The sequence below is a fragment of the Oncorhynchus mykiss genome, chromosome 25 (genome assembly GCF_013265735.2).
Source record: "Oncorhynchus mykiss isolate Arlee chromosome 25, USDA_OmykA_1.1, whole genome shotgun sequence".
Lineage (NCBI taxonomy): Eukaryota > Metazoa > Chordata > Actinopteri > Salmoniformes > Salmonidae > Oncorhynchus > Oncorhynchus mykiss.
Window position 1 is genome coordinate 25,532,145 of NC_048589.1, and position 72,089 is coordinate 25,604,233.

Genomic DNA, 72,089 nt, shown 5'->3' on the forward strand with positions numbered 1-72,089 from the left:
TTTATATTTGAGATTCTTCAAAGTAGCCACCATTTTCCTTGATGACAGCTTTGCACACACTTGGCATTCTCTCAACCAGCTTCATGAGGTAGTCACCTGGAAGGCATTTCAATTAACAGGTGTGCCTTGTTAAAAGTTAATTTGTGGAATTTCATTCTTAATACGTTTGAGCCAATCAGTTGTGTTGTGACAAGGTGGGGTGGTATACAGAAGTCCATATTAAGGCAAGAACAGTTCAAATAAACAAAGAGAAATGACAGGCCATCATTACTTTACGACATGAAGGAAAGGTCAATTCTGAAAGTGTAAAGAACTTTGAAAGTTTCTTTAAGTGCAGTTGCAAAAAACATCAAGCTCTATGATGAAACTGTCTCTCATGAGCACCGCCACAGGAAAGGAAGACCCAGAGTTGCCTCTGCTGCAATGATAAGTTCATTAGAGTTACCAGCCTCAGAAATTGCAGCTCAAATAAATGCTTCACAGAGTTCAAGTACATTTCAACATCAACTGTTCATAGGAGACTGCTTGAAATCAGGCCTTCATGGTCGAATTGCTGCAAAGAAACCACTACTAAAGGACACCAATAAGAAGGAAACACGAGCAAGAAACACAAGCAATGGACATCCGTCCTTTGGTCTGATGAGTCCAAATTTGCGATTTTTGGTTCCAACCGCTGTGTCTTTGTGGGACGCAGAGTAGGTGAACGGATGAGCTCTGCATGTGTGGTTCCCACCGTGAAGCATGGAGGAGGTGGTGTGATGGTGCTTTGCTGGTGACACTGTGATTCGATATGAATTATTTCATAGTTTTGATGTCTTCTGTATTATTCTACAATGTAGGTAATAGTAATAATATAGAAAAACCCATGAATGAGTAGGTGTGTCCAAACTTTTGACTGGTACTGTAAATCACCCATACAAATATCAATGGAGGTAAATCATCCAAAGATATTGACTCCATGGTCAGCATTGCCTCCCAGCCATCAGATCAGATGCCTAGTGTAGTGTGCTATTTATGGTGATTCAATCAGAGGATATAAACTCTCTAGCTGCATTTACACAGGCAGCCCAATTCTGATAAAATGTTTTACACTAATTGTTTTTTTGACCAATCAGACCAGCTATGAAAACGATCTGATGTGAAAACACCTTGATGTAATTGGTCAAAATAGCAATTGATAGAAAAAATATCAGAATTGGGCTCTGACACTCCCATCTGTAGTTGAAGAGTGTCAGATTGAGCGCGCCCAGTTGATGATCTGGATGTACTTGTCTGGATTTACTGAAGCATAATAAGATAACCAACCCCTGTCCCTACCCAACCCCTGTCCCTAACCAACCCCCGTCCTTACCCAACCCCTGTCTCTACCCAACCCCTGTCCCTACCCAACCCCTGTCCCTAACCAACCCCCGTCCCTACCCAACCCCTGTCTCTACCCAACCCCTGTCCCTACCCAACCCCCGTCCCTACCCAACCCCCGTCCCTACCCAACCCCTGTCCCTACCCAACCCCCGTCCCTACCCAACCCCCGTCCCTACCCAACCCCTGTCTCTACCCAACCCCTGTCTCTACCCAACCCCTGTCCCTACCCAACCCCTGTCCCTACCCAACCCCCGTCCCTACCCAACCCCCGTCCCTACCCAACCCCTGTCCCTAACCAACCCCTGTCCCTACCCAACCCCCGTCCCTACCCAACCCCCGTCCCTACCCAACCCCTGTTCCTGTCTCTACCCAACCCCCGTCCCTACCCAACCCCTGTTCCTGTCTCTACCCAACCCCTGTCCCTACCCAACCCCTGTCCCTAACCAACCCCCGTCCCTACCCAACCCCCGTCCCTACCCAACCCCCGTCCCTACCCAACCCCCGTCCCTACCCAACCCCTGTCTCTACCCAACCCCTGTCTCTACCCAACCCCTGTCCCAACCCAACCCCTGTCCCTACCCAACCCCCGTCCCTACCCAACCCCTGTCCCTACCCAACCCCTGTCTCTACCCAACCCCTGTCCCTACCCAACCCCCGTCCCTACCCAACCCCTGTCTCTACCCAACCCCTGTCTCTACCCAACCCCTGTCCCTACCCAACCCCTGTCCCTACCCAACCCCTGTCCCTAACCAACCCCTGTCCCTAACCAACCCCCGTCCCTACCCAACCCCCGTCCCTACCCAACCCCCGTCCCTACCCAACCCCTGTCTCTACCCAACCCCTGTCCCTACCCAACCCCTGTCCCTACCCAACCCCTGTCCCTACCCAACCCCTGTTCCTGTCTCCATCCTACCCCTGTCCCTACCCAACCCCCGTCGCTACCCAACCCCCTTCCCTAACCAACCCCCGTCCCTACCAAACCCCCGTCCCTACCCAACCCCTGTCTCTACCCAACCCCTGTCTCTACCCAACCCCTGTCCCTGTCCCTACCCAACCCCTGTCCCTACCCAACCCCTGTTCCTGTCTCTACCCAACCCCTGTCCCTACCCAACCCCTGTCCCTAACCAACCCCCGTCCCTACCCAACCCCCGTCCCTACCCAACCCCCGTCCCTAACCAACCCCCGTCCCTACCCAACCCCTGTCTCTACCCAACCCCTGTCCCTACCCAACCCCTGTCCCTACCCAACCCAACCCCTGTTCCTGTCTCTACCCAACCCCTGTCCACGTCCCTAACCAACCCCTGTCCCTACCCAACCCCTGTCCCTACCCAACCCCAACCCCTGTCCCTACCCAACCCCTGTCTCTACCCAACCCCTGTCTCTGTCCCTACCCAACCCCTGTCCCTACCCAACCCCTGTCTCTGTCCCTACCCAACCCTTGTCCCTACCCAACCCCTGTCCCTACCCAACCCCTGTCTCTGTCCCTACCCAACCCCTGTCCCTGTCCCTACCCAACCCCTGTCCACTCCTACACTACAGAAGAGTTAGTGGACCCGACACCTTGTTCACTCTCCTCATGCATTTTTTAGGAGTGGAGGTGAACAGCAAGAACTAAGCACTCATTTGGGTTCAGTGTATATCAGACTCATTGATCTGTAACTGCAGATGCAAATAGCATAAACTTTATTCAATTCCATGGTCTTACCTAAAATAAATTCTTCCAAGAGCTCAGTAGCTGAAGTACAAACTGTCAGACTGGCAAGTGTAAAAGCCAACAACCAGATATACTAGCATGACCGTTTAACCTCTATGAGGTGGGTTGTTCCACCAATTCGGTGCCTTTTGAGAAGTGAGAACTTGGAGAATGTTTTTTTAAATATTCCATCCAATTTTACCATTCATAAAGAGCACATGCATGTTCAACTTCATAAAGAAACACATTTTCCCATCTCAAGAGGTGACGTAAAGAAAATACTGTAGTAAGTGCCAAATAAAGATACAGAGGGAATCAGTAATACATCTCCTTGGGACAGGGGGAATGGAAGCTTGTTGTGTGTAACAAGGAGTGGCAATGGAACGCAAGCTTCACCCCATAAAATGTATTATTGAAACATTTCTAGCCTGGCTAACAGGGTGGACGTGTTATAACAAGAATAGGACTAGTTCACCTGCTTTTACAATATGATTGACTATTAGATGTTCAAGTAAAACAATATTTTAAAAGGAGTAGTTTCACCACATTAAAAGGAGAGTTATGTTCACATAAAAGGGTTGACCTTAAAATGAGGGACAGTTGTAAATGAATCACTATATCACACGAAATAAATAATAATATTCAGAAATGGCGTTCAAAACAACAAAATAACTAGTGCTTTAGAATATAATCTTTTTGGTATTTGTTTCATTAGTCCATTGTTGACATGGTTTCAAAATGTTTTGCTTGTCACCAATCAAGTTTTAAAGATATATAACTTTCAAAATATAAAAATCATCACCGTATGATACTGTGTTTTGAAGTCATGGAGGTGGCACGGAGGGACATGCCAAAATGCTGAATTTTCACACTTTAGCAAGTCTTTAATCATATAAAAAAAAAATCGGATTTATTGAATTCTCCATGTGGTCTATATTTAAGGGCACTTCAATTAGCCTAACAGGTTTTTAGACTTCAATATCGGTGCAGTATTTATTTACGTGATACAACCGAGGTATTGCACACACTCCCGCCCACTTCCCGGTCTGTTCTGTGTAATATCCTGTTGTGATGGGGCAAACTGTGTGATGAGATCAGCTGCACTCGAGGTTCTCTCGTGCTTCATGGAACGCCCCTTACATGAGACAATACAAGCATTCAGAAATACTCTAATACTTTTCCCCTGGATCCATTAAATATTTGGATTTAAAAGAGAAAAGTACGCAATAAAAAAAATACTTTCACACATTGAAGCAACATAATTTGTTTGACATATGTGGAAAAAAACAACATAAAACAAGAGGGAGAACAACTTCTTACAAAGACCCTTAAAAGATGTGGAGATAAAATGCAGTGACAATACTGCCTTTGCACATGATATACGAAAAGGAAAAAACAGTTATAGTTATACTGCATGTAGTTAGAGCTAGTGACACATCAACAAGTGGCAACGGTTAGGAGGAAGTTAAAGCCATGCAAAGTAGAGAGCTATGTAAACCCATATTGGGGAGAGTACCTGTCGAGTGAGTATAAAAGACATGTTCACCTTCAGATGTAGCAAGTTTGAATAATTTGAGAAAGTGAGAGCCTGTTCCTCCTCTTTGCCCGTGGAATGGATATCCCCCTCAGTCTCAGTTTAGTTCCTGCTTGGAGCTGCCAAAGCCAAGTCAGTCTGTATGAGTGGCCTCCTCCTCCCAGTTAACACTAATTTGCTGCAACAAGGCAGTCTCTACTAGGGTAAACTGCATGCCAGGGAGGACAGATGAACAAACAGATAGTTGGTCATTGTGGAGGGTTTTCTAGAGGGAGGATATTACACAATGTGTACCGGTTGCTCAATAAAAAAGAAACATGGTTGTTGTAGGTTTAACAACAGTTTGTTGAACATGCAGAAGCATTATAGAGAAGAATCTGGGGATTTACAATCCAAGTCTACAGTTTTAAGGGATTATTTGTAATATGCATTACTTCCTGGGTTATGACTTATAACTGACACAAAACATACATACAGTATCTACTTTAAGCTGAGTAGAGTACATCTGCTTTAGCTTTGATATCGCAGAGGCTTTGAAAACAAACAAACATTTTTACAGATTAAAACTAACCACTTCCAGTGGATTGACAATGGATCCCTGTTTAAAGTATACTCCTTTTTAAAAGAGTTGGTTACAATTTCAATTTCATCCTCCAGAAGAGTCAGAAGAAATAGTACAGCAAATAATGTGGCAAAAATACTGATAGAGGAAAGACCCATTTTCTTGGAGGAAATGTATAAGGAAGGTAAAATGCAAATAAGGTAAAATTACAATATGTATACAAAAGTATGTGGACACCTCTTCAATTTAGTGGATTTGGCTATTTCAGCCACACCCGTTGCTGACAGGTGTATACAATTGAGCACACAACCATGCAATCTCCATAGACCCAACATTGGAGGTAGAATGACCTTACTGAAGAGCAGAGTGACTTTCAATATGGCACAGTCATAAGATGCCACCTTTGCAACAAGTCAGTTCATCAATTTTCCCCTGCTAGAGCTGCCTCGGTGAACACTAAGTGCTGTTATTGTATAGTGGAAACGTCTAGGAGCATCAACGGCTCAGCCGCGAAGTGGTAGGCCACAAAAGCTCACATTACAGGAACGCCAAGTGCTGAAGCGTGTAAAAGGTGTCTGTCTTCGGTTGTAACACTCACCACCGAGTTCCAAACGGCCTCTGGAAGCAACGCCAGCACAAGACCTGTTCATCGGGAGTTTCATGAAATGGGTTTCCATGGCAAGATCACCATGTGCAATGCCAAGCATCGGCTGGAGTGGTGTAAAGCTAGCTGCAACTGGACTCTGGAACAGTGGGAAACAAGTTCTCTGGAGTGATGAATCACACTTCACCATCTGGCAGTCCGAAGGACGAATCTGGGTTTGGTAGATGCCAGGAGAACGCTACCTGCCCCAATGCATAGTGCCAACTATGGTGGATTTATTTTATTTTACCTTTATTTAACTAGGCAAGTCAGTTAAGAACACATTCTTATTTTCAATGACGGCCTAGGAACAGTGGGTTAACTGCCTGTTCAGGGGCAGAACGACAGATTTGTACCTTGTCAGCTCGGGGATATGAACTTGTCAGCTCGGGGATCCAACACTACCCTGCCGCCCCATGAGGTGGGGAATAATGGTCAGGTTCAGGCTAGGCCCCTTAGTTCAGTGAAGGGAAATCTTAACACTACAGCATACAATAACATTGTAGATGATTCTGTGCTTCCAAATTTGTGGCGACAGTTTGGAGAAGGCCCTGTCCTGTTTCAGCATGACAATGCCCCCGTGCACAAAGCAAGATCCATACAAAGATGGGTTCTCGAGATCGGTGTGGAAGAGCTTGACTGGCCTACACAGACCCCTGACCTCAACTCTATTGAATACCTTTAGGATGGCTTGGAACACCAACTGCGAGCCATGCCTAATCGTCCAACATCAGTGCCCGACCTCACTAATGCTTGTGGCTGAAAGGAAGCAAGTCTCTGCAGCAATGTTCCAACATATAGTGGAATGCCTTCCCAGAAGATTGGAGGCTGTTGTAGTAGAAAAGGGGGGACCAACTCCATAATGCCCATGATTTTGCAATGAGCTGTTTGACTTTTGGTCATGTAGTTAGTGTATGTCACACAAGCAATTAACAAAATACCTCAGACTGGGGCAAAGGTACAGCTTCCAATATGTCAACGACCCTAAGCACACAACCTAGACAACGCTGGAGTATCTTCAGAATCTCCTTGAGTGGCCCAGCCAGAGCCCAGACTTGAACCTGATCGAACATCTCTAGAGAGACCTGAAAATAGCTGTGCAGCGACGCTCCCCATCCAACCTCACAGAGCTTGAGAGGATCTGCAGGGAAGAATGAGAGAAACTCTCCAAATACAGGTGTGCTATGTTTGTAGTATCATACCCAAGAAGACTTGGCTGTAATCACTGCCAAAGGTGCTTCAACAAAGTACAGAGTAAAGGGTCTGAATACTTATGTAAATGTAATATTTCCGTTTTTGCTTTGCAATTATGGGGCATTGTGTGTAGTTTGAGGGTGAAAAAACATCAATTTTAGAATAAGGCTGTAACGTAACAAAATGTGGAAAAAGTCAAGGGGTATGAATACTTTCCGAAGGCACTGTATATACTGCACAGTACAATTCAAAAGTTGACACACCAATTCACTGAAGATATCAAAACTATGAAATGACACATATGGAATCATGTAGTCACCCCAAAAAGTGTTAAACAAATCAAAATATATTTTACATTTTAGATCATTCAAAGTAGCCACCCTTTGCCTTGATGACAGCTTTGCACACTCTTGACATTTCCTTAACCAGCTTCATGAGGAATGCTTTTCCAACAGTCTTGAAGTAGTTCCCACATATGCTGGGAACTTCTTGAATGCTTTTCCTTCACTCTGCTGTCTAACTCCTCCCAAACCATTTCAATTGGGTTTAATGTTATTTGATAGACTTCAATTCTATCTGCTAATTTCATAGCCCCCCCCCCCCACCCCCCCCCAAAAAAGTTAGATGTCTAAACTCAATAATAGCCATTTCCCTGATTCCAAACCATACTAGTTCTCTAGCTAGGCTGCGTACATGTCTGTTGAATCACCACGACTGTACTGTGGCTTGTCCTTGAGCAGCTGTGGATGCGACCTCTCCTCTCAGACAGTGGGGTTGTAGTGTGGGGGAGGGTAATGGCATAGCCTGGCATATGTAACAGCTAGTTAACCTCTGGTGCATGATAATGCCTAAATTCCCAGTGTGTGTTGTTAGCCTGCAGACTGTGGCCTCTACATGCTACCAGGACCAATGAGGCTACCCATGGGAGTCAGGTCAGTGTAGGCTCCAATCCACCACCACAATCTCAGTGAACTGTGTCACTGCGTACCTTTGTTTCCAAACACTGATATGGACACTTTGTTATAGAGTGGGGTCGTGTAGTAGTTTATCTGAAGTACCGGCTCCTCTCCCAACATGGCTTCATGTGCAGGGCGACTGACATGTAAATGCAGATTAGCAGCAGCTCTTCCAACTGCTATTGGGTAAGCCAATCAGATTGACATATCCCAGTGTGCAACAGCTAGATCATACCGGCGGTCACGAGTCATGAAGGCAGTCAAATTCCACATGGCCATTTAGCCATGGTAATTAGGCTTCTGCAAGCTCTGATGCTGGTCATTAGTAGCCTACCAAACTTGCTAACTGCCTGGTACTCAGCACTCTATTGTCCCTCTAATCACTCGGACATATTTGAAAATCTAATCAAACACTTTATGAGAGCCCATGAGCTCATGTTGCGCAACATTTCTATAGGCTATGTAATTGCGGGTGATGGCCTCTAAAAAAAGAGGAGGATTCCATCAGCTTTCTATCAGCTAGGCCTATTATATTTATTTCTCAACTTTCCTAATATTAAGCACATTGCTAATATTTATAACAGGAGTACAGCCTACCTGGCTGGCATTAAAATAAACCACGGGGAAAAGCGTCCTCATTCTCTATTTAAGTGCATAGATGACAGGTTTTCCGGCTATATACTATCACTTGTGAATGATGCCCAGCATAAGAAACAATGGCTTTTTTTGTGATTTGTTAGAATCATAGGTAGGGATAGGAAGGGAGAGAGAGAGCGAGAGACAGGGATAGGAAGAGAGAGAGAGATCGAGAGAGAGAGAGAGGGAGGCAGGGATAGGAAGGGGGAGAGAGAGAGAGAGGTATCTTTCACACAGGTAGCTTTCACATGGCGGTGAATGAGCTGAGAGACAAAGCAAGAAGAGCATTCTATGCCATTAAAAGGAACATCAAAATCAAAATTCCAATTAGAATCTGTTTCAAACTTTTTCAATCAGTTATAGAACCAATTGCTCTATATGGGGCAGTGAGGTATGGGGTCCGATCTCTAATAATGAATTTACCAAATGGGACAAACATCCAATCGAAATACTGCATGCAGAGTTTTGCAAGACTGTATTGTAGAGCAGAATTGGGCCAATACCCCCTCCTCATTTGAATAGAAAAAAGAACCATCAAATTTTACAACCACCTAAAAACAAGTCACCCCAAAACATTCCATCACACAGGTCTACAATGCCAAGAGATGAAAAACGAGACAAGTCCCTTCAGCCAGCTGGTTCTGAAGCTCAGTTCACCAACCCAAACCAACCCATAGAGCCTCAGGACAGCACTCAGAAAATCTGGCCCAACCAAATCATCACAAAACAAAAATAAAAATATATCACCTATTGGAAAGACACCACAAAAAAATCTAAGTAAACTTCAATGCTATTTGGCTCTAAACAGACAGTACATGGTGGCAGACTATCTGACCACTGTGACTGATAGAAAACTGAGGAAAACATTGACTAGGTACAGACTCAGTGAGCACAGTCTGGCTATTGAGACCGGTCGTCACAGACAAACCTGGCTGCCCAGAGAGGACAGGCTGTACTCACTCTGCTCCAGGGGAGAGGTAGAGACAGAGCTGCATTTCCTATTACACTGTGACAAATTCTCAGACCAAAGAGAATATTTTTTTGCCCAGAATTATAATAAGAAAAAATCCTATATTTATTGGGTGAAAAGCCAAAATGTGCAGTTTTGGCAGCCAAATATGTGTCCTCCTGCCACAACCTGAGGGACAGCCAGTGAAAAGTGCAAAGTAATGTCATTAATATTTCCCATCTTGTTTTGTATTGTCTTTCATACCACGTCATGTGTCTTCTCAGTCATGTAGACACTGGTCTACTACTATTGCTTTAATGTATTGTTATTCTCATTAATATTGTTGTTGTAGTTGTTGTTAATGGTAAACCCATGTCCACTACTACTATTATAATTGCTGTTGGTCCCACAATTTATTTATATATAAATATATATATATATATATATTTTAATTGTATTTTTTCAATATGTATACTTTGACAATGTAAGTAATAATGAACTTGCCATGTCAATAAAGTCAATTGAATTGAATTGCGAGAGAGACAGGGATAGGAAGGGAGAGAGAGACAGGGATAGGAAGGAGGAGGCAAGAGAGAGGTAGGGATAGGAAGGGGGAGAGAGAGACAGGGATAGGAAGGGAGAGAGAGACAGGGATAGGAAGGGAGAGAGAGACAGGGATAGGAAGGGGGAGAGAGAGAGAGATGGGGATAGGAAGGGGGGGAAAGAGAGAGAGACAGGGATAGGAAGGGATAGAGAGAGAGAGGCAGGGATAGGAAGGGGGAGGGAGAGAGAGAGAGAGAGAGACAGGGATAGGAAGGAAGAGAGAGAGAGGCAGGGATAGGAAGGGGGAGGGAGAGAGGTAGAGATAGGAAGGGGGAGAGAGGTAGAGATAGGAAGGGGGAGAGAGAGAGGTAGGGATGGGAAGGGAAGGGAGAGAGAAAGAGAGGTTGGATAGAATGGGAGAGATAGAGAGGTAGTGATAGGGAGAGAGAGAGAGAGAGGTAGGGCTAGGAAGGAGGGAGAGAGGGAGACATGGATAGGAAGGAGGGAGAGAGGGAGACAGGGATAGGAAGGGGGAGAGAGAGAGGCAGGGATAGGAAGGGGGGGAGAGAGAGAGAGAGACATGGATAGGAAGGAGAAGAGAGAGAGGTAGGGATAGGAAGGGGGGGAGAGCGAGAGAGAGGTAGGGCTTGGAAGGGGGAGAGAGAGAGAGAGAGGTAGGGATAGGAAGGGGGAGAGAGAGAGAGGTAGGGATAGGAAGGAGGGAGAGAGAGAGAGGTAGGGATAGGAATGGGGGGAGAGAGAGGTTGGATAGAAAGGGAGAGATAGAGAGGTAGTGATAGGGAGAGAGAGAGACAGAGGGGTAGGGAAAGAGAGAGAGGTGGGAATAGGAAGGGGGAGAGAGAGAGAGAGAGGTAGGGATAGGAAGGGGAGAGAGAGAGGTAGGGATAAGAATGGGGAGAGAGAGAGAGGTAGGGATAGGAATGGGGAGAGAGAGAGAGGCAGGGATAGGAATTGGGAGAGAGAGAGGTAGGGATAGGAAGGGGGAGAGAGAGAGAGAGAGGTAGGGATAGGAAGGGGAGAGAGAGAGGTAGGGATAAGAATGGGGAGAGAGAGAGAGGTAGGGATAGGAATGGGGAGAGAGAGAGAGGTAGGGATAGGAATGGGGAGAGAGAGAGGTTGGATAGAAAGGGAGAGATAGTGATAGGGAGAGAGAGACAGAGGGGTAGGGAAAGAGAGAGAGGTGGGAATAGGAAGGGGGAGACATGGATAGGAAGGAAGGAGAGAGGGAGACAGGGATAGGAAGGGTTGAGAGAGAGGCAAGGATAGAAAGGGGGGAGAGAGAGAGGTAGGGATAAGAAGGGGGAGAGAGAGGTAGGGATAGGAAGGGTGAGAGAGAGAGAGGTAGGGATAGGAAGGGGGAGAGAGAGAGGTAGGGATAGGAAAGGGGAGAGAGAGGTAGGGATAGGAAAGGGGAGATATAGGTAGGGATAGGAAAGGGGAGAGAGAGGTAGGGATAGGACGGGGGAGAGAGAGAGTGGTAGGGATTGGAAGGGGGAGAGAGAGATGTAGGGATAGGAAGGGGGAGAGAGAGATGTAGGGATAGGAAGGGGGAGAGAGAGAGGTAGGGATAGGAAGGGGGAGATAGAAAGAGAGAGGTATGGCTAGGTAGGAGGGAGAGAGGGAGACATGGATAGGAAGGAGGGGCAGAGGGAGACAGGGATAGGAAGGGGGAGAGAGAGGGGCAGGGATAGGAAGGGGAGAGAGAGAGGTAGAGATAGGGAGAGAGAGAGGGGGTAGGGAGAAAGAGAGAGAGGTAGGGACAGGGATAGGAAGGGGGAGAGAGAGACAGAGATAGGAAGGGGAGAGAGAGATAGGTAGGGATAGGAAGTGGAGAGAGAGGTAGGGATAGGAAGGGGAGAGAGAGGTAGGGAGAGAGAGAGAGTTAGGGAGAGAGAGAGAGAGAGAGAGGTAGGGATAGGAAGGGGGAGAGAGCGGTAGGGATAGGAATGGGGAGAGAGAGCGAGGTAGGGATAGGAAGGAGGAGAGAGAGGTAGGAATAGGAAGGAGAGAGAGAGGTAGGAATAGGAAGGGGGTATGCAACCAACACTGTGTGTGGGTGTGTACTCACAGGCTCTCCCTTTGTGTGGTTCTCGTTGGGTCTGATGTGGAGCTTCACGGGTCTAGCAGTGAGCTGGTTGAAGGCCCAGCCTGGACCTGGCTACCACTAACCGCCTCACATCCCTGTGGAGAAAGAGATCAATATTACATTTCAGACCACTTCATTGGCAGTTGGCATATATTGCCTCTAAATCACAAGTTGATACACAATCTACACACCCCTTTCAATCCCAAAGCCGAGAGTCGAGAGTGGGTGAGAATAATAGGGATAATTGGTAAAGAAATTGAAAAGCAGAGAAGGGGACAGAGATGAGAGAACAATAGACAAGAGACTAGAGAAAGCAGCAAATGTGAGGAAGAAATCCAAAACTAGAGGGAGCGGTGGATGGAGAGGAGAGAAAAAGAGTGAGAGAGGGGTGACAAAGAAGAGTGGGAGAGAAAGAGAGAGAGAGAGGGGTGACAAAGAAGAGTGGGAGAGAAAGAGAAAGAGAGAGGGGTGACAAAGAAGAGTGGGAGAGAAAGAGAGAGAGAGGGGTGACAAAGAAGAGTGGGAGACAAAGAGAGAGGTGTGACAAAGAAGGGTGGGAGAGAAAGAGAGAGAGAGGGGTGACAAAGAAGAGTGGGAGAGAAAGAGAGAGGTGTGACAAAGAAGAGTGGGAGAGAAAGAGAGAGAGAGAGAGGGGTGACAAAGAAGAGTGGGAGAGAAAGAGAGAGAGAGGGGTGACAAAAAAGAGTGGGAGAGAAAGAGAGAGAGAGGGGTGACAAAGAAGAGTAGGAGAGAAAGAGAGAGAGAGGGGTGACAAAGAAGAGTGGGAGAGAAAGAGAGAGAGAGGGGTGACAAAGAAGAGTGGGAGAGAAAGAGAGAGAGAGGGGTGACAAAGAAGTGTGGGAGAGAAAGAGAGAGAGAGAGAGGGGTGACAAAGAAGAGTGGGAGAGAAAGAGAGAGGTGTGACAAAGAAGAGTGGGAGAGAAAGAGAGAGAGAGGGGTGACAAAGAAGAGTGGGAGAGAGAGAGAGAGAGAGAGAGGGGTGACAAAGAAGAGTGGGAGAGAAAGAGAGAGAGAGAGAGAGAGGGGTGACAAAGAAGAGTGGGAGAGAAAGAGAAAGAGAGAGAGAGAGGGGTGACAAAGAAGAGTGGGAGAGAAAGAGAGAGAGAGGGGTGACAAAGAAGAGTGGGAGAGAAAGAGAGAGAGAGGGGCGACAAAGAAGAGTGGGAGAGAGAGAGGGAGGGGGGTGACAAAAAAGAATGGGAGAGAAAGAGAGAGAGGTGTGACAAAGAAGAGTGGGAGAGAAAGAGAGAGAGAAGGGTGAGAAAGAAGAGTGGGAGAGAAAGAGAGAGAGAGAGGGGTGACAAAGAAGAGTGGGAGAGAGAGAGAGAGAGAGGGGTGACAAATAAGAGTGGGAGAGAAAGAGAGAGAGAGGGGTGACAAAGAAGAGTGGGAGAGAAAGAGAGGGGTGACAAAGAAGAGTGGGAGAGAAAGAGAGAGAGGGGTGACAAAGAAGAGTGGGAGAGAAAGAGAGAGAGAGGGGGGTGACAAAGAAGAGTGGGAGAGAAAGAGAGAGAGAGGGGGGTGACAAAGAAGAGTGGGAGAGAAAGAGAGAGAGAGAGAGGGGTGACAAAGAAGAGTGGGAGAGAAAGAGAGAGAGAGAGGGGTGACAAAGAAGAGTGGGAGAGAAAGAGAGAGAGACGGGTGACAAAGAAGAGTGGGAGAGAAAGAGAGAGAGAGAGGGTTGACAAAGAAGAGTGGGAGAGAAAGAGAGAGAGAGAGGGGTGACAAAGAAGAGTGGGAGAGAAAGAGAGAGAGTGGTGACAAAGAAGGGTGGGAGAGAAAGAGAGAGAGAGGGGCGACAAAGAAGAGTGGGAGAGAAAGAGAGAGAGAAGGGTGAGAAAGAAGAGTGGGGGAGAAAGAGAGAGGTGTGACAAAGAAGAGTGGGAGAGAAAGAGAGAGAGAAGGGTGAGAAAGATGAGTGGGAAAGAAAGAGAGAGAGAGAGAGGGGTGACAAAGAAGAGTGGGAGAGAAAGAGAGAGAGAGAGGGGTGACAAAGAAGAGTGGGGGAGAAAGAGAGAGAGAGAGGGGTGACAAAGAAGAGTGGGAGAGAGAGAGAGAGAGAGGGGTGACAAAGAAGAGTGGGAGAGAAAGAGAGAGAGAGGGGTGACAAAGAAGAGTGGGAGAGAAAGAGATAGGTGTGACAAAGAAGAGTGGGAGAGAAAGAGAGAGAGAGAGAGAGAGAGAGGGGTGACAAAGAAGTGTGGGAGAGAAAGAGAGAGAGAGAGAGGGGTGACAAAGAAGAGTGGGAGAGAAAGAGAGAGGTGTGACAAAGAAGAGTGGGAGAGAAAGAGAGAGAGGGGTGACAAAGAAGAGTGGGAGAGAGAGAGAGAGAGAGAGAGGGGTGACAAAGAAGAGTGGGAGAGAAAGAGAGAGAGAGAGAGAGAGGGGTGACAAAGAAGAGTGGGAGAGAAAGAGAAAGAGAGAGAGAGAGGGGTGACAAAGAAGAGTGGGAGAGAGAGAGGGAGGGGGGTGACAAAAAAGAATGGGAGAGAAAGAGAGAGAGGTGTGACAAAGAAGAGTGGGAGAGAAAGAGAGAGAGAAGGGTGAGAAAGAAGAGTGGGAGAGAAAGAGAGAGAGAGAGGGGTGACAAAGAAGAGTGGGAGAGAAAGAGAGAGAGAAGGGTGAGAAAGAAGAGTGGGAGAGAAAGAGAGAGAGAGAGGGGTGACAAAGAAGAGTGGGAGAGAGAGAGAGAGAGAGGGGTGACAAATAAGAGTGGGAGAGAAAGAGAGAGAGAGGGGTAACAAAGAAGAGTGGGAGAGAAAGAGAGGGGTGACAAAGAAGAGTGGGAGAGAAAGAGAGAGAGAGAGGGGTGACAAAGAAGAGTGGGAGAGAAAGAGAGAGAGAGGTGTGACAAAGAAGAGTGGGAGAGAAAGAGAGAGAGAGCGAGAGGGGTGACAAAGAGTGGGAGAGAAAGAGAGAGAGAGAGAGAGAGAGAGAGAGAGAGAGAGAGAGAGAGAGAGAGAGAGGGGTGACAAAGAAGAGAGAGAGAAAGAGAGAGAGAGAAAGAGAGAGAGAGAGATAGAGTGGTGACACAGAAGAGAGAGATAGAAAGAGAGAGAGACAGAGAGAGATAGAGGGGTGACGAAGAGAGAGAGAGAAAGAGAGAGAGAGAAAGAGAGAGAGAGAGGCAGTGCCATCCGAAAGTATTCACATCCCTTGACTTATTCCACATTTTTGTTACAGACAGAATTGAAAATGGATTAAAAAGAGATGTCATCAATACATCCAGTCATTACCTAGATACTGGCCTTGTTTTATTATTATTATTATTAGGAATGACAAGCCAGACAAAATTAAACAGGCCTATTTATATAATGAATATGAACTCCGAGGGGGTTCATATTCATTAAACCTCTCACTAAAGGCTTCAGTCATACAAAAGTTATACTTAAATCCAAACTGGTTCTCCAGCAGATTAGTAAGAATGGCTCACCCTATGTTCAAGAATGGCCTTTTTCCATTTATTCAGATTACAATCTCTCACTTTTGGTTATTTGAAAATCTAATCATCTCCAAAATATCCCTATTTTTAAAGCTAGCCATAGAAAACTGGTTGAAATGTTTGTTTAATCAACCAGAAAAGACAGAACAAGTATTACGGTTAAACTGAAATATAAATATAAAAAAAGAAGAACATTTTTGATGATAATTCTCGGTATAATCTTTGTTAATGACATCAGAAATGGGACTGGGGGAGTCATGTCACACATGCAGCTAACAAAAATATATGGAAATGTCTGCTCTACCCAAAATGACAGCCTAATGATTGCATCATTACCGAAAAAAATGGATGAGGCAAGTGGAAGAAGGAATTGGTTCATCTGGAGTAGAGTAAAAATATGTGTATAGGGCTCTACAGTGTAAAAATACGTGTATAGGGCTCTACAGTGTAAAAGTACGTGTATAGGGCTCTACAGTGTAAAAATACGTGTATAGGGCTCTACAGTGTAAAAATACGTGTATAGGGCTCTACAGTGTAAAAATACGTGTATAGGGCTCTACAGTGTAAAAGTACGTGTATAGGGCTCTACAGTGTAAAAATACGTGTATAGGGCTCTACAGTGTAAAAATATGTGTATAGGGCTCTACAGTGTAAAAATACATGTATAGGGCTCTACAGTGTAAAAATACGTGTATAGGGCTCTACAGTGTAAAAGTACGTGTATAGGGCTCTACAGTGTAAAAATACGTGTATAGGGCTCTACAGTGTAAAAATACGTGTATAGGGCTCTACAGTGTAAAAATACGTGTATAGGGCTCTACAGTGTAAAAATACATGTATAGGGCTCTACAGTGTAAAAATACATGTATAGGGCTCTACAGTGTAAAAATACGTGTATAGGGCTCTACAGTGTAAAAATACATGTATAGGGCTCTACAGTGTAAAAATATGTGTATAGGGCTCTACAGTGTAAAAATATGTGTATAGGGCTCTACAGTGCGACCATTTTACTCGCTTGAAAAAATGTTTTTTAACAAAACATGGAGCTGACAGAGATGGTCGCCTCTCTTCAGCTCCTTAAAAAACTATGCAGTTATTTGTTTTATTTCTTACATTGTTAGCCCAGAAAATCTCAAGAGCAATCGCCAACTACCTGCCCTCCAGGACACCTACACCACCCGATGTCACAGGAAGGACAAAAAGATCATCAAGGACAACAACCACCCGAGCCACTGCCTGTTCACCCCTCTATCATCCAGAAGGCGAGGTCAGTACAGGTGCAAAGCTGGGACCGAAAAACAGCCATCACTAACATAGAGAGGCTGCTGCCAACATACAGACTCAAATCTCTGGCAACTTAAATAAATGGATTTAATAAATGTATCACTAGTCACTTTAAATAACGCCACTTTAATAATATTTACATACCCTACATTACTCATCTCATATGTATATACTGTACTCTATACCATCTACTGCATCTTGTCTATGCCGCACGGCCATCACTCATCCATGTATGTACACATTCTTATTCATCCCTTTACATTTGTGTGTATAAGGTAGTTGTTGTGAAATTGTTAGATTACTTGTTAGATATTACTGCATGGTCGGAACTAGAAGCACAAGCATTTCGCTACACTTGCAATAACATCTGCTTACCATGTACAAAATGTGATTTTAAATATTTTGCTGCGCGACTTATAATTTAGGAGCACCAGCGCGCCTAGAAAAAGGTAAGGATTCCAGCTTTAATATCTCCCATATTGTTATGCTCCTACATTTCTTTGTGTGTGCCCCCCAAAAATACCCTTGCTGTACCAGCATCTCCAGCTCTACTGGCACTGATCCTGTCAACATGGGCTGAGGTAAATGCTTTTTGTGGGAGAAGGAAGGAGACTTCTCTTGCTTATTCAAGGAGCTCTGGTGAAATACTAAACGATCTTTGGATCTGTGTGTAAAGCTCTGGAACAGACACAAATGTACATTCATACACAGACAAGATGTGGAATGTGAAATAGACAAATAAACTGTGTGTAGGCGTGTGTGAGCGTACTAGTGTGTGTGTATTTAGTACGTATTCAGTTAACAAGGAAACAACAAGTCACAAGATTGTGGACAATGGAAAAGCTACCTAAAAACACATCACTGCCACAGAAACAAACCACAAGAGGAGTCCTCCAATCAGCAAAGAGCCTGACAAAAGAGAAGCCAATCAGAAGCAGTCTTTCCCTGGGGAAACAGCTCTGTGTGTAGGGGTAGGGGACATCCACCTGCGTTGTTTCCTAACATGCGGAGCCATGAAGAGGGGCAGTGTGCGTGTGTGTGTGTGCCTGTCAGGGTGTGTCTGTGTCTCCCTGAATGTCTTCACTTTGGTGTGTGTGTTAACGTTACTGTATACCAGCACGTGTGTGGTTGTGCGCCTGTCAGAGTGCGTCTGCGTCTGAGTGTGACCCCGTGTGTGTGCTCCTGTCACAGTGTGTATGTCTCTGTATGTGTCCCTCCCTGTGTGTCTCTCAGTGGGAGGCCTTCTGCTAGGCTGTCAGATTGAGAGGTCAGCCGTCAGGGAGGGGTCAGCCCGTCAGGGAGGGGTCAGCCCGTCAGGGAGGGATCAGCCCGTCATATGGTCAGATGCACGGTAGCGGGTTGCTATTAGCGGACGAGGTAAAACCGCTGTACAGGAGCGAGAGAGCTCAGCGTGAGATAGACAGCAGGGTAATTTCCCACAAACCACTGCTTTCCCACCCATCCAGAAAGGCAACCAAGATTTTTATGAAGTTAGAATAGTCACATTTACTCGCATGGAGATCCCCTCTAGCTTGATGCATTTCTATGCTCAAAACACACAAGTAAAAAGTGTTGTTATTGACTTGGCCAACAGTTCAACAGTGGTTTAATGTCTATCATATTATAAAGTAACACAGCCATTCAAAAATAAAACTTACAATGTGAAACCATTGATAAAACACTCATGTCTTTCAGTGCAGTTACAATACAGTATCTCCTTTCCCATTCAGTGAATCACAGACTCTTGTTTTAAAACCCACTTCACGTATGAAGAGAGCGAGAAAATGTAATGTGAATTAGGCAGAAGGGTGTAATCTCCTGTGTGAGATTAAATGGGCGATAGGCGAGATGAGGGCAGGCCAGGGTGCTGACAACAAGATAAACGTGCGACTCTCCCTGGCCCCTCCGCACCACTTCACTGCCAGCCCATCAATCCTCTCCTTTATGAAACACAGAGTAAAGGGAGTTGACGTGTTTTTTGGGCCCTGGTTAAACCGCTAAGCTAGAAGAGGCTTCAAAACAGAGGATGACTTATTCCTCCAGCCAAAGCTCCATTTGTAGACTTCAATTTCAGTCAGCCGCGTTGTGGTTCTAATGGGGTATAGGCCTATCTGCAAAAACATGTTACACCAGAGCAGCCATCATACTAGATCACACGGCGGGTCAGTGTGTGTGCACGTGTCCTGGTACAGAGAACTAAAATGCTGTAGCAGTGTTTTGCCTGCTGTTAAATATGCAGCATATTAAGGAAGATGGGCCATTACACAGGTGCACCTTGTACAGGGGACAATAAAAGGTCACTAAAATGTGCAGTTTTGTAACAAAGCATAATTGGCATGCTGACTGCAGGAATGTCTACCAGAGCTGTTGCCAGAGAATTGAATGTTCATTTCTCTACAATAAGCAGCCTCCAACATGGTTTTACAGAATTTGGCAGTACGTCCAACCGGCCTCACAACTTCAGACCACGTGTAACCACACCAGCCCATGACCTCCACACCCGGCTTCTTCACCTGCAGGATTGTCTCAGACCAGCCCCCCGGACAGCTGATGAAACTGTGGGTTTGCACAAGCAAATCATTTCTGCACAAACTGTCAGAAACCATCAGTGTGTGTGGGCAAGCGGTTTGCTGATGTCAACGTTTTGAACAGAGTGCCCTATGGTGGCGGTTGGGTTATGGACAAGCATAAACTACGGACAAGGAACACAGTTGCAAATTATTGAACGCAATTTGAAAGCACAGAGATACCGTGCAATTCATCCGCCGTCATTACAGCATGTTTCGATATGATAAAGGCCATAAAGTCCTGATTGGTGGTGCTGCAGAGATGTTTGTACTTCTGGGAGGTTCTCCCATCTCCACAGAGGAACTCTAGAGCTCTGTCAGTGACCATCTTGCTCAGGAGGAGTCTTGGTGGTTCCAAACTTCTTTCATTTAATGATGGAGGCCACTGTGTTCTTGGGGACCTTCAACGCTGCAGACATTTTTTGGTACCCTTCTCCAAATCTGTGCCTCGACACAATCCTGTCTCAGAGCGCTACGGACAATTCCTTCAACCTCATGGCTTGGTTTTTTGCCTTGACATGCACTGTCAACTGTGGGACCTTATATAGACAGGTGTGTGCCTTTCCAAATCATGTCCAATTAATTTAATTTACCACAGGTGGACTCCAATCAAGTTGTAGAAACATCTCAAGGATGACAAATGGAAACAGGATGCACCAGAGCTCAATTTCGACTCTCATAGCAAAGGGTCTGAATACTTATATAAATAAGGTATTTTGTTTTTTATTTTTAACACATGCTAACATAAAAAATAAAAAAACATTTTTTGCTTTGTAATTATGGGGTATTGTGTGTAGATTGCTGAGGAAAACATGTATTTAATACATTCTAGAATAAGGTTGTAATGTAACAACATTTGGAAAAAGTCAAGGGGTCTGAATACTTTCTGAAGGCACTGTACGCAGCATATTAAGGAAGAGGGGTTAGGCTTGTCTGGTGTTTATTTTGCAGAGTATTATGGAAGAGGGGCTCGTGAGTTTCGCAATTCAGCCTGGAAATTCAAGGTATTTTCACTAGGCATCAATTCAGAAAGGGGAGGGAAAGAGTGAAAGGGAAAGGGAGATCGAGAAGAAGAGAGAGAAACAGAACGAGTAATAGCGAAAAGGAGAATCGTAAAAGTAGGAAAGAAAAGGAGAGTGAAAGAGCAGGAGAGAGAGAGAGAGAGAGAGAAATATCAAAAAAAGGGTAAGAGATTGAGAGAGGGAAAGACCTCAAACTTAACCCAGGCGAGTGGTTTCCAAGAGGCCTCTCTAAATCTGGTTTTACAAAAACTCTGATGGTGAAGATGCTTTTTTTCGATACTCTCACCCCAATAATCTTTACACAATGCTGCAGCTGAACTTAACAAAAACTATGCAGTTATTATTTTCCACCTAGTCCTCAAAAGTTGACTTTATCCACCCTGTGCGTGACATGGGTGGATAAGTCTGTAAAGACAAACTTTTCAGCAACCTTTCAGTACACATTTATTCACACAGAGGCTCTCTAAAAAGAGATACTTAAAAAGAGCTCTCTGGGGGTAAAGAGACTGTTTTTGGTGTTCTGTATTTCCGTTTAGTGTGTGTGTAAAGTGCCTAACTCAGGTGTCCGACAGCCCTGGTGCGGACCAGTGAGAGGATGATGTAGCCACCATCATCACCTGGAGACAAATGCACACATTATTTAACACAAACACACACACAGATTTAGTTAAAACGTTCACGAGTGAGACTGAGCTGAGATTCTTGGGCTTCCTCGAAATTCAGAAGGCAGTGGATCTCTTTAGGGAGGGGGCTTTGGTGTTGTTCCTGCCGTTATCCTGGTGGGCCACATGGAGAAGTGTAATACGGCTTAGAGGGGCCCAGCCCAGAGTATTTACTTAGAGTACCCAGGCTACTTACCAGGTCCTCACTGACACAGGGCCACACACAAACAGACTATATTTAGGGCTTTTTTTAGAGAGATGGAGGAGAGTGGAGAGAAATGGATTGGGCTTTCAGAAGCAGAGGAATCGTGTGTCAGGCAAGTTGATTTATTTCTGGTAATCCTGCCCTTATAAGAAGCACATTTCAAAGACTTCATTTTCCTTGCAGTGAAGAAAATAGCTGATTTTGGGATGCTTTATTGTTGACCTTATGCAATAGTGTTGCATACAGTATGCAATAGGTTGAGCTGTCTACTAAAGTGACGACTTCAGTTGAAATACCAGTATCCATCCTCATCCTATGCTTTGTAAATGTACATATTTTATTTGGGGCTATGGCAGTCAATTTAAAAACATTCTAACAGTATTTCTGATTTTCTTAACTCACCATCACATACTTTTAATGTGGGACTATGACAGTCAATTGCAAATTAGTCTGACATTTGCCACGTTCAAAACAACTGGGAACTCGGAAATCTCCGACATCTGACTACAGACAACTGAGAACTCTGCAAAAAAATGAGCTCTGACTAGGAAAAAATTGTTTTGAAAAGGTCATACAACTCGGAATTACAACTCGGGAACTCGGGTCTCTTTCTAGAGCTCCGACTTTCCGACCTGAAGATCACTGACGTTATGATTTGACCTAGTATTTTTTTCCAGTAGTCTTGAACGCACCAATAATACATCTTATCTCACCACCACTAATGAGATGGGTGTGCTCGATGCATGTCATGTCGGAGTTTCTCAAAGTCAGGGGACGTGGTCGACAGTGCGCACCTCATCTCTGCTTTGGTTTTAATGCAGACAAAAGCACTGAATCGAGCTTCACACATATGAGCTGGCAAAGGGTACCATGAGTTTAATGGTGCTTCCAAGACTGGGAACTTGGAAAAACATGTGGTCAATTCATGACATCAGTGATCTTCAGGTCGGAAAGTTGGAGCTCTAGAAAGAGGACCGAGTTCCCGAGATGATATTCCGAGTTCGATGAGCTATCAAACAAATTCTCCCAGTCAGAGCATGTTTTTTTCCCCAGTTGCCAGTTGTCTTGAACGCACTAAAGTCGGAAGTCTGAGATTTGAATGAGTGCCCAGTTCCCAGTTGTTTTGAACGCAGCATTAAATCTCAGAGGGAGATGGCAGGGTGTTCCCTATGAGTCATGAACCAAAACTCATCTGTAGTGACCCGTGAATGCGTTGGCTGCAGCATTCGGTCACGTCAGCTAGATCAGCTGTTCAGTTTCACTTTCCGGCATGTCAACTGAGCCAGGATCACAGTCAAACGGATTGGGAAGTAGGTCCCAAAGTGCTCTTCCAAGCATTGGAGGTGAGCAATCGTCACTCGTGTGGGACACTTACTGGTGCTGTCTTCTGTTAGAAACACGCACAGCTGAGGGAAGGGGGTATGTTTCACTTTTAAAATACTTTCTCCATCTGAATCCACTGATTCGGTCACTCATCTGTAGAATGATTTGGTACTTCCCCTGCATGCTTGCGTCCAGTTAATTCAATTTCCCAAATGTGTCTGTTACATTGTCAAGGTGGCATTTTTTTTTATTACATCCATTATGAATGAAAACAGTTCCTCTCTCAATGCAAAAAAACTATCCAACACTCTCTCTCCATAACCACCAGGCCTCTGGGTGAAACAGAACATTGTCAAGGTCTAATCCCATACCTCCATATTGTTTTGCAAACTGGCATGCACGCAGTGCAACAATCGAAGTTACCTGCCACAGTATATATATATTTTGTTTTACATGTTTTACATTTATTTAACCTTTATTTAACTAGGCAAGTCAGCAAGTCAACAAATTCTTATTAACAATGACGGCCTACCCCGGCCAAACCCGGGCGACGATGGGCCAATTATGCGGCCGCCCTATGGGACTCCCAATCACGGCCGGTTGTGATACAGCCTGGAATTGAACCAGGGTCTGTAGTGACGCCTCTAGCACTGAGATGCAGTGCCTTAGGGCTCCCGAGTGGCGCAGCGGTCTATCTCCAAGTTCTGTGCTTAGCTCTTTTGCCGGCAGTTCCTCTCGGTGCATCATATCATGACTCCATATGGGGATACACATTCATCATTTTCATTTAGATTTTCTAGGTTAACCACAATACAATGATTGAGATACAAAATACATTACTTTAATATATATATTTTTAAAGTCTCCCGCGACCCCATTTTCATATCAGGCGACCCCACATTGGGTTGCGACCCCAAGTTTGGGAACAGCTGGTCTAGGAGATGGAGCATGCCAGATATGTATCCCAGTACTAAGAGACTGGCTCTCCTGAGTGGATGAATAGGCCAGAGGGAAGAGAAGCGCCATAGAGACAGCTTTAAATAAATCATCCTATCTAGCCTAGTCCCCTTGGTCTAATGCACTATTCATTGACTTGAGTCCCACAAGCCAAACCCCCTCCAAGTCGCCTTATGGGCTAAGGGAAGGCAGGGGAGGGAGGTAGAGAGGGTTGGAAAAACCCGGAAGCGGACCAATATTTATTTAGGTGACCCTGCTGCTATGTAGAACAGGTGCAGCATCAGAAGCAACAATATGTTGCTTTTACAACAACGTGAGATGTCCAGAGCTGTCTGTTCAGACACTATGGCCAGTCGCTCTCAGGACCTCCCGCCGCCGTAGTGGCCTACTACTACCCCACAACAGCCAACACCCATCCCTGACATGGACATTCGCAGGCACACACACCTCAAATGCACCCACCCAATGGCATAGCCTAGTGGAAACTGAAGGGGCAAATATGCTGTGCAATTTCAGCCAAAATGTTTCACCTTATTTTCCAGAGCAAAACACGGCAGAAGCCTTTTATTTTTAGAGAATGAGAGAGAGAGGGCTCTATAGAGCCCTGGGGCTTAGCATTTTGCATTGTGTTAAGTTATTTATGTGAAATCTTCCAGGGAGGGAGTTGCAGAGGTCAGGACTTCATGGCAGGCACACATCTATGGGCAGTGGGATCTGCTGTAGTGTGTACGCACACGCCCGGTCGCCCACTCACACACATGCTCTTCTTTTTCCCTGTTATATCACTGTCATACTGGATCTCAGCGATGGTCACCTGATTGAAATATGCATTGCTGTATCTCTGCTCTCTCCCTCTTACTTATGAGTCTGTAGGTAGCTCCTGAAGACAGCATGCCTTTGTTAGATTCTGTGTTCAACTTGGAACATTGTTGTACTCAGCAGTATAGTATTTAAGGAGTGAAAGAGACTTGTTTTTACATCAGAAGTTAATGATTATCTGTAGGAGCCAGATGGGTCTGGAATGTGTTAGGGGAGACGGGTGGAGATCTTTGTTGAGTTTTTACTCTGAGAATTAGAACCTAACACCTTACTGTCTGATATTTCACTGTGTTGAGTGGGTTCCCAGGGCTATGCTGGGGTCGTGAGAGGTCGGCGACCTAGTGGATGGTGGCAGTGGTAGGGAATGCAAATATTTTGTGGGGGACACTATCTTCCAGACTATGAGTAAGCCATTGAGGCAATCTATAAAAGTGTCCCGGTGTGTCGCAGGCTTCCTTTTGATTTCCTGTTGTATTGACTGTGTCCTACCACTGTTCTCAGGAAATGGGAAAGAAAGAGAGATTGATTTCCATCCCCTCTGTCCCTGTACCCCCCCCCCCCCCCCCTCATAATTCTCTCTCTCGCTTCATTCCTCCGTGACACCACTGCAGTGAATACCAACTTGGTGAAGACTGATTAACCTTATTGCTTTGGCTACGGATTCTATCAATGTCAATCTAATTTAGCCCTGACCTGCTTGTGTATGTGTGTGCACGCATGCGTGTCATCGCTCTAAATCCAGTTTGCATGAATGTGATTGTATGCATTAATCAAATGACCCCTTAACTCAGTTAAAGTAGTAGGTTAAATGCAGTAAATGACTTCTGTGTTTATAAAAACATTGATTGGTCTACATTCTAAAGATAGACCACCAACAGCACTTATAATTTGCACATTAACTACAAAAACACCTTCTTAAAAATGCTTAGTAAGCCAAAAATGTGAGATTGGTTAAACTTGATCCCTGTGCATAGGTCTGTGAACCGTTCCTAAGATTCACTGTACTGTGACCCACAGTGGAATATGTAAAGCAATTCAAATCCAGAGACTGGAGGTGTTTAGCACGGCACTGCTGGTTTTCATCCTTCCTTCCCCTCTAACAAGGGACGGCTTCAGACCTGGTTGGTACTTGGGACACAATAAAACTAATTTTATTGGTCGCGTACACATGTTTTGCAAACGTTATGGCGGGTGTAGGGAAATTCTTATGTTCCTAGCTCCAACAGTGCAGTAATACACGCAAATCCCCAAAAAGTAAAGGAATTAAGAAATATACCTGGCCAATCAATGACAGTTATACACTAAGTAGTCAGTTTCTTTGCTCCTACAGACAGTGAGTCACGTGGCCTGCTACATAAAGCAGACAGGCATCGAGGCATTCAGTTACAGTTTGATTGAACGTTAGAATGGGAAAACAAATGACCTAAGCGACTGAGCGCGGTTTGATCGTCGGTGCCAGGTGCACCGGTTCCAGTATCTCAGAAACGGCAGTCTCCTGGGGTTCACGCACAACAGTGTCTAGGGTTTACAGAGAATGGTCTACAAAGAAAAACATCCAGTCAGCGGCAGTCGTTTGGATGAAAACAGCTTGTTGATAAGAGGTTGAAGGAAAATGGCAAGAATTGTGCAAGCTAACAGGCAGGCCACAAACAGGAAAAGAACGGCGCAGTACAACAGCGTTGTGCAGAACAGCATCTCGGAATGCACAACTCTTCGGTCCTTGTCATGGATGGGCTATTGCAGCAGACGACCTCACTGGGTTCTACTCCTATCAGTTAAAAACAAGAAGAAGTGGCTCCAGTGGGCACGCGAACACCAACACTGGACAATTGAGGAGAGGAAAAACATCACCTGGTCCTACAAATCCCAGTTCCTGTTGCGTCACGCTGATGGCAGAGTCAGGATTTGGCCTAAGCACTAAGCTGCATTAGTCCATGGCCCCATCCTGCCTGGTGTCAACTGTACAGGCTGGTGGCGGTGGTGTAATGGTGTGGGGAATGTTTTCCTGGCCCACGTTAGGTCCCTTGATACCAATTGAGCAACGTTTGAATGCCACACCTTGTAGAATCCATGCCCTGATACTAGATGGATGTACCTAATAAACTGGCCCCTGAGTGTATATCAATTATCTATCAGGGAGAAAGGAAAAGCAGAAAAGGGAATGCAGGACCCGGAGGTGTGGATGTGACTGACTTGCCCTGGTGTACTGGGTTTATTTAGTCTAGTTGGTATGAAGTAGGGAAAGGGAATACCTAGTCAGTTGCACAACTGAATGCATTCAACCGAAATGTGTCTTCCGTATTTAACCCAACCCCTCAATCCGAGAGGTGCGGAGGGCTGTTGTTGTTGGGGGTTAACTGCCTTGCTCAAGAGCAGAACGGCAGACTTTTCCACCTTGCCGGCTTGGGGATTAGAATCAGCGTCCTTTAGGTTACTGGCGCAAGGGTCACGCCCTGACCTTAGAGAGACGTTTTGTTTCTCTATTTGGTTAGGTCAGGGTGTGATGTGAGGTGGGCATTCTATTTTTTGTTTTCCAGGTTTCTTAATTTCTATGTTTTGGCCGGGTATGGTTCTCAATCAGGGACAGCTGTCTATTGTTGTCTCTGATTGGGAATCATACTTAGGTAGCCCTTTTTCCCTCCTTTCAGTGTGGGTAGTTAACTTTGTTTGTGGCATTTAGCCCTGTAAGCTTCACGGTTGTTTCTTTCATTTGTTGTTTTGTTGGCGACATTTTAAAATAAAATAAAATGTACGCTCATAACACTGCACTTTGGTCTACTTCCAACGACACCCGTGACAGAACTACCCACCAATAACAAAGGGAAAGCAGTGTGGTAAAGAGGACTCCTGGACATGGGAGTAGATCCTGGACGGAAAGGGAACCTGGACGCAGGCCGGGGAGTATCGCCCTCCGAGGGAGGAGATGGAGACAGCTAAGGTCAGCTATGAGGCGATATGAGGAGGCAAGTCAGCGAAGCAGGCACGAGAGGCAGCCAAAATGTTTTTTTTTTGGTGGGGGCACACTGGGAGATTGGCGGAGTCAGAGTTTAGACTTGAGCCAACTCCCCGTGCTTACCGTGGGTACAGGTGACTGGTCAGGCACCGTGTTATGGGGTGATGCGCACGGTGTCTCGAGTGAGCAGTCACAGGCTGGTGTGCTCTGTGCCAGCATCCCGCATTTACCGGGTGGAAGTGGGCATCCAGCCAGAATGGGTTGTGCCAGCTCTGCGCTCGAGACGGCCAGTGCGCCTTCACGGCCCAGTGTATTCGATGCCCGCCCCACGCACCAGGCCTCCTGTGTGTCTCTCCAGCCCGGTGAGTCCTGTGCCTGCTTCAAGGACCAGGCCTCCTGTGTGTCTCCCCAGCCTGGTGAGTCCTGTGCCTCCAGTGATGATCCATGGCACGAAGCCTCCAGTGATGATCCATGGCACGAAGCCTCCAGTGATGATCCATGGCACGAAGCCTCCAGTGATGATCCATGGCACGAAGCCTCCAGTGATGATCCATGGCACGAAGCCTCCAGTGATGATCCATGGCACGAAGCCTCCAGTGATGATCCATGGCACGAAGCCTCCAGTGATGATCCATGGCACGAAGCCTCCAGTGATGATCCATGGCACGAAGCCTTCAGTGATGATGAATGGCAAGAAGCCTCCAGTGATGATCCATGGAAAGAAGCCTCCAGTGATGATCCATGGCACGAAGCCTCCAGTGAGGAGTCATGGCACGAAGCCTCCAGTGAGGAGTCATGGCACGAAGCCTCCAGCGACGGCCTCTAGTCCGGGGCCCGCAGCGAGGGTGCCCAGTCCGGGGCCCGCAGCGAGGGTGCCCAGTCCAGGGCCAGCAGCGAGGGTCCCCAGTCCGAGGCCCGCAGAGAGGGTCCCCAGTACGGGGTCGGTGGCGAGGGTCCCCACACCAGAGGAGCCACCAAAGCGAGGTGAGCCAGAAGTGGAGAGGGGTCTACGTCCCGCACCAGAGCCGCCACCGAGGATAGATGCCCACCCGGACCCTCCCCTATAGGTTCAGGTTTTGCGGTCGGAGTCCGCACCTTTGGGGGGGGGGGGGGGGGGGGGGGTACTGTCACGCCCTGACCTTAAAGAGCTGTTTTATTTCTCTATTTGGTTAGGTCAGGGTGTGATGTGGGGTGGGCATTCTATTTTTTGTTTTCTAGGTTTCTTTATTTCTATAATTTGGCCGGGTATGGTTCTCAATCAGGGACAGCTGTCTATTGTTGTCTCTGATTGGGAATCATACTTAGGTAGCCCTTTTTCCCTCCTTTCAGTGTGGGTAGTAAACTTTGTTTGTGGCATTTAGCCCTGTAAGCTTCACGGTTGTTTCTTTCATTTGTTGTTTTGTTGGCGACATTTTAAAATAAAATAAAATATACGCTCATAACACTGCACTTTGGTCTACTTCCAACGACACCCGTGACACCAACGCTCTTCACCGATAGGCTACCTGCCACCCCAAGTAGCTTAAGTACTGTGTGTCTAATTAGACAATGGACTGAACTGGAGGGCTGCTGGTGACATTTGGTGTGTTTTAGCCATTATGACATGTCAACACTCTCACTCTGGCTAAAACGCAGACCTGCCGGCTTGACCTTTCCAGCGGCTCAGCAGTTTCCCCATAGACAGTCATTATTTCATTTCTCCTTCCTCTATTATTCTCTCTCTCCCCTCCCTGCAGTTTGTCACCCCAGAGAGGTCAGCTCTCCATCTGAGAGGCACACCTAATGAGAGAGAGAGAAGGAGAGAATGAACAAATAAGGAAAAGCTGGAAGGGATGAGCTCCCAGTAATAGTGCTAAAGACAGAGATAGCACCAGAGAGTCACAGAGCTAGCCTACACTGATAGAGATGCAGAGAGAAGAGAGAATTCTCTGGACACCGTGGGCCAGTGAACTGGGCTCACCTAGGGTCAGGTGAGAAAACAGAAAACAACTACCCACAACTCAAGGGCGAAACAAGGCTGCCTAAGTATGGTTCTCAATCAGAGACATTGACAGCTGCCTCTGATTGGGAACCATACCAGGCCATACACAAAGAAATACAAACATAGAATGCCCACCCCAACTCACGCCCTGACCAACCTAAAATAGAGACATAAAAAAAGGAACTAAGGTCAGGATGTGGCACTCTCCTGCACCTGACTTCGCCTTTATACACACCTTGACACAACCCTTATCATGACCCCTAGTTGAACCCGACACTGGAAGGCTTATATGCTGAGCACAGCCAACAAGTGCTCAGCATATGCGGAAACTCCTTCAAGACGGTTGGAAAAGCATTCCAGGTGAAGCTGGTTGAGTGCCAAGAGTGTGCAAAGATGTCATCGAAAGGGTGGCTACTTTGAAGAATCTCAAATATAAAATATATTTAGATTTGTTTAACACATTTTTGGTTACTACATGATTCCATATGTGTTATGACATAGTTTTGATGCCTTCACTATTATTCTACAGAAAATAGCAAAAATAAAGAGAAACCCTTGAATGAGTAGGTAAGTCCAAACTTTTGACTGGTACTGTATATCGTGAATCGCCCATCACGTTGAAAAAAATGGAAATATGATTTTTAGGCCATATCGCCCAGCCCAAACCAAGAGGTACAGACACTGAACTGATGGGTTGGTGGCCATTTTACATGTTAGAGGAAAGATTTAACTGTGTAGAAGCCACAGAGAGAGTGAGAAAGAGCGAGACAGAGCCAGAGAGAGAGAGAGACAGAGCCAGAGAGAGAGCGAGAAAGAGCCAGAGAGAGCGAGACAGAGCCAGAGAGAGCGAGACAGAGCCAGAGAGAGCCAGAGAGACAGAGCCAGAGAGACAGAGAGACAGAGCCAGAGAGACAGCCAGAGAGAGCGAGACAGAGCCAGAGAGAGCCACAGAGACAGAGCCAGAGAGAGCCAGAGAGACAGAGAGAGCAAAAGAGAGCGAGACAGAGCAAGAGAGAGCGAGACAGAGCGAGCTAGAGAGAGCGAGAGAGCCAGAGAGAGCGAGAAAGAGCCAGAGAGAGCGAGACAGAAAAGGGCAACTGTGGACCATAAACACCTTTGTAAATACAATCCAAATGTATCTGTTTATTTATCTTCCCTTGCCATTCACACAATACCTAGTTGCCAATGTTACACTACTGTAAATAGATAATAATATAACATTTGAGATGTCTATATATTTTTGATGCTTATTTTTTACATTTCTGATTGCTTATTTTACTTTTGTTTGTTTTTCACTTGCTTTGGCAAAGTAAACATACGTTTCCCATGCCAATAAAGCGCCTTTGAATTTTAGAGAGAGAGGAGAGTGAGAGAAAGAGAGTGAGACAGGGCAAGAGCGTGCTGTGTTGCTCACAGCGGATAGTTAAGGACTACAGGTTGCAGAGGGACTTGGTGATAAAAGCTAACAGAGTGTGAAGTGCATGTGGAGGGTGTTAAAGTCAAGTACAGCTGAAGAGTAAACATAACAGCAAATAGGTGTTTTGTTATTGGGAGCTGAGAAGCCACCTGACCCTGACAGGTTGTGAAAATTTGGAGGTGCGAGTGTGTGTGTGTGTACCTTCAAACTTTGTTGAAGAGGCAGAGAAGTAGGCTTGGACAATATACCGCATATCGGGGTATCTTGAAATAACCACGGGATGTTTTTTCAATTCCGTCAAAACTATTTGAATATTTGTTCCTACTTTTTAAGTAAGTACCTGCAGTCAACATTTGAAATATGTTAGGAGATAGAGGACTGCGTTCTTCATTTCACTGGACAAATATTTTTCATTATGAAGTTTACCGGTTGTCCCCAGTCACATGGTGTTTGTTTACAAGCACACAAGACCAGAACCTTGTAAGTCACTCAATGTTGTGCAGCACGAGCCAGGTGATCGAGTTAAATGTTTGTGAGCTAGATAGCTTAGAACTATTATATAACTGTCTAAATGTGCTAAATGCTCTGGAGTTGTGCATTTGGATAGCTAAGCTATCTAGCTGAGTGGTTACCTTCTTCCAAAATCAAGCTTCACTTGGTAACAGCAGAGAATCCCCTCCTGGATCAAGAGCCTTGCTGTCTATTATTTTTTTTTGTACTTGTACAGTGCAAAAAAAAGTATTCAGAAGCCATTTTGTTACGTTACAGCCTTATTCTAACATTGATCAAATTTAAATAAAATCATCAATCTCCACACAATACCTGATAATGACAAAGCGAAAACATGTTTTCAATTTTTTTCCCAAATGTATTAACAAATAAAAAACAGAAATATCTTATTTACATAAGTATTCAGACCCTTCGCTATAAGACTAGAAATTGAGCTTGGGTGCATCCTGTTTCCATTGATCATCCTTGAGATATTTCTACAATTTGATCGGAGTCCACCTGTGGTCAATTCATTTGATTGGACATGATTTGGAAAAGCACAACCTGTCTATATAAGGTCTCACAGTTGACAGTGCATGTCAGAGCAATAACCAAGGTCGAAGGAATTGTCCATAGAGCTCTAAGACAGCATTGTGTCGAGGCACAAAAAAAATATATATACAGTGGGGAGAACAAGTATTTGATACACTGCCGATTTTGCAGGTTTTCCTACTTAAAAAGCATGTAGAGGTCTGTAACGTGTATCATAGGTAGACTTCAACTGTGAGAGACGGAATCTAAAACAAAATTCCAGAAAATCACATTGTATGATTTTTAAGTAATTAATTAGCATTTTATTGCATGAAATAAGTATTTGATACATCAGAAAAGCAGAACTTAATATTTGTTACAGAAACCTTTGTTTGCAATTACAGAGATCATACCTTTCCTGTAGTTCTTGACCAGGTTTGCACACACTGCAGCAGGGATTTTGGCCCACTCCTCCATACAGACCTTCTCCAGATCCTTCAGGTTTCGGGGCTGTCGCTGGGCAATACGGACTTTCAGCTCCCTCCAAAGATTTGGGTTCAGGTCTGGAGACTGGCTAGGCCACTCCAGGACCTTGAGATGCTTCTTACGGAGCAACTCCTTAGTTGCCCTGGCTGTGTGTTTCGGGTTGTTGTCATGCTGGAAGACCCAGCCATGACCCATCTTCAATGCTCTTACTGAGGGAAGGAGGTTGTTGGCCAAGATCTCGCGATACATGGCCCCATCCATCCTCCCCTTAATACGGTGCAGTCGTCCTGTCCCCTTTGCAGAAAAGCATCCCCAAAGAATGTTTCCACCTCCATGCTTCACAGTTGGGATAGTGTTCTTGGGGTTGTACTCATCCTTCTTCATACTCCAAACACGGCGAGTGGAGTTTAGACCAAAAAGCTCTATTTTTGTCTCATCAGACCATATGACCTTCTCACATTCCTCCTCTGGATCATCCAGATGGTCATTGGCAAACTTCAGATGGGTCTGGACATGCGCTGGCTTGAGCAGGGGGACCTTGCGTGCACTGCAGGATTTTAATCCATGACTGCGTAGTGTGTTACTAATGGTTTTCTTTGAGACTGTGGTCCCAGCACTCTTCAGCTCATTGACCAGGTCCTGCCGTGTAGTTCTGGGCTGATCCCTCACCTTCCTCATGATCATTGATGCCCCACGAGGTGAGATCTTGCATGGAGCCCCAGACTGAGGGTGATTGACAGTCATCTTGAATTTCATCCATTTTCTAATAATTGCACCAACAGTTGTTGCCTTCTCACCAAGCTGCTTGCCTATTGTCCTGTAGCCCATCCCAGCCTTGTGCAGGTCTACAATTTTATCACTGATGTCCTTACACAGCTGTCTGATCTTGGCCCTTGTGGAGAGGTTGGAGTCTGTTTGATTGAGTGTGCGGAGAGGTGTCTTTTATACAGGTAATGAGTTCAAACAGGTGCAGTTAATACAGGTAATGAGTGGAGAACAGGAGGGCTTCTTAAAGAAAAACTAGCAGGTCTGTGAGAGCCGCAATTCTTACTGGTTGGTAGGTGATCAAATACTTATGCCATGCAATTAAATGCAAATTAATTAGTTAAAAATCATACAATGTGATTTTCTGGATTTTTGTTTTAGATTCCGTCTCTCACAGTTGAAGTGTACCTATGATAAAAATGACAGACCTCTTCATGCTTTGCAAGTAGGAAAACCTGCAAAATCGGCAGTGTATCAAATACTTGTTCTCCCCACTGTATACATCTGGGGAAGGGTACCAAAAAATGTCAAAAGCATTGAAGGTCCCCAAGAACACAGTGGTCTCCATCAATCTTAAAAGGACGAAGTTTGGAACCACCAAGACTCTTCCTAGAGCTGGCCGTCCGGAAAACTGAGCAATCGGGGGAGAAGGGCCTTGGTCAGGGAAGTGACCAAGAACCTGGTGGTCACTCTGACAGATCTCCCAGAGTTCCTCTGTGGAGATGGGAGAACCTTCCAGAAAGACAAACATCTCTGCAGCACTCCACCAATCAGGCCTTTATGGTAGTGTATACCATGCACTGTCAACCTATACACAGGTACACAGGTCATGTCCAATCAAGTTAGAAAACATCTCAAGGATGATCAATGGAAACAGGATGCACTTGAGCCCTATTTCGAGTCTCATAGCAAAGGGTCTGAATACTTACGTAAATAAGACATTTCAGAATTTTCTTTTGTAACATTTGCTAAAAATCTGTTTTCGCATTCTCATTATGAAGTATTATTATGTGTAGATTGATGAGGTATGTGTCTATCTTTTTTGGATAGCAAAGGGCAGGGTTTCTGCGTGTGTGCAGTTTATATAGTGGTGTATGTCCTTACCTTGTCGGGCTGTCCAATGAAGGGGTTCCCAGCACAGCGCTGGTTGATGACATCTCTGATGAGGTGTTTCTGTCTGTCTATTGTAGGTGGTGAGGATGCTGATCCTGTTGGCAGGGTAACCCAGCAGAAGCATGAACATGAACAGAGCCATACTCTGCCTCACCCAGCTTCTACAGAGAGAGAGGGAGGAAGGGTTGAGAGAGAGGGAGGTGGGGGGGGGGTGTTGAGGGGGGTGAGAGAAAGAGAGGGCAGGTAAGACAACAAAAAGGTTTGCACACAGGGGAAATCAAACAAAATACTATTACTAAAACAGATACAAAAACGCATTTCCCAGTGTATTAGAATGTTTTCCCCTACTCGTTTGACAATAAGCAAGATGATTACAAAAGTCTTCATGTTTTTAATACACATTTCCACACTAATTCCAAGCTCTTTTAGTACCCAGAGGGCAGTGTAAACCAGTCTGTGTGAGTGTGTTTGTTTTAATACATGAAATCTTTGCCCGTGCCCCTGTGCTGGTTGGTGTGCCACGCAGAGAGGGGTCTGATGGGGGTGAGGTTAGGCTGGCTGGGGTCTATGTCCTGCCAGGCTGGTAGACGGCATGAAGGGGTGTGAGGTTCAAGTTCATTGGCCTGCTGCTGAACCAGACTGGGACTGGGATATGCTTTACTTTCCCTCTCACTAAACTAAAACACAGGATCAGTTGGCAGGCCTCATGCACACAGATGTTCACTTACAGATACACAAAGAAATGCACGTAAAGTTGCACGCATGATAAAAAAAAGACAGACACCATCTTACATACGACACACAAATACACACGGACAGGCACGCACACACGTGCACGCCAATGCATACACACACACACACACACAATGTGCAGTCAGCTGGCCTCGCAGTGCCTCGATTCTGTCTGCAGTGCAGTGAACAAAGGGGGTTTGGAGGATCATGACAAAAGTAGAACATCACGCTTCTCTTTCTCCTCCCAAATACAGACAGGTCACAGCTGTTCAACAGCAGCTGGCCAGCCTCTCTCTCCATCCCCATCTCTCCGACTCTCGCTCCCTTTCTCTCTCGCTCACCCTCTTTTCCTTCATCTCTTTCTGCCTTCATCTCTTTCTCCATCCAAGTGTTTGATCCCTCCCCCACACTCATTAATACGTAGACATCTCTATAAAAACTCAAAAGGCAGTTATATATGTATTTTTTTGTATACATTTGCAGCCTCAAGCTGCAGTGGCGTTACTATCACTGATTCTCACCATCTATGTTCTAATCAGCGACCAGAAGCGTTTCAGTTAATCCGCTGTTTTCAGATTAAGAGCACTATTAAAGGGGACTGGATAGATTTGATAAAACACTTACCCGTCTCACTATTACCAAATTGTTATCGGTTTCAGTGACTTTTAACCAGGGCTGAAAGGCTATAATATACCACAAGCACACAGAGACGCACACACACACACGGAGACTGAGATACGCACGCATACACACACTGAAACGCACCCTGGAGGCAGTGCTTCCACAACGGAGAATGATCCGCCCTCCAAATGTCGCCAAAATGAAATTACAAATTTCCAACAGTATGCATTATTCATCCAGTTTCAATTAAGGCCGGGCACGGTGGAATAACAGAGTGGAATAACAGAGCAGTGTGGGGTGGAATAACTCACACAGCCTGGACCTTTGCTCGACAACCAGCCACGGAATCCCATCAAAACACTGCACCACGTCTGTCTCTGTTCCCCTGACCTGGCTCAAATGATATGGACCCTGTTAATATGACTACCGCCAGATATTCCTGACCATGTGATCTGACCAGGAAACACTCTGGGCCCCAAGTTGTAGCCCAGTCAAGTTTTTCCACACCGATCTCGACAAACCATTTCTGTATGGACCTCGCTTTGTGCACGGGGGCATTGCCATTCTGAAACAGGACAGGGCCTTCTCCAAACTGTTGCCAAAAAATTGGAAGCACAGAATCATATAGAATTAAGGGTTCCATGCACTCACTTACATTGTATACTGTAGTGTTAAGATTTCCCTTCACTGGAAACAGCCCCAGACCATTATTCCTCCTCAACAAAACTTTACAGTTGGCACTATGAATTGGGGCAGGTAGTGTACTCCAGGCATCCGCCAAACCCAGATTCGTCCTTCGGACTGCCAGATGGTGAAGCGTGATTCATCACTCCAGAGAATGTGTTTCCACTGAGTCCAATGACGGAGAGCTTTACACCACTCCAGCCGACGCTTTGCACTGTGCAAGGCTTGTGTGAGGCTGCTCGGCCATGGAAACCCATTTCATGAAGCTCCTGCCGAACAGTTCTTGTGCTGATGTTGCTTCCAGAAGCAGTTTGGAACTTGTTAGTGACTGTTGCAACCGAGGACAGACAATTTTTACACGCTGTGTGCTTTAGCACCCGGTGGTCCTGTTCTGTGAGCTTGTGTGGCCTACCGCTTCCCGGCTGAGCCGTTGTTGCTCCTAGACGTTTTCACTTCACAATAACTGCACTTACAGTTGACCGTGGCAGCTCTAGCAGGGCAATAATTTGATGAACTGACTTATTGGAAAGGTGGCATCCTATTACGGTGCCACAATGAAAGTCACTGAGATCTTCAGTAAGGCCATTCTACTGTCAATGTTTGTCTATGGAGATTGCATGGCTGTGTGCTCGATTTTATACACCTGTCAGCAATGGGTGCGGCTGAAATAGCCAAATCCACTAGGTTCAAGGGGTGTCCACATAAACTATATATAAAAGTATGTCACCAATACTGCTGCATTGGTCTATAGGCTATGAGTTCCATGCACTAACTTCTTTAGCTGCCAATGGATCACGGTGCATCAATGTGTCCATATGGCAGAGGTTGGTGATCTCACATTAGTTGACCTTTAAATTTGAGATTTTTTATCATCTCAATTCACATTTTTATGATTAACCAGGTGACAATAATTTTGAGAATTAGAAAGTTATTATTGAAATGAAACTGTTCCACGAAAATGATCATATGAAAATCAGAACTGGCTCACAGAATGGTAGGATAAATTGTAAGCTTCCCCAAACTTGAAACCCAAACGCCGCCTTTGAAGTCTTTATAATATAATTGCCTCCACGTTTCCATGGTGGGATTTTGCCTATAGACTACTTTAAAGCAAGGTCAAATATGCATCACAATATGAAATACAACACTCAGGTTTCGAACAATTAAGTATGTTTTCAAAATGCATAGTGCCTTCAGCTTACATTGTAAAGTGGTGGGTGATGCGCTGATAGCCTGTTGCCTGCATCTGAATGGTGAATGGGAGGAGCGCCTTAAATTACCAGTTGAGAAATAAATATAGTAACTCTTCAAATCGTGCACCAAAACTTTTTTGAACATTGCCTTTAGAATTGTTTCACAATGAATGGGCTTATAAAAGCACATTTTACTACAGCAGAAACCAACTGAGGAGCTGCAGAAGAAATCCCACTTAAAATAGGCTCTGTATGCTGTGCATAGTTGTGTTGGATAAATAAGATACATGATGCCTAAGGAAAATATGCACAGGCCAATTGAATTACATTACAATTGAAAATGAACCTATAGACAGATAAGCATGACTGTCAAATGTTATTTCCATCAATGAATAAAAACTTATTTTGCAATGGGATTTTTTGTCTTCACTGGTCGTTTTGTTTAAAATGGGGGGGGGGGGGGGGTTGCAGACGAATGGAAACCCTGGTGTGTGTGATGTCTCCAGTATGCTTGTCTCTCTAATGTCTCTGCTTGACACAAATGTGATCTTATGTTCCCAAATGCAAGATAACTCAGTAACCATGGCAACAGCTGCAACAGCTGCCTCAGCCCATTGCTTCAGGTTGAGTGTAACGGCCCAGGACTGGCACGTGGCTGAGTAACTGAAAGAGATGTGAAGTAAAGAGGGAATACAATTGGGGAGGGAGTGAGAGCGTGCGGCTGTGGCACACTACCCCTAAAAGGAAAATGAGAGTTAAGACATCAGTTGAGCTACTGTAGAATCAGGGCTGAGTGAAACATACTGAGAATGTAATGTACTGGTAAATACACACATGCTAACATAATCCATCGAATGTTAACCTTTTCAAATGACCAGTGATTTCAATCTTCCCCTGGGTCCCATCAGTGATCTACTGAATATTATAAACCAGGTAGTTGGGGTCCTGAATGCTGATTGGCTCGAACAGCATTTCAGCCATGTGTACAGTATATCAGCCATTATACAATGGCTGGGTCTAATCCTGAATGCTGATTGGTTAAAAGTGCATTCCAGCCAGTTTCTGTTCCACAAGTTACCACCAGCTAAATCTATGATGTTAAAATGCCTATTTAGTCTGTTCCATCAGCCTGTCTCATCAAAGTGCTCCAGAGTGGCGCAGCGGTCTAAGGCACTGCATCTCAGTGCTAGAGGCGTCACTACAGATCCTGGTTTGATTCCAGGCTGAATCACAACCGGAGCCCCGAGTGTATGGCAATGGAACATTTAGAACGAAAGACTGGATTGCTTACATAGATATAGAACAAAAAGACTGAATGACTGGTTGCGTCTCCGGCAACCGAATCAATAGAATGAACGACCAGCTGGCTTGGTTTGCAATACTAGATTTGTTTCGGGACTATATCTTGTGGAAGGATGAAATAGTATGAATAAATTCATCAAAATAACATTGATAAAAATATGTTAATCATTATTTGAGTATGTGGGTAACCCGTTGTATAAAAGTGATAATGCCCTCGAAGCTGGTGTTTGGAGGATATATTGGCACAGTTTGCCGGCCCTCTACGAATATATCCTCCAAACACTGGCTTCTCGGGCACTATCACTTAAATATACCATGGGTATGACACAGAAATACCCGTTTACTGTTACATTTATGTTGGTAACCAGTTTATAATAACAATAAGGCACCTCTGTGTTTGTGGCCAATATAGCTAAGGGCTGTACTTACGCACAACGCAACACTGAGTGCCTGGATACAGCCCTTAGGCCTTCGTATATTGGCTATATACCACAAACCCCTGAGGTGCCTTATTGCTATTATAAACGGGTTACCAACGTAATTAGAAAAGTACAAATAAATGTTTAGTCATACCCGTGGTATACGGTCTGATATTCCATGTCTTTCAGCCAATCAGCAGTCAGGGCTCAAATCATCCAGTCTATAATGGTCAAAATACCACACCCCCTCGGGCTTTGTTGCTTAAATTAAGGGTGTCTACTTCACATCCCAACCATACAACGGGTATGATGTGACGCACGTCATTTTCCAACTATCCGAGATGTGGATAAATAAGAGAAAACATTTTCCTTTATGACTAATTTCAGAACAGTGAGCTTGAGGGGTTGGAGTATTAACGCACATGTACTTTAGCAAATGAGCCATGCCAAAGAGAAAGGGGGATAGATTGCTGCTGGCTAGGTCTCATGTTGCTAGTGCTCAATGGAGTGCCTTGAGCTGGAGTGTGTGCTTGTGGCACGGGGGAAAGATGTCCGTTTGTGTACTGCTGTGACAGGTATTCACCAAACACTGGCACTATCGCCTCTCCAGTGTCCAATTCACCCCTCTGATCAAGTGTGTGTGTGTGTGTGTGTGTGTAGAGGAGGGTATGTGGTGGCGGCCACTTTACCCCTCTGGTCTCGGGACAAGTGTGTGTAAGGGACTGAGATTGAGAGAGTTGTGGTCAGTTCCCTTGAGGCGTCTGAAAATGGCAACAGCCAAACGGAGAGGAGAAACCGAGACACACATGCTCCTCATTTAACATGTCCAGACCGAGAGATACATGCTCCTCATTTAACATGTCCAGACCGAGAGATACATGCTCCTCATTTAACATGTCCAGACCGAGACACATGCTCCTCATTTAACATGTCCAGACCGAGAGATACATGCTCCTCATTTAACATGTCCAGACCGAGAGATACCAGCTCCTCATTTAACATGTCCAGACCGAGAGATACCTGCTCCTCATTTAACATGTCCAGACCGAGAGATACATGCTCCTCATTTAACATGTCCAGACCGAGAGATACATGCTCCTCATTTAGCATGTCCAGACCGAGAGATACATGCTCCTCATTTAACATGTCCAGACCGAGACACATGCTCCTCATTTAACATGTCCAGACCGAGACACATGCTCCTCATTTAACATGTCCAGACCGAGACACATGCTCCTCATTTAACATGTCCAGACCGAGACACATGCTCCTCATTTAACATGTCCAGACCGAGACACATGCTCCTCATTTAACATGTCCAGACCGAGATACATGCTCCTCATTTAACATGTCCAGACCGAGAGATACATGCTCCTCATTTAACATGTCCAGACCGAGAGATACCTGCTCCTCATTTAACATGTCCAGACCGAGACATCCATGCTCCTCATTTAACATGTCCAGACCGAGAGATACCTGCTCCTCATTAACATGTTCAGACAGAGACACATGCTCCTCATTTAACATGTCCAGACCGAGAGATACATGCTCCTCATTTAACATGTCCAGACCGAGACACATGCTCCTCATTTAACATGTCCAGACCGAGACACATGCTCCTCATTTAACATGTCCAGACAGAGACATCCATGCTCCTCATTTAACATGTCCAGACCGAGAGATACCTGCTCCTCATTAACATGTTCAGACAGAGACACATGCTCCTCATTTAACATGTCCAGACCGAGAGATACCTGCTTCTCATTAACATGTTCAGACCGAGACACATGCTCCTCATTTAACATGTCCAGACCGAGAGATACCTGCTCCTCATTAACATGTCCAGACCGAGAGACATGGTCCTTATTTAACCAACAATGAGCAACTTCAGGACACTCCTGAGTGAGCCACTCTATAAGGAAAGACAATCTGGCTGCTAGTCCAGAGGACAAATCACTAGCCTGTCCTGAGTGGCTCCAGTGTTAGCGGTGCGCTAGGTAATGAATATATCAACTGGACTGGCCCTGGATCCATTATGGTTTAAATGAATGAACCATTGAACAATATCCTCTGCTACTCTGCGGAGTGAGTGTGTATGTGGAATGATTGTGTGTGTGTTCCTGTGTACTTGTGTGTGTGTGTTCCTGTGTATGTATGCGCGTGTTGCTGTGTACGTGTGTGTGTGTTGCTGTGTACAGTACCAGTCAAACGTTTGAACTCATCTACTCATTGGAGGGTTTTTCTTTACTTTTACTATTTTCTACATTGTAGAATAATAATGAAGACATCAAAACTATGAAATAACACATATGGAATCATATAGTGATAGGAGATATGGATATAATTTAATTTAATTGTATTATTATTATATGTAGTAGAAAGTGATGGGTTAGAAGAAGCCTACATAACCAACCCATGAAGTAAAATTGAACATCCATATTTGGCCAGCTATGTAAACTTTAATATTGATTTATACTGCAAAAGATGTCGGTCAATTGGTAACATACATTTTTGTCTTCTTCTAATGCCCCTTAAGGGCAAAGTAATCTAAAAGTAACTGAACGTAATCAGATTACTTTACTGAGTATGGATAATCCAAAAGTTACTGATTACAATTTTGGACAGGTAACTAGTAACTGTAACGAATCACATTTAGAAAGTAACCTACCCAACCCTGTTGGTACTGTGCGTGTGTTCCTGTTTATACGTGTGTGTTTATGTGTTATTAACCTGGTAGAAATAAGGCTTGGGCTCTGACTCTCCCACTCCATTGAAGTCCTCCACGTTAAGGAGCTGGAAGTTGAAGGTCAGGCCAGGGTTAGGGGCCTGGAACTGGGGCAGCAGCTGTACGTGGGGCAGGTTCTCCAGCTGCTTATTGCGGCAGTTATATAGATTACACAGACTGGAGGAGAGATGGAGAACCATGCTAGCATTAGCATCAGAGAAAGATTCACCATTCATTCCTATGGTTAGGGAGAGCCAACATAGTATTAGCATTAAAGAGATTCACTATTCACCACTTTAGCTTAGCGTCCATGTTAGTTAGTATACATAGAGGGCACCAGAGGTAATATAAACTCAAGTGACTATCCACTCAACTGACTAGACAATTAGCCAGGGAGACATGACCATATTCACGTGTATCAACTGGTATTTAGCAACTATTGGATCATGGACGTAGCAAGGGTTTTTTAATTGGCTAACAGACTAGTTATTTTCGTCTCGTCTTAAAAGACACACTAACCAAATATTGTGTTGATATTTTTGCACTAATTTCTGATGATCAAAAACAGCATGATAAAGTATTTTCAAATTTCAAAATGATTTTGTACATGTTCAGACATGTTTGTTTGATTATAGATAATACAAAAATATAAAATCAAATGATTTTATTTATAAATCCCTTTTTAAATCAGCAAATGTCAAAGTGCTTAAAAAGAAACCCAGCTTAAAACCCCAAACAGCAAGCAATGCAATGCAATATGTACTGAGCATTTCTGTTTTAACCATATTCACTGTTATGTCCCCAGTGCGCCTAACCCACCTGGCACGGGCACGTCCCTGGTCATCCAGGTCAACGGTGGGTACCCCCAGGTGTACGAAGCGGGTGAACAGGGACTGCTCCATGTTGGAGTACTTCTGGAAGGCCATGATCTTAATGACAGGGGGCAGCTGCTGGTGGTCTCCTATCATGATCCAACGCTTCCAACCTGCTGTAACCGTCCTCTGGGTTCTAGAGAGGAAATATACTGTAGGTCAGTGTCAAGGTTCAAGGCCAGTTCAGTTCTCCTCCACAGAGACCATAGAGTGTTTGAGGGAAAATGACTGCCCATGCATTACCAGTTAAAAAAACAACAACTTTTTGATTGTAAAAGAAAGGTTTGCTTAAAGCTGCAATATGTACATTTTTGGGCGACCCGACCAAGCAGTAGATCTGTTCTATGTGCCCTATTGCTATGCTTCCTGTGCTTTGTTTTTGAGTCTTACATTGGGTTTTGTACACCAGATTCAAACAGCTGAAAAGACAATACTTTTGGTTATGGAAACTATATTTCACAGCACTTTAGATGGTACAATGATTCTCAACACTACACCTGCTTGTTTTGTCACAAACTAAAATTAGGCAAACTATTTGAATTTTAGCAACCAGGAAATGGCAGAGTGATTTATGCATAGTGCATCTTTAATTATGGACATGTCTTACTTTAGAATGGTTAGATCTGATTGTATGGTGGTGATTAGCTAGTTAATATCTGTGTCACTGTTGCTTTAGTTTAGTGCTACCTCCCACAGTGTACAAGTGTTCCACTAGGACAGCTCATAGACTGGTGTTCAAGGGGAGACATATTGCAGCATTAGTGTGTGTTGGTGGTGAACGTGTGTTGGGTGCTGACATTCTTTGCATTTGTCTGCTGCCTCACAAAAGCACAGACCCCTGGAGAATAGCTGTACGCCTTCTCTCCCTGTTTCCTTATCCCTACATTCTTTCTCTTTTCACAAGCAGCGAAAACATTCATTCGGCCTGCCTTGCATTTCAAACACCCCTCATCACCACAGCTCTGTTCTTCACCTGCTTTCATTCTCTCCATTCTCACCCCTCTCTGCCTGTTAACTGAGTGGCGAACTCTGCGCTCCTTCATCGCCCTCCAGCTGGACCACAGGACTGTGTCGCGGTGTCAGATACAGCCTGGAAACAACTATCTGCACCAATGCAAAGCTCCAAGCAACTGAAGCAAAGTTGCAATATTCCTGCAAAACTTCCAGAAGTATGTCTGTCCCTCCATCATATCTGCAAAGGACATCTTCAACAAAGTATATGGTTTTGGATAAGTGAAACTTGATGTCAAGACCAAGTCTTCAAATGGAGTAGAATTCAAACCTCTGGCTCGTCCAACACTGACACTAGCAAAGTCAATGGCAACCTGGAGACAAATGGGGTGAATACGGTCTGACGTTTAAAGAGAAGTGGACCACAGACCAAATGGGGTGAATACGGTCTGACGTTTAAAGAGAAGTGGACCACAGACTCTGGGGACTGAGATCACCATTGAAGATCAGGCAACCAAAGGACCGGAACTTATGTTCAACACACAATTCTCACAAAATTCTGGCAAGAAGAGTGGGAAGGTGAAAACTGCCTATAAGTGTGAATACGTCAACCTGGGAGTGGATGTATACTGACTTTGCAGGCCCGGCCATGCACGGGGCAGCGGTGGCCGGGTATGAGGGATGGCTGGCTGGCTACCAGATGACCTTCGACACAGCCAAGTCCAAAATGACCCAGAGCAACTTTGCTGTCAGCTACAAGACAGGAGACTAACAGCTACACACCAATGTTAGCGATGGCACAGAGTTTGGAGAGTCCATCTACCAGAAGGTGAATGACAAGCTGGAGACAGCTGTGAACCTTGTCTGGACAGCAGGCAGCAACAGCATCTGCTTTGGCATCGCTGCCAAGTACCAGCTGGACTCCAGTGCCTCATATCCGCTAAAGTTAACAATGCCAGGTTCGTAGGAGTTAGCTACACCCAGACACTGCGGCCAGGTATGAAAATCTCCCTGTCTGCAATGGTCGAAGGCAAGTACATCAACACCGGTGGCCACAAACTGGGAATGGGCCTGGAGCTAGAGGCATAAGTATCTAGCTAACCTGTCTAGTGAAGTCGTCATATTTAATATTTGACAGAATAGCAGAATAATCTGGCCTGATGTATTTCCAGCCAAACAACCCTTAAGGGATGTCTCAAAGGAAAGGGATGAATCTAATCTAAAGCAACAATATACATAACATAGCCCTCAGTTCTGTCAGCTAGATGGATCCCCAAACCATTAGCCACTGTCATTTCCTTTCAGTTGGTTTGTAGTCAGTCATCCTGTGTGTTCTACAGTAGCCAAGTACTACTAGGTCTGCTATTTATTCAGTCATGTAGCCCTATACTGTGTTGTACCACTAGTGAAAAACATCCTCATCAAATAGAGCATTACTTCTGCATCTTTTACATATGCTTTAGTGGTTTGGCTCATTGGATTGGACAATACTCATTGGGCAATACAAAGAGAGTTACATGAAGACACACTATATATACACACACAAGTATGTATGTGGACAACCCTTAAAATGTGTGGATTCGGCTATTTCAGCCACACCCATTGCTGACAGGTGTACAAAATCGAGCACGCCGCCACGCAATCTCCATAAAAAACATTGGCAGTAGAATGGCCTTAGTGGCCTTAGTGTCTGTTCAGTCGCGAAGTTGTAGGTCACACAAGCTCACAGAACGGGACCGCCGAGTGCTGAAGCGCGTAAAAATCGTCTGTCCTCGGTTGCAACACTCACTAGAGTTCCATACTGCTTCTGGAAGCAATGTCGGTCATCCGGAGCTTCATGAAATGGATTTCCATAGCCGAGCAGCCACACACCATTTTTTATTTAACCTTTAACTAGGCAAGTCAGTTAAGAACAAATTCTTATTTTCAATGACGGCCTATTTGTACCTTGTCAGCTCGGGGGTTTGAACTTGCAACCTTCCGGTTACTAGTCCAACGCTCTAACCACAAGGCTACCCTGCCGCCCCATGAGCAAAGCCAAGTGTTGGCTGGAGTAGTGTAAAGCTTGATGCCATTGGACTCTGGCACAGTGGAAAAGCATTCTCTGGAGTGATGAATTATGCTTCACCATCTGGCAGTCTGACAGATTAATGTAGGTTTGGCTGATGCCAGGAGAACACTACCTGCCGAATGCATAGTGTCAACTGTAAAATTTGGTGGAGGAGGAATAAACGTCTGGGGCGGTTTTTCATGGTTCCGGATAGGCCCCTTAGTTTCATTGAAGCGAAATCTTAACAATACAGCATACAATGACATTCTAGACGATTCTGTGCTTCCAACTTTGTGGCAACAGTTTGGGGACGGCCCGTTCCTGTTTCAGCATGACAATGTCCCCGTGGACAAAGCGAGGCCCGAACAGAAATGGTTTGTCGAGATGGGCGACCAACTCCATATTAATGGTCATGATTTTGGAATGAAATGTTCGACCAAGCAGGTCCACATACTTTTGGGCATGTAGTGTATATCCATCAATTTAAATATATATATATATATATATATATATATATATATATATATATATATATATATATATATATATGTTATCATTATATTATGTGACAAACCCGAGCTGTTGCTGTTTTGCACACTTACTAGCAAATTATATTATAGCTTTTTACATGTATTATTTATATCCCATCCTTGCCTGATTCCTTTGGACATATAGTAGCATTCAGTTAGCAATGCACTGCATGTTGTCAGGGCGGCTCCTACTCAGAACGCTTATCAGAGAGACCTTCAAACCTCAATCTATTCTATTGGTTGATGATATATAGATATATATATGAACAAAAATGTCAACGCAACCTATAAAGTTTTGGTCCCATGTTTCATGAAATAAAAGATCCCAGAAATGCATTTCTCCTTTGCCAAGATAATCCATCCATCTGTCAAGTGTGGCATATCAAGAAGCTGATTAAACAGCATGATCATTACACAGGTGCACCTTGTGCTGGGGACAATAAAAGTCCACAAAAATGTGCAGTTTTGTCACACAACACAATGCCACAGATATCTCAAGTTTTGAGGGAAAGTGCAATTAGCATGCTGACTGCAGGAGTTTCTACCAGAGCTAATGCCAGATAAAAAAGGTTTTATTTCTCTACCATAAGCCGCCTTCAAGAGAATTTGAGAGTACATCCAACCGGCCTCACAACCACAGAACAGGTGTAACCACGCCAGCCCTGAACCTCCACATCCATCCATTTTCCGAGACCAGCCACCCAGACAGTTGATGAAACAGAGGAGTATTTCTGTCTGTAATAAAGCCCTTTTGTGGGGAAAAACTCATTCTGATTGGCTGGGTCTGGCTCCCTAGTGGGTGGGGCTATGCCCTCCCAGGACCACCCATAGCTGCACCCCTGCCTAGTCATTGTTCAGTATATTTAGCTAATATTCTTCAGGATATGTTAATTATGCTTATTGAACAATTAACATATCCTGGCAGTCATTAGCAGACCCATACTATCTTGATTACCCAACTTGCTTCCTGGTTGAACATGGTAAGATAAATTGCACAACAACGCCAAATGCGATTTTCTGGGTGTGATTAGAAAGGAAAAGATGACCTATTATAACTGAGTGTATCCTCCAGGTCCCCTTCCCATAGCTGTGTATAAATGATATGACTGGGACAATGATCAGAAACCAAGTCCACTTGTGTATGTCTACCTTTACAATAAAGTCCTTAAACAAGTAAAATATATACAGTACCAGTCAAAAGCTTGGACACACCTACTCATTCCAAGGTTTTACTTTATTTTTAATATTTGCAACATTGTAGAATAATAGTGAACTATGAGCGTGCATAGCTGTCATCAAGGCAAAGGGTAGCTACTTTGAAGAATCAAATATAAAATATATTTTGACTTGTTTCACACTTTTTTGGTTACTACATGATTCCATGTGTGTTATTTCATAGTTTTGATGTCTTCACTATTACTCTACCATGTAGAAAATAGTACAAATAAAGAAGAAGTAGGTGTGTCCAAAAACGTTTGACTGGTTTTTACACAAAATAAAATGTACAAAAAAATTGTGCTCTATATATCTGCCTGGTACACTGAATGTAGGATAGAGACTGATGAGTTAGCTCAGCTGCTGCTGATTAGGAGGGAGAGTTTAATAAGTACTTGCCCCAGACAAACTTAATCTTACCAAGGCTTGTAAGTCAAACCTGATTCAATCACCGATAGGGATGCAATGGAAAGAAAACGAGGGGGGATATGGGGGAGGTGGATTCTCGTTACCATGCGTAGCGGATACTACAACAGAAGGCATCATGGGCTGGATGTTATAGCATTGGTTAGAGCGAGAGGAGACTAAGAGGTCATTGGTCAGGTTATTGTGGCTAAATGGTCTCCTCTAAACAGACCCTTGTGTAATCTGACGATATTATGCCCCAGCATTGACATCCCAATAGAGTACCCCAGTATGAGTCATAATACCCATAAAACAGAGCTAACATGCTAATGTGGCTATCAAAAAGAACAACAAATACCATGATGATCTGGACAAGACTGCCGAATCGAGACAAAGGTAAGATTCTCTGGATTAACTATCTAATGTTAGCTAAATGTAGTAATGTCCTTTAGTAGCAGTTTCTATAAATAGGCTAGAATGATTTAATCAAATGTAATTTTATTTGTCACATACACATGGTTAGCAGAAGGTAATGCGAGTGTAGCGAAATGCTTGTGCTTCTAGATCCGACCATGTAGTAATATCTAACATGTAATCTAACAATTTCATAACAACTATCTTATACACACAAGTGTAAAGGAATGAATAAGAATATGTACATAAAAACATACATGGATGAGTGATGGTCGAACGGCATAGGCAAGATGCAGTAGAAGGTATAGAGTACAGTACAGTGCCTTGCGAAAGTATTCGGCCCCCTTGAACTTTGCGACCTTTTGCCACATTTCAGGCTTCAAACATAAAGATATAAAACTGTATTTTTTTGTGAAGAATCAACAACAAGTGGGACACAATCATGAAGTGGAACGACATTTATTGGATATTTCAAACTTTTTTAACAAATCAAAAACTGAAAAATTGGGTGTGCAAAATTATCCAGCCCCTTTACTTTCAGTGCAGCAAACTCTCTCCAGAAGTTCAGTGAGGATCTCTGAATGATCCAATGTTGACCTAAATGACTAATGATGATAAATACAATCCACCTGTGTGTAATCAAGTCTCCGTATAAATGCACCTGCACTGTGATTGTCTCAGAGGTCCGTTAAAAGCGCAGAGAGCATCATGAAGAACAAGGAACACACCAGGCAGGTCCGAGATACTGTTGTGAAGAAGTTTAAAGCCAGATTTGGATATAAAACGATTTCCCAAGCTTTAAACATCCCAAGGAGCACTGTGCAAGCGATAATATTGAAATGGAAGGAGTATCAGACCACTGCAAATCTACCAAGACCTGGCCGTCCCTCTAAACTTTCAGCTCATACAAGGAGAAGACTGATCAGAGATGCAGCCAAGAGGCCCATAATCACTCTGGATGAACTGCAGAGATCTACAGCTGAGGTGGGAGACTCTGTCCATAGGACAACAATCTGTCGTATATTGCACAAATCTGGCCTTTATGGAAGAGTGGCAAGAAGAAAGCCATTTCTTAAAGATATCCATAAAAAGTGTTGTTTAAAGTTTGCCACAAGCCACCTGGGAGACACACCAAACATGTGGAAGAAGGTGCTCTGGTCAGATGAAACCAAAATTGAACTTTTTGGCAACGATGCAAAACGTTATGTTTGGCGTAAAAGCAACACAGCTCATCACCCTGAACACACCATACCCACTGTCAAACATGGTGGTGGCAGCATCATGGTTTGGGCCTGCTTTTCTTCAGCAGGGACAGGGAAGATGGTTAAAATTGATGGGAAGATGGATGGAGCCAAATACAGGACGAAAACCTGATGGAGTCTGCAAGAGACCTGAGACTGGGACGGAGATTTGTCTTCCAACAAGACAATGATCCAAAACATAAATCAAAATCTACAATGGAATGGTTCAAAAATAAACATATCCAGGTGTTAGAATGGCCAAGTCAAAGTACAGACCTGAATCCAATCGAGAATCTGTGGAAAGAACTGAAAACTGCTGTTCACAAATGCTCTCCATCCAACCTCACTGAGCTCGAGCTGTTTTGCAAGGAGGAATGGGAAAAAATTTCAGTCTCTCGATGTGTAAAACTGATAGAGACATACCCCAAGCGACTTACAGCTGTAATCGCAGCAAAAGGTGGCGCTACAAAGTATTAACTTAAGGGGGCTGAATAATTTTGCACGCCCAATTTTTCAGTTTTTGATTTGTTAAAAAAGTTTGAAATATCCAATAAATGTCGTTCCACTTCATGATTGTGTCCCACTTGTTGTTGATTCTTCACAAAAAATACAGTTTTATATCTTTATGTTTGAAGCCTGAAATGTGGCAAAAGGTCGCAAAATTCAAGGGGGCCGAATACTTTCGCAAGGCACTGTATATACATATGAGATGAGTAGTGTAGGGTATGTAAACATTATATAAAGTGGCATAGTTTAAAGTGACTAGCGATACATTTATTACATCCACATTTTAATTATTAAAGTGTCTAGACTCCCATCTTTGATGCACCTGTACTGACCTCGCATTCTGGATGATAGTGGGGTGAACAGGCAGTGGCTCGGGTGGTTGTTGTCCTTGATGATCTTTTTAGCCTTCCTGTGACATCGGGTGGTGTAGGTGTCCTGGAGGGCAGGTAGTTTGCCCACGGTGATGCGTTGTGCAGACCTCACTACCCTCTGGAGAGCCTTATGGTTGTGGGCGGAGCAGTTGCCATACCAGGCGGTGATACAGCCTGACAGGATGCATCTCGATTGTGCATCTGTAAAAGTTCTTGAGTGTTTTTGGTGACAAGCCAAATTTCTTCAGCCTCCTGAGGTTGAAGAGGCACTGTTGCACCTTCTTCACCACACTGTCTGTGTGGGTGGACCATTTCAGTTTGTCTGTGATGTGTACGTCGAGGAACCTAAAACTTTACACCTTCTCCACTACTGTCCCGTCGAGGTGGATAGGGGGGTGCTTGCTCTGTTGTTTCCTGAAGTCCACGATCATCTCCTTTGTTTTGTTGACGTTGACGTTGAGTGTGAGGTTATTTTCCTGACATCACACTCCGAAAGCCCTCACCTCCTCCCTGTAGGCCGTCTCGTCATTGTTGGTAATCAAGCCTACCACTGTAGTGTGGTATGCAAAATGTATGATTGAGTTGGAGGCGTGCATGGCCACGCATTCATGGGTGAACAGGGAGTACATGAGAGGGATGAGGACGCACCCTTGTGGGGCCCCAGTGTTGAGGATAAGTGGGGTGGAGATGTTGTTTCCTACCCTCACCACCTGGGGGCAGCCCGTCAGGAAGTCCAGGACCCAGTTGCATAGGGCGGGGTTGAGACCCAGAGTCTAGAGCTTAATGACGAGTTTGGAGAGTACTATGGTGTTAAATGTTGAGCTGTAGTCGATGAACAGCATTCTTACATAGGTATTCCTCTTGTCCAGATGGGTTAGGGTAGTGTGCAGTGTGATTGCGTCGTCTGTGGATCTATTAGGGCGGCAAGCAAATTGGAGTGGGTCTAGGGTGTCAGGTAGGGTGGAGGTGATATAATCCTTGACTAGTCTCTCAAAGCCCCTCATGACGACGGAGGTGAGTGCTACAGGGCGATAGTCATTTAGCTCAGTTGCCTTAGCTTTCTTTGGAGCTGGAACAATGGTGGCCCTCTTAAAGCATGTGGGAACAGCAGACTGGGATAAGGATTGACAAACCAGCTGGTTTGCGCATGCTCTCAGGACGCGGCTAAGGATGCCGTCTTGGCCAGCAGCTTTACGAGGATTAACACGTTTAAATGCTTTTCTCACATTGGCTGCGGTGCAGGTTTTGGTAGCGGACCGTGTCGTTGGCACTGTACTGTCCTCAAAGCGAGCAAAGAAGTTGTTTAGTTTGTCTGGGAGCAGGACATCGTGGTCCGTGATGGGGCTGGTTTTCTTTTTGTAGTCCGTGATTGACTGTAGACCCTGCCACATACCTCTCATGTCTGAGCCGTTGAATTGCGACTCTACCTTGCCTCTATACTGATGCTTAGCTGTTTGATTGCCTTGATGAGGGAATAGCTACACTGTTTGTATTCGTTCATGTTTCCGGTTGCCTTGCCCTGATTAAAAGCAGTGGTTCGCGCTTTCAGTTTTGCACGAATGCTGCCATCAATCCACGGTTTCTGGTTGGGGAAGGTTTTAATAGTTGCTGTGGGTACAACATCACCTATGCACTTGCTAATAAACTCGCTCACCGAATCAGCGTATTCATCAATGTAATTGTCCGACGCTATGCGGAACATATCCCAGTTCAAGTGATCGAAGCAATTTTGAAGCGTGGAACCAGATTTGTCGGACCAGCATTGAACAGACCTGATCATGGTCGTTTCCTGTTTTAGTTTCTGTCTATAGGCTGGTAGCAACAAAATGGAGTCGTGGTCAGATTTTCCGAAAGGAGGACGGAGCAGGTCTTGGTATGCGTCGCAGAAGTTAGAGTAACAATGGTCCAGGATTCCTTCCGCCCGGGTAGCGCATTTGATATGCTGATAAAATTTTGGGAGTCTTGTTTTCAGATTAGCCTTGTTAAAATCCCCAGCAACAATGAATGCAGCCTCAGGATATGTGGTTTCCAGTTTACATAGAGTTCAATGAAGTTCATTCAGGGCCATCGATGTGTCTGCTTGGGGGGATATAGACGGTTGTGATTGTAATTGAAGAGATTTCTCTTGGCAGATAATGCGATCGACATTTGATTGTAAGGGATTCTAGGTCAGGTGAGCAGATTCCTGAGTTCCAGTATGCTGTTATGATCATACCAAGTCTCGTTAATCATAAGGCATACACCCCCCCCCCCCCCCCCTTCTTAGGAGATGATTGTTTTTTGGCGCGATACGTGAAGAAACCAGGTGGCTGTACAGACTCCGATAGCGTGTCTCGAGTGAGCCATGTTTCCGTGAAACAAAGAACGTTACAATCTCTGATGTCTCTCTGGAAGGCAACCTTTGCTCGGATTTCATCTACCTTGTTGTCAAGAGACTGGACGTTGGCGAGTAGTAAACTTGGGAGCAGATGCGCGATGTGCCCATCTATGGAGCCTGACCAGAAGACCGCTTCTTCTGTCCCTCCTGCGGCGCCATTGTTTTGGGTCGCCGGCTAGGATCTGATCCATTGTCCTGGGTTGTGGACCAAACAGAGGATCCGCTTCGGGAAAGGTCGTAATGTTGGTTAAGTTGACGTTGCTCTTATATCTGATAGTTCCTCCCGGCTGTATGTAATAAAACATAAGATTTCCCGGAGTAACAATGTAGGAAATAATGCATAAAAAACTAAATACTGCATAGTTTCCTGAGAACGCGAAGCGAGGCGGCTATCTCTGTCGGTGCCAGAAACATGGACAATTCTGTGAACTGTCTTGTGCAAGTTTTAAATGGACGCAATACCTGTTAGCAAAGGTATCAGCTAGAGCTGATGTGCAGGAGTTTGAAGGGATTTGTAGTTTTTCATGTCTACTTTGATGCCAATTAGCATTTACGAATCTGAGGATAAATAGAGCAGAATACAGTGCATTCGAAAGTATTCAGACCCCGTCCCTTTATGCACATTTTGTTCTGTTCCAGCCTTCTTTTAAAATTGATTATATAAAAAGTTCCTCATCAATCTACGCACAATACACCATAATGACAAATGTATTAAAAATAACAAACAGAAATACCTTATTTACATAAGTATTCAGACCCTTTGCTATGACACTCGAAATTGAGCTTGGGTGCATTCTGTTTCTATTGATCATCCTTGAGATGTTTCCACAACTTGATTGGAGTCCACCTGTGGTAAATTCAATGGATTGGACATGAATTGGAAAGGCACACACTTGTCTATATAAGGTCCCACAGTTGACAGTGCATGTCAGAGCAAAATGCAAGCCATAAGATCGGATAAATTGTTCATAGAGCACCGAGACAGGATTGTGTTGAGGAACAGACCAGGGGAAGAGTACCAAAAATGTCTGAAGCATTGAAGGTCCCCAAGAACAGTGGCCTCCATCATTCTTAAATGGAGGAAGTTTGGAACCACCAAGAATCTTCCTAGAGCTGGCTAGGAGGAGTCAGAGAGACGACCAAGGACCCAATTGTCACTCTGACGGAGCTCCAGAGTTCCTCTGTGGAGATGGGAGAACCTTCCAGAAGGACATCCATCTCCGCAGCACTCCACCAATCAGGCCTTTATGGTAGTGGCCAGACGGAAGCCATAGCTCAGTAAAATGCACGACAGCCCGCTTGGAGTTTGCCAAAAGGCACATAAAGTACTCTCACACAATGAGAAACAAGATTCTCTGGTCTGATGAAACCAATATTTAATGAATGCCAAGCGTCACATCTGGAAGAAACCTGACATCATCCCTACGGTGAAGCATGGGGGTGGCAGCATCATGCTGTGGGGATGTTTTTCAGTGGCAGCGACTGGGAGACTAGTCAGGATCAAGGGAAAGCTGAACGGAGAGATCCTTGATGAAAACCTGCTCCAGAGTGCTCAGACTAGGTCAAAGGCTCACCTTCCAACAGGACAATAACCCTAAGCACACAGCCAAGACAACGCAGGAGTGGCTTCAGGACAAGTCTCTGAATGTCCTTGAGTGGCCAAGTCAGATCCCGGACTTGAACCCAATCTAACATCTCTGAAAAAAGACCTGAAAAAAGCTGTGCAGCGACGCTCCCCATCCAACAGAGAACGGACAGAGAATGAGAGGATCTGCAGAGAAGAATGGGAGAAACACGTCAGATACAGGTTTGCCAAGCTTGTAGCATCATACCCAGGAAGACTCAGGGCTGTAATCATTGCCAAAGGTGCTTCAACAAAGTACTGAGTAAAGGGTCTGGATACTTATGTAAATGTAATATTTCAGTTTCTTAATTTTAATACATTTTCAAACATTTCTAAAAAACAGTTTTTGCTTTGTCAATATGTGTAGATTGATGAGGGGAAATGTTTTAGAATAAGGCTGGAACAAAATATGGAAAAAGTCAAGGGGTCTGAATACTTTCCGAATGCACTGTATATTGGTAAAAGTCCCCTTGTCCGAGAGAGATTTACAAGGTTATCAAAACGTCACACCAGAGGAAGCCTACAAAAAACACAGCCCTTATTTTAAGTGTTTCTAATATCCCCCATGGGAAAAATGAATGGAACCATTTCCCTGTTTGACCGTAAGGTTTTATGGCTATCACGACACCTCCACTGTGGGGCTCTATAAAGACTGGATGGACCTATTCATCCTGAGTGACAGGGAATTCTCTTTTCAGGTATAGACCTGAAGATGGGCTTTAGACCTGAATAAAGGGGTTTAGCTCTGTTGGGTTTTCAGGTCTGGCTGTACTAATTTACCTGTAGCAGGAGGGATGGAGGTCTCAATCGCCAGGATCTGAGCTGTTTCCTCCATCAGGATGTTGTCATATTGAAAACAGAAGATAAGAAGTGTAACTGTCGAGTTGCCTCTGACTCAATTTATTCTGGGAGTTAGTGGGGGTGGCAGGGGGCGTATCTGCATTTTAAATAACATTTTAGAGGCCCCACCTCCTACACCAGCAGGTACTTGGAACAGTCCAGTCCGCTCATCAACAGCTCAAAGGCACAGAACTCCTGATTGGGGGACGGGACGTGACCAACCACCCACACACACACACTAGTAAGATGACTGCTCAGAGGTCAGGGGTTAGGTTTAGAGGTTAAATTGTCAGCATGGACAGGTAGTGACAACTGGTTCTAAGGGCTGCACCACAGTGAGCAAATGTTTGTCATTAGATGATACATGATGGAAGACAATCATCCTTGGACGTAAAAGTGAAGAGTAATATAATTAAGCAATAAGGCCCGAGTGGGTGCCTCAGAGGCAGGCTGGGTGAGAATTTAAAGGGTATGGGTTAGTGTTCATTAGAAGCTTAGTGAGCAGCGAAGCACTTCACAACAGATTCCCTTCCAAGGCCTGGTCTGAATAGGAAAAGCACGATTGGGGGTGTTTTCCCGAAAGAAAAAGCGGAGCCTTTGAGTGCACTAGAGAATACTCATATTAGATGCTTTACTATTTTAACATTAATATTAAACCCAATCAAAACATGCAATATTAATTAGCTCTAGTTTTAATGCCTGTGGTTCCTCAGCGGTTGAAGGGTGAAATGAAGCCGGATTTCTTCCCTCCCTGGGCAGATTCACTCAGACTGAAAGGAGAGAAAGAGTGGAGGAAAAAAATAGGAAAAACGGCATGGGGATGGATGTCGAGCAATCCAAGCGGTCGATGTCTGTACATGCTGAGTTCATTCAGGGAAACTGACCGTGTGCGTGTGTATGCGTGGGTTCGTGCGTATGATGGCATCGTCTGCTTAGATGGCATCTCATAAACACAACCTTAATCTTTAAACACTCCTTGTAGGCAACAGACACCGAGGCGGATCACTTTCCTTCTCCTGTGATTTTAGAGGGAGAGTCTAACATCTCTGAGCGGGGGGAGACAGACATATATATCTCTGCAGCACCATAATGGAAGAGGCTGAGCTGAGGTAACACAGTAAAGTGCTCCAGTCTGATGTGATGCAGCCAGTGATACGGGAGATGCCAGATAAATCAAGACCACACATGTTAGGATATTACCTCCATCCAATAACTTCTTATTGCTTCTACAAGGCCTTCGTATGGCTCCCATAAATCTCTAATGTTATTGTTATCTCTATATAAAGACTGGATGCAACCAGGAGGGGCTGAATACGAGTGTGCTTATATGTCAGCGTATTCATTAATGGAAATACCAATCGATGTAAATACATTTGACTGGTCATGCTCATCGGTCTATTGGTTAATTTGCATAATTATGTTGAATTAAATTAGCAAATGTACACTATATTCATTATGCATCTCATTTATTACATGCTTATAGCATATAGAAACAGAGTAAGTAAAGTGAACAGTGAGTAAAACATTTAAACATGTTAACCCTCACAATGCTGCTGGAACAGAAGGCATCCCTAGCCATGTCCTCAAAGCATGTGCAGACCAGCTGTCTGGTGTGTTTACGGACATATTCAATTGCTCCCTATCCCAGTCTGTTGTCCCCACATGCTTCAAGATGGCTACCATTGTTCCTATACCCAAGAAGGCAAAGATACCTGAACTAAATGACTACAGTTGCACTCACTTCTGTCATCATGAAGTGCTTTGAGAGACCGCCACTGTACCGGCCACCCTAGACCCACTTCAGTTTGCATACCGCCCCAACAGGTCCACAGACAACACAATCACCATCACACTGCCCTATACCATCTGGACAAAAGGAAGACCTATGTAAGAATGCTGTTCATTGACTACAGCTCAGCATTCAACGCCATAGTACCATCCAAGCTCATCATATAGCTGGAGGCCCTGGGTCTCAACCCCGCCCTGTGCAATTGGGTCCTGGACTTTGACGGGCCGCCCCCAGGTGGTGAAGGTAGGAAACAACATCTCCACTTCGCTGATGCTCAACACTGGGGCCCCACAAGGGTTCATGCTCAGCCTACTCCCTGCTCACTCACGACTGCGTGGCCATGCAAGCCTCCAACTCAATCATCAAGTGTGCAGATGACAACAGTAGTGAGCTTGATTACCAACAATGACAAAACAGCCTACAGGGAGGAGTTGAGGGCACTCGGAGTGCGGTGTCAGGAAAACAATCTCTCACTCAACGTCAACAAAATAAAGGAGATGATCGTGGACTTCAGGAAACAGCAGAGGGAGCACTCCTCTATCCACATCGAAGGGACAGTAGTGGAGAAGGTTGAAAGTTTTTAGTTCTTCGGTGTACACATCATTGACAAACTGAAATGGTCCACACACACAGACAACCTGGGGTCAAACAGCTGCAAAGACAAAGACATAATTACACAAGCACATATATTTATACCTTCCTCCTAATGCTCAGTCTCCTCCTTACACATCTGGACAGCCAATACATCTCTGTTCTAGACAGTACTTTAGTGATGCCTGTTCTTTCTCACTTTCTCTTACTCCTCCCCAACTCACGGCTGTCCTATTAACTTGAACCAGACTGTGGCCCTTCTCCTCTCCACAGAATAGCTGATATCTAACAATAACATGTTCTGACAGAATGTAAACTTTCTCACTCAGTAGATTTCAATACCCTCAGTTCTGATATGATGAATAAGGATATTTCATATTTCAAGTTAAGAACTCAGTACCCATCAAGGCGAAGGTCGAGTCATGCGTTCTCCAAAACATGACCCGCCAAACAGCGCTCCTTAACACCCGCCCACTTTTTAATTTTTTTTTTTTAAATGAATATGACCCCTTTTTCTCCCCAATTTCATGGTATCCAATTGTTTTTAGTAGCTACTATCTTGTCTCATCGCTACAACTCCCGTACGGGCTCAGGAGAGACGAAGGTTGAAAGTCATGCGTCCTCCGATACACAACCCAACCAAGCCGCACTGCTTCTTAACACAGCGCGCATCCAACCCGGAAGCCAGCCGCAACAATGTGTCGGAGGAAACACCGTGCACCTGGCAACCTTGGTTAGCGCGCACTGCGCCCGGCCCGCCACAGGAGTCGCTGGTGCACGATGAGACAATTACATCTCTACTGGCCAAGCCCTCCCTAACCCAGATGACGCTAGGCCAATTGTGCGTCGCCCCACGGACCTCCCGGTCGACCTCCCGGCCGGTTACGACAGAGCCTGGGCGCGAACCCAGAGACTCTGATGGCACAGCTGGCACTGCGCCACCCAGGAGGCAACACCCGCCCACTTAACCCGGAGGCCAGCGGCACCAATGTGTCGGAGGAAACACTGCCTTCCACAAGGAGTCGATGGAGCGTGAAGAGCCAAGTATGTAAGATGTCGCCAACAGATACAGCAGCTCTGCTTCTAGCTCCTAAGCAACAAGCATTTCACTACACCCGCAATAACATATGCTAAAAATGTGTATGTGACCAATATCATTTTATTTGAAGCCCCCCGGCAAAACCCTCCACTAATCCGGACGATGCTGGGCCAAATGTGCGTCGCGCTATGCGACTCACGGTCACGGCCGTTTGTGACACAGCCTGGGTCTGTAGTGACGTCTCAAGCACTGTGATGCAGTGCCTTAGACCGCTGTGCCACTCGGGTCTTTCAAAATTTCAAATGGATATTTTTCTAATAGTCACATGAAACCACCGCCAATTGCATTATGGAACGAACATTCCCGCGTAGCCTACTACCTTGTGCACATTGCAGTACTTATAATGTGAAAAAATAATAGTTTATCAACATTTTCAGCAAACCGTTCTATTCTGTTGCATCAGACTCATAGCTTTTTTTATTTTTTATTATGTGGACTAGGCCTACTACTTGTATGAATTTGGGATCTACGTACCACAGCTTCCCCCGAGTTTGTTTGGAATAGGCTATTTCTTTCTCAACTTCCTGACTAATGGAATAGGTAAACTTTCCTCCTATGGGGGATAGTAGATTGACAGACTAGTGATTTTGCTGTTCATTACTAGTCATATTGGCTGAGGAAAAGTACATGTGGACAGTTATTCTAACTTCTTCAAAGTGGGCATCAGAATTTGGTAAGAAGGACCGCATATCCTTGTATCCTCGACTTGCATGTTCTTTTAATATGAATTAGCATAATCTAAATGTGATTTCTGTCATTCTGAGCTCGGTGGGTGGACACCCAGATCAGGTTACGTACCCAATGCATATGGGTCCGGTAAATTTCTCAAATGTCCGGTAAATTATGTGTAGGGTATGTATGTGTAGAGAGTGCAGGGTGAGTGAAAGGCCCTATAACCTTCCATCCGCATCTGGGGAGACAGACAGCAGATCCTGTGTCACTGCCAATGGGGTCAGGGGAGGAGGGGGAGGGGGAACGGGGTGACATGTCACCAAATCACCATGTAATTTCAACCAATGTCTCACAGAACACACTCAAACAGAGGGAATGAATGAGTGAGTGAGAGAGAGAGAGAGATTTAACAAAGAGGGTGGAAAAGAATGAAAAGGAAGAAACTCACTATATCCCCATCATATTACAAACTCCTAATATCACAACAGAAACACAAAAAAAAAACAGTTGAAATGTGATGCAGTGCGATGTCACAGTGGCTACTTCTCCAGTAGGAGTGGGAGAGAGAGTCAGAATCTAAACAATCACGTGAGCCTGGGCAGACCTGTCATGGCATCAGTTGCGGAAAGAGAATCACGTGTGTTCAGCGTTCCAACTCCCACTTCACCACACACACAAAGATGGCTAACGACCTGTGAGCAACATCCGAACTGCTGACATGGTGTGTGTGTGTGTGACATAATTACCTCTGACTGGGATGAATATGGTATGTGTGTGTTTGTTCAAGAGCCTGTTTGTTTGTGATGTTTATCTCTGACAGAGTGAGGATCTTCATGGTGTGTTGTGTGTGTCCCTTTAGCTAGGTAAACATGTGATGTGTGTGTGTGTGTGTGTGTGTGTGTGTGTGTGGCCTGCCTCCAGCTGGGTAAATCTCTTCTTGATGTGTTGGTAGCAACCCTCAGCGAAGTCCTATGATGTCTTCATCATGGGGCTGGGGGCGTTGGAGAAGTACTTGTGGAAGGGGAAGTGTGTGGCCATGGCTTCGGCCTTCACCCTGCTTAGACCTGACCTTGGAAATGTACTCTTCCCAGTGAGACATCACCTGCAGCAGGGAGAGAGAGGACAGCAGCAGACAGCCCCCCTGGATGTTACAGGTCTGGCTCTTTTTGTATGCCGCACACGTGCATTCTCACTCAAAGACAAACACAGTTGCGTCACATACAAAGTAGGACTGGATGATATATTTAATTAATTTGTTTTAGCTCGATATTCCAAATGCATAAAACAATTATATAAGATATTGAACTTGATTTAAACATCTGAACAAGTTGACAGGCATACCACTGCTGGCTTGCTTCTGAAGCTAAGCAGGGTTGGTCCTGGTCAGTTCCTGGATGGGAGACCAGATGCTGCTGGAAGTGGTGTTGGAGGGCCAGTAGGAGGTAATCTTTCCTCTGGTCTAAAAAAAAATGTCCCAATGCCCCATGGCAATGATTGGGGACACTACCCTGTGTAGGGTGCTGTCTTTCAGATGGGACATTAAATGGGTGTCCTGACTGAGGTCATTAAAGATCCGATGGCACTTATTGTAAGAGTAGGGGTGTTAACCCCAGTGTCCTGGCTAAATTCCCATTCTGGCCCTCAAACCATAACAGTCAACAAATAATCCCCAGTTTACAATTGGCTCATTCATCCCCCTCCTCTCCCCTGTAACTATTCTCCAGGTTGTTGCTGCAAATGAGAAGCTGTTCTTAGTCAACATACCTGGTAAAATAATAAATAAAAATGCTGTTCTGACAAATCAACTGTTCTACCTTGTAAACTAGCAAATAGATCCAAGTTGGCTAAACAAAGATATTTGTAAAGTGTTGATATTTTGGTTCAGTATACACACACACATACAGTTGAAATCGGAAGTTTACATAAACTTAGGTTGGAGTCATTAAAACTTGTTTTTCAACCACTCCACAAATGTCTTGTTAACCAACCTTAGTTTTGGCAAGTATAAACACCATGGGACCATGTAGCCGTCATACCGCTCAGGAAGGAGACGCGTACTGTCTCGTAGAGAAGGACGTACTTAGGTGCAAAAAGTGCAAATCAATCCCAGAACAACAGCAAAGAACCTTCTGAAGATGCTGGAGGAAACAGGAACAAAACTATCTATTTCCACAGTAAAACGAGTCCTATAGCGACATAACATGAAAGGGCGCTCAACAAAGAAGAAGCCACCTGTGTGGTGTGGGTAAACTGCCATAAAAAAGCCAGACTACGGTTTGCACATGGGGACAAAGATTGCACTTTTTGGAGAAATGTCCTCTGGTCTGATGAAACTGTTCGGCCATAATGACCATCGTTATGTTTGGAGGAAAAAGGGGGGGGTGGCAGCATCATGTTGTGGGGTTGCTTTGCTGCAGGTACTGGTGCACGTCACAAAATGGATGGCGTCATGAGGAAGGGAAATGTTGTGGATATATTGAAGCAACATTTCAAGACATCAGTCAGGAAGTTAAAGCTTTGTCGCAAATGGGTCTTCCAAATGGACAGTGACCCCAACCATACTTCCAAAGTTGTGGCAAAATGGCTTAAGGACAACAAAGTCAAGGTATTGGAGTAGCCATCACAAGCCCTGACCTCAATCCTATAGAAAATTTGTGGGCAGAACTGAAAAAGTGTGTGCGAGCAAGGAGGCCTACAAACCTGACTCAGTTACACCAGCTTTGTCAGGAGGAATGGGCTAAAATTCACACAACTTATTGTGGGAAGCTTGTGGAAGGCTACCTGCAACGTTTGACCCAAGTTAAACAATTTAAAGGCAGTGCTACCAAATACTAATTGAGTGTATGTAAACTTCTGACCGCCTGGGAATGTAATGAAAGAAATAAAAGCAGAAATAAATCATTCTCTCTACTATTATTCTGACATTTCACATTCTAAATAAAGTGGTGATCCCAACTGACCTAAGACAGGGAGTTTTTACTAGGATTAAATGTCAGGATTGTGAAAAACTGTGTTTAAATGTATTTGGCTAAGGTGTATGTAAACTTCTGACTTCAACTGTATATAAACACACACATATATATATATACATACACACACACACACACACACACACACAGTAACGGTCGTCGGTGGAAGAAGGTGAAGACCAAAGCGCAGCGTGGTACTTGTTCGTGTTATTTATTTAAACTGAACAACATCAAACAAAGAAACAAAAAAGCACAACCGAAACAGCTCCGTCAGGTGCAAAACACATTAAACAGAAAGTATAATCACCCACACCACACAGGTGGGAAAAGGCTACCTAAGTATGATTCTCAATCAACTAACTAACGACACCTGCCTCTGATTGAGAACCATAACAGGCCAAACACAAAAACACCACATAGAAAAAGGAACATAGACAACCCACCCAACTCATGCCCTGAGCATACTAACACAAAGACATAACAAAATAACTAAGGTCAGAAGGTGACACACACACACACACATATACACACACACACACACACACACACAGTGGGGAGAACAAGTATTTGATACACTGCCGATGGGAAATACGGACTCGCTGGGAATTACGGACTTTCAGCTCCCTCCAAAGATTTTTTTATTGGGTTCAGGTCTGGAGACTGGCTAGGCCACTCCAGGACCTTGAGGTGCTTCTTACGGAGCCACTCCTTAGTTGCCCTGGCTGTGTGTTTCGGGTCGTTGTCATGCTGGAAGACCCAGCCACGACCCATCTTCAATGCTCTTACTGAGGGAAGGAGGTTGTTGGCCAAGATCTCGCGATACATGGCCCCATCCATCCTCCCCTCAATACGGTGCAGTCGTCCAATTTGCAGAAAAGCATCCCCAAAGAATGAGGTTTCCACCTCCATGCTTCACGGGTGGGATAGTGTTCTTGGGGTTGTACTCATCAATCTTCTTCCTCCAAACACGGCGAGTGGAGTTTAGACCAAAAAGCTCAAATTTTGCCTCATCAGACCACATGACCTTCTCCCATTCCTCCTCTGGATCATCCAGATGGTCATTGGCAAACTTCAGACGGGCCTGGACATGCGCTGGCTTGAGCAGGGGGACCTTGCATGCACTGCAGGATTTTAATCCATGACGGAGTGGTGTGTTACTAATGGTTTTCTTTGAGACTGTGGTCCCAGCTCTCTTCAGGTCATTGACCAGGTCCTGCCGTGTAGTTCTGGGCTGATCCCTCACCTTCCTCATGATCATTGATGCCCCACAAGGTGAGATCTTGCATGGAGCCCCAGATCGAGGGTGATTGACCGTCATCTTGAACTTCTTCCATTTTCTAATAATTGCCTTCTCACCAAGCTGCTTGCCTATTGTCCTGTAGCCCATCCCAGCCTTGTGCAGGTCTACAATTTTATCCCTGATGTCCTTACAGCTGTCTGGTCTTGGCCCTTGTGGAGCGGTTGGAGTCTGTTTGATTGAGTGTGTGGACAGGTGTCTTTTATACAGGTAATGAGTTCAAACAGGTGCAGTTAATACAGGTAATGAGTGGAGAACAGGAGGGCTGTGAGAGCCGGAATTCTTACTGGTTGGTAGGTGATCAAATACTTATGTCATGCAATAAAATGCAAATGAATTACTTAAAAATCATGCTACTCTACATGCTTTGTAAGTAGGAAAACCTGCAAAATCAGCATTGTACCACTGTATATGCACACACACACACACACACACACACACACACTAAGAACACCTTCCTAATATTGAGTTATACCCCTCCTCCTTTTGCCCTTAGAACAGCCTCAATTCGACAGGACATGGACTCTACAAGGTGTCAAAAGCGTTCCACAGGGATGTTGGCCCATATTGACTCCAATGCTTCCCACAGTTGTGTCAAGTTGCCTGGATGTCCTTTGGGTTGTGGACCATTCTTGATACACAGGGGAAACTGTTGAGCATGAAAAACCCAACAGCGGTGCAATTCTTGACACCTACTACCATACCCCGTTCAAAGGCACTTAAATCTTGTCTTGCTCATTCACCCTGAGAATGGCATACATACAAAATCCATGTCTCAAGGCTTAAAAATCCTTATTTAACCTGTCTCCTCCACTTCATATACATTGATTGAAATGAATTTAACAAGTGACACAATAAGGGATCATTGCTTTCACCTGGATTCACCTTGTCAGTCTATGTCATGGAAAGAGCAGGTTTCCTTAATGTTTTGTACACTGATGTGTATATAGATGTCCTAGCCAACCTCTTTCAGGTAATACATTCAATGCAGTATTAGTCTTATATTTAGACTCTGTCTCTTGCGCAATACACACTTGCGCTCCGCTGGCCTCTCTCCTTAAATATCTTTCCTTAGCTCGTGTAGTCCCATGAAAAGAAATACTAGAATAGCATGCTCTACATTTTTGTTGTTTCTTATACTAATAGATCATTCGAAGAGGGATGCAAGCTCTTGTTTGCAGCATGTTAAATGCAGCATGTTAAATACAGCATGTTAAATACAGCATGTTAAATACAGCATGTTAAATACAGCAGCCAATTGAACTCACAATTGAAAGAGAACTCGATGGCGGTAGGCTATAGCAGTTATTTGTTCATAACCATTCAATATCCGTGAAGAGAAATGACAGCCGTCTGCATCTTATTCTAGCCCTATATTATTCAAGCATGTCATTACAATGATGAACATGAGGACAACTAAACTTATTTCATTTAAACTCAAATTCGCAAGTCTATAATTGTAACTTTGTAGGCCGCATGTCCTGCTCTAGCATCACGTTCTTTCCCAGCTTAATGGTTTGAATGAGGTGTGTAATTCCAGTCCATATAATACAGTATAATACAATAAAGGACAGTAATACAGTCCATACAAAAAGATTAGCCTACTGGATCTAGTTGAATTTATTTACCCAAGAGAGCATAGCTACATCTATGGGCTTTTATGTTTTCTGTCGTGTGTAATGTGCGGTAGCTTATATATGATAGGCTATGTATTGGATAACGGCGCAATCATTTGGGCTCTTTTGGGCTTGGGCTCATTAAAGGTCTTTAATGTAGGGCTCATAAAATGTATTTAATGTATAGGTCATCAGGCTCAGGTAGCATCAGGCTTGAATTTTAATGACGATCAAAGCTCTTACCAAATACAGACATATTTATATATGTTTTAAACTGAACATTTGTCAAATACAATATTCAACCCTACTCTCCCCTCTACACCCCACTGCCAGCTTCCCTCTTCTGTATCCCCTCTACACCCTACTGCCAGCCTCCCTGCTGTGTCTTCCAGTCTCCTCTTACTGACAGGATGCCGCCTCAGTGAGATATGCACTCCACTCTTCTTGATTTTAGATCTGGGCTATTTTATGAGCTCTCTCAGGTCCTCTTAAGATGACAGTTGCCTTGGGTTGTCTCCTCTTTGTTAAAAAGGCTCTGTTGTCTATTCTGGGCCTTTCTGCTGATGCATGCTGCCACAATCGAGATGCATCCTGTCGGGCTGTATCACCGCCTGGTACGGCAACTGCTCCGCCCACAACCGTAAGGCTCTCCAGAGGGTAGTGAGGTCTGCACAACGCATCACCGGGGGCAAACTACCTGCCCTCCAGGCCACCTACACCACCCGATGTCACAGGAAGGCCAAAAAGATCATCACGGTCATCAACAACCTTGAGCCACTGCCTGTTCACCCCGCTATCATCCAGAAGGCGAGGTCAGTACAGGTGCATCAAAGCTGGGACCGAGAGACTGAAAAACACCTTCTATCTCAAGGCCATCAGACTGTTAAACAGCCATCACTAAAATTGAGTGGCTGCTGCCAACATACTGACTCAAATCTCTAGCCACTAGCTCTCACTAGTCACTTTAGACAATGCCACTTTACATCATGTTTACATACCCTATATTACTCATCTCATATGTATATACTGTACTCTATACCATCTACTGCATCTTGCCTATGCCGCACGGCCATCGCGCATCCATATATTTATATGTACATATTCTTATTCATTCCTTTTTCCTTTACACTTGTGTGTAAAAGGTAGTTGTTGTGAAATTGTTAGATTACTTGTTAGATATTACTGCATGGTCGGAACTAGAAGCACAAGCATTTCACTACACTAGCATTAACATCTGCTAACCATGTGTATGTGACCAATAAGATTTTACTTGGTCCAGAACTGTCTGCTGTGGCATTTTTGGGGGTAATTAGGTGACAGAAATAAGTGGAGGATATGGTATAATATGTTGGTATTTGCTGTCGAAGCGGATTTGAAGCGGAAGGAAGATACTGACACTTATTGCACTGGGATGAGATCGGCAGCATCTCACCCCCTTTCATTTTTATTTTAGTGACCGACCAACTTTTGCAGGTCGGGATATCAGAAATGACTAATTCATCTGGAAAATGCCTTACCTTTAGTCTAATGTCACACACATTCACATCCATTATCCCCAAACACACCCCCCTCCTGTACTGACCTGATAGAGGTAGAAGTGTCTGTCGGTCTCACAGGTGTAGGTCCAGACTCTCTTGCAGACTGCCCACCTCTCTGAGCAGCTCCAGCCTCCTGGCCAGTACGTCATTCACACGCCCATACCAGAACACAACATATACCACATCCATCCATAGTTTACCTTGAGAAAGAAAACAGTATCATGTCCATTTCAGTCAGTTGAATTGGACCATAGAAGAGCGGTTATATTCCTGGAACTCATTCCAACAACCAACCATTCTCTCATCGTACCTGGAGGCCTGGTACAGTATCAAACTAGTAACAACCACCCTATACAAAACACTGTTACGCCATATTCCTACGATGATAATAACCTCAACCTTCCCTGAACATTGCCTGCCTGTCCATAGCCAGATAAGATCAGTGTCGTAATCTGAGGGTCATATCAAGTCATTCTGAGGGGAAATGTTAATGTTGTGAGGATAACTGAAGCCTAAACCTGTGACATCACAGCCTAGGGAAAACAGTTTCAAACCCTTCATGCACAAATCAGTATCAGCTGCAAGCAACAAGCCAGTAGGCTTGAAGTGAATAATCAAATCTAAAGTTTAAGAACCCAAACTCAAAGCTGGCTATTAATAGTTTTGGTTGCTGAGACGATAGAAGCTAATAGCCAGAAGGACCAAATTGCAGTCTTCTCTAATACATGTAATAACATTGACAAGGTATAACAGGAATTGGAGCTGCATTGGTCAATATAAAGTTGTCAGTTTCAATGGCTTAAAATATTCACATACAAAAAAAATATTTAATTTCCATATTTTTAAACAAGACATAAGTTACCTACACTTGTTACAATGTTTGATATTGAATAAATACAAAGCTCACAAATTACATTGTCAAACAAAGAGTGTAAAATAAACACAATAGTTTGCTTTTCAAAAAAAAGAGACAAAAATACAGAAAACCGAGCCATCTTTTGTCTAGTCAGGCATCCCAGTGTGCCACCACAACAAACCAGAAAGACGATTTGTGGGTGGCAGTGGCGCCTGGCCATGCTATCATCCATGTCACCCAGACACTGTTGTGCTGTGTGTCAGAGTGAAACTTTAACTCTTAAATAGATCTCTTGCTAAGCCTCACAGCAGATGATTCGTAAACAGAACTACACCTGTTGATGACGATCAAATTAAAAAAGTGGTGAACTTGTTTCCCTCGTCACAAAAGCAGCCCTCTGCTCTCCCGCCCCAGGAGACTGCCAAAGAGACAGAGACAGAACTGACCCATTTAGTCATAAAGTGCTTTCAACTTCCACAAAAGCACTCTATATACCTCTGTCCTTCATATACACAGTATTTCAATATCAAATTAAGGGGGAGGTTTATATAATTTTTTTATTTATTTATTAAAAGGCAATCTAATGTATATTAATGTCACTGTAAACTACCCTTGGTTGACCATTGAGAAAATATTATAATTGTTCATCCTATTGCCTATACAGTACAGTGTTAATTAGTTTCTCCAGGTTTCTCCTTCCTCGTCGATGGACCGGAAGGAAGGAAGAAAGGGGTGAATGTTGATTCAGTCAGCGTGCATGTTGTAGACAGCCTCTCGTCCTGGTACTGTAGCTAGCTTTAGCTGATCTGCAGAATGCAGTTGTGCTATTCCAGAGCCGTCACATCCACTCCTCATACTTCAAACTCACGCCATTCTCACTGGCTCTGCTCTACGCAACAAGGGCTTGTGTTCAGTCGGCACGAAACAGGAGAAAACTGGTCTGTTTTTAAACAGAAGATTACCATATCTGAATCCTTCAGTGAGCTAAGGGTAGGTAGGGCCAGAATCAAGGTTTTTACAGCAATATCTGCCGATTTAATCAACACAACTGAATCTACCCATGTACTGTATATTTTGTATCACTAGGCCTATTTGTTGTGGTTTCCATTGACATGATTTGAGCTAAGATGGTTACCAGTGGCTAAAGAATACGGATCTGCAGACTTATATAGCCTGGGTCTCAAAGCTATAGTTAGTTATTCTGACAGCAAGATCAGAGCTAGTGAAAACGGCTGCTGCATGAGCACTGAATAAATATTTAATGAAGTTGGAACTATTTTAGACCAAGGGGTCTATTTTGGTCTTTAACGCAGACTGACAATAATAAATAACACATTTGAGGTGGTTCATAAAGTCATGAAAAAAATAGCACAAGTTAAATTATATAACTCTACATATTTTTAACATATCATTCCAAAATCATGGGCAATACAATTTTGAGTTAGTCCCCCTTTGCTGCTATAACAGCCTCCACTCCTCTGGAAAGGCTTACCACTAGATGTTGGAACTTTGTTGCGGGGACTTGCATCCACTCAGCACCAACAGCATTAGTGAGATCGGGCAAAGATGTTGGGTGATTATGGCTGGCTTGCAGTCGGCGTTCCAATTCAAAGATTTCCCTTCACTGGAACTAAGGGGCCTAGCCCGAACCATGAAAAACAGCACCAGACCATTATTACTCATCCACCAAACTTTACAGTTGGCACTATGCATTGGGGCAGGTAGTGTTATCCTGGCATCTGCCAAACCCATCTACCAAATGGTGAAAAATGATTCATCCATGATTCACTCCAGAGAACGTGTTTCCACTGGTGGCGAGCTTCATACCACTCCAGCCGACGCCTGTCATTGCGCATGGCGATCTTAGGCTTGTGTGCAGCTGCTTGGCCATGGAAACCCATTTCATGAAGCTCCCAACGTACAGTTCTTGTGCTGACGTTGCTTCCAGAGCCATTTTGGAACTCGGTAGTGAGTGTTGCAACCAAGGACAATATTTGTGCTACGTGCATCAGCACCCGGCGGTCCCATTCTGTGAGCTTGCTACCACTTCCCGGCTGAGCCGTCGTTGCTCCTAGACGTTTTCACTTCACAATATCATCACTTACAGTTGACCGTGGCAGCTCTAGCGAGGCATACATTTGACGCACTGGCTTGTTGGAAAGGTGGTATCCTATTACGGTGCCACAATGAAAGTCATTGAGATCTTCAGTAAGGCCATTCTACTGCCAATGTTTGGCTACGGAGTTATACACCTGTCAGCGACGGGAGTGGCTGAAATAGCCGAACCCACTAATTTGAAGGGGTGTCCACATTCCTTTGTATATACAGTTCCAGTCAAAGGTTTCGGACATACCTAGTCATTCAAGGGTTTTTCTTTGTTTTACTATTTCCTACAAGACATCAGAACTATGAAATAAAACATGGAATAATGTAGAAACCAAAAAAGTGTAAGAATATATTTTAGATTTTTCAAAGTAGCCACCCTTTGCCTTAATGACAACTTTGCACTCTTGGTATTCTCTCAACCAGCTTCTCCTGGAATGCTTTTCCAACAGCCATGAAGGAGTTCCCACATATGCTGAGCACTTGTTGGCTGCTTTTCCTTCACTCTGCGGTCCAACTCATCCCAAACCATCTCAATTGGGTTGAGATTGGGTGATTGTAGAGGCCAGATCATCTGATAAAGCATACTCCTTCTTTGTCAAATAGCGTTACACAGCCTGGAGGTGTGTTGGGTCAAAACAAATGATAGTTCCACTAAGCGCAAACCAGATGGGATGGTGTATTGCTGCGAATGCTGTGGTAGCCATGCTGGTTAAGTGTGACTTGAATTCTAAATAAATCACAGAAAGTGTCACCAGCAATTAAGGCTGTAGGGGTCATTGGGTCTAGTTAAGGCTGTAGAGTTCATTGGGTCTAGTTAAGGCTGTAGGATTCATTGGGTCTAGTTAAGGCTGTAGGGTTCATTGGGTCTAGTTAAGGCTGTAGGGTTCATTGGGTCTAGTTAAGGCTGTCGGGGTCATTGGGTCTAGTTAAGGCTGTCGGGGTCATTGGGTCTAGTTAAGGCTGTCGGTGTCATTGGGTCTAGTTAAGGCTGTCGGTGTCATTGGGTCTAGTTAAGGCTGTCGGTGTCATTGGGTCTAGTTAAGGCTGTCAGTGTCATTGGGTCTAGTTAAGGCTGTAGAGGTCATTGGGTCTAGTTAAGGCTGTAGAGGTCATTGGGTCTAGTTAAGGCTGTAGAGGTCATAGGGTCTAGTTAAGGCTGTAGAGGTCATTGGGTCTAGTTAAGGCTGTAGAGGTCATTGGGTCTAGTTAAGGCTCTAGGGGTCATTGGGTCTAGTTAAGGCTCTAGGGGTCATTGGGTCTAGTTAAGGCTCTAGGGGTCATTGGGTCTAGTTAAGGCTTTAGGGGTCATTGGGTCTAGTTAAGGCTGTAGAGGTCATAGGGTCTAGTTAAGGCTGTAGAGGTAATTGGGTCTAGTTAAGGCTGTCTGGGTCATTGGGTCTAGTTAAGGCTGTCTGGGTCATTGGGTCTAGTTAAGGCTGTAGGGGTCATTGGGTCTAGTTAAGGCTGTAGGGGTCATTGGGTCTAGTTAAGTTTGTAGTAGTCATTGGGTCTAGTTAAGGCTGTAGTAGTCATTGGGTCTAGTTAAGGCTGTAGGGGTCATTGGGTCTATTTAAGGCTGTAGAGGTCATAGGGTCTAGTTAAGGCTGTAGAGGTAATTGGGTCTAGTTAAGGCTGTCTGGGTCATTGGGTCTAGTTAAGGCTGTCTGGGTCATTGGGTCTAGTTAAGGCTGTAGGGGTCATTGGGTCTAGTTAAGGCTGTAGGGGTCATTGGGTCTAGTTAAGTTTGTAGTAGTCATTGGGTCTAGTTAAGGCTGTAGTAGTCATTGGGTCTAGTTAAGGCTGTAGGGGTCATTGGGTCTATTTAAGGCTGTAGGGGTCATTGGGTCTAGTTAAGGCTGTAGGGGTCATTGGGTCTAGTTAAGGCTGTAGGGGTCATTGGGTCTAGTTAAGTTTGTAGTAGTCATTGGGTCTAGTTAAGGCTGAGGGGTCATTGGGTCTAGTTAAGGCTGAGGGGTCATTGGGTCTAGTTAAAGCTATGGGAGTCATTGGGTCTAGTTAAGGCTGAGGGGGTCATTGGGTCTAGTTAAGGCTGAGGGGGTCATTGGGTCTAGTTAAGGCTGAGGGGTCATTGGGTCTAGTTAAGTTTGTAGTAGTCATTGGGTCTAGTTAAGGCTGAGGGGTCATTGGGTCTAGTTAAGGCTGAGGGGTCATTGGGTCTAGTTAAGGCTGAGGGGTCATTGGGTCTAGTTAAGGCTGAGGGGTCATTGGGTCTAGTTAAGGCTGAGGGGTCATTGGGTCTAGTTAAG

General features: G+C 44.6%; 1 protein-coding gene, 2 long non-coding RNA genes and 1 pseudogene across 3 annotated transcripts in view; 1 reads left to right on the top strand and 3 right to left on the bottom strand.

Annotated features, from left to right (window-relative positions):
• Nucleotides 1-4,833, bottom strand: part of LOC110505703 — a 5,911-nt gene extending 1,078 nt beyond the window's left edge. Inside the window, exon 1 of the long non-coding RNA XR_002470856.2 lies at nt 4,602-4,833. This is a non-coding gene — a long non-coding RNA (uncharacterized LOC110505703). The remainder of the gene's footprint in view (nt 1-4,601) is intronic.
• A 7,328-nt stretch (nt 4,834-12,161) lies between these two features.
• LOC118944329 (RNA helicase aquarius-like) lies at nt 12,162-42,896 on the bottom strand. Its single transcript, XM_036962907.1, has 4 exons — nt 42,712-42,896; nt 41,898-42,069; nt 34,208-34,377; nt 12,162-12,274 (listed from the first exon to the last, which is right to left on the bottom strand). Exons 1-3 carry the CDS (start codon nt 42,858-42,860, stop codon nt 34,285-34,287), a joined length of 414 nt encoding a protein of 137 aa, XP_036818802.1. The 5' UTR covers nt 42,861-42,896; the 3' UTR covers nt 12,162-12,274; nt 34,208-34,284.
• A 921-nt stretch (nt 42,897-43,817) lies between these two features.
• LOC110505705 lies at nt 43,818-44,827 on the top strand (annotated as a pseudogene).
• Nucleotides 44,828-60,290: 15,463 nt separating this feature from the next.
• The window catches only part of LOC110505707, a 13,690-nt gene continuing 1,891 nt past the window's right edge, over nt 60,291-72,089 (bottom strand). Inside the window, exons 2-3 of the long non-coding RNA XR_002470857.2 lie at nt 66,905-67,060; nt 60,291-60,542 (exon numbers count right to left, since the gene is read on the bottom strand). This is a non-coding gene — a long non-coding RNA (uncharacterized LOC110505707). The remainder of the gene's footprint in view (nt 60,543-66,904; nt 67,061-72,089) is intronic.

What these genes read in the sequence shown, in the direction of transcription:
- LOC118944329 (XM_036962907.1), bottom strand. Translation starts at nt 42,860, where the DNA reads ATGATAGGAGACCACCAGCAGCTGCCCCCTGTCATTAAGATCATGGCC. An exon ending in CAGGGACGTGCCCGTGCCAG is followed by an intron (nt 42,070 to 42,711) that starts GTGGGTTAGGCG and finishes TCTCTCCTCCAG; the next exon opens with TCTGTGTAATCTATATAACT. An exon ending in CCAAGCCTTATTTCTACCAG is followed by an intron (nt 34,378 to 41,897) that starts GTTAATAACACA and finishes CTCTCTCTGTAG; the next exon opens with AAGCTGGGTGAGGCAGAGTA.